The sequence below is a fragment of the Amphiura filiformis genome, chromosome 15, assembly GCF_039555335.1.
Source record: "Amphiura filiformis chromosome 15, Afil_fr2py, whole genome shotgun sequence".
Classification (NCBI taxonomy): domain Eukaryota; kingdom Metazoa; phylum Echinodermata; class Ophiuroidea; order Amphilepidida; family Amphiuridae; genus Amphiura; species Amphiura filiformis.
Window position 1 is genome coordinate 14,728,276 of NC_092642.1, and position 72,089 is coordinate 14,800,364.

At 35.5% G+C, this 72,089-nt stretch overlaps 2 protein-coding genes across 2 annotated transcripts; one reads left to right on the forward strand and one right to left on the reverse strand.

Moving 5' to 3' along the window:
* Window positions 1–26,290: 26,290 nt before the first annotated feature.
* LOC140171287 (uncharacterized) lies at window positions 26,291–32,675 on the forward strand. Its single transcript, XM_072194517.1, has 5 exons — window positions 26,291–26,436; window positions 27,129–27,173; window positions 27,808–27,926; window positions 28,755–28,902; window positions 30,690–32,675. The coding sequence occupies exons 2-5, from the start codon at window positions 27,153–27,155 to the stop codon at window positions 30,705–30,707; spliced, it is 306 nt and encodes a 101-aa protein (XP_072050618.1). The 5' UTR covers window positions 26,291–26,436; window positions 27,129–27,152; the 3' UTR covers window positions 30,708–32,675.
* A 7,089-nt stretch (window positions 32,676–39,764) lies between these two features.
* Window positions 39,765–49,116, reverse strand: LOC140171295 (beta-crystallin A3-like). Its single transcript, XM_072194525.1, has 8 exons — window positions 48,897–49,116; window positions 46,784–46,823; window positions 46,152–46,273; window positions 45,714–45,840; window positions 44,664–44,687; window positions 43,796–43,914; window positions 42,169–42,316; window positions 39,765–40,685 (listed from the first exon to the last, which is right to left on the reverse strand). The coding sequence occupies exons 2-8, from the start codon at window positions 46,799–46,801 to the stop codon at window positions 40,668–40,670; spliced, it is 576 nt and encodes a 191-aa protein (XP_072050626.1). The 5' UTR covers window positions 46,802–46,823; window positions 48,897–49,116; the 3' UTR covers window positions 39,765–40,667.
* Window positions 49,117–72,089: the final 22,973 nt, after the last annotated feature.

Here is a 72,089-nt window from a genome sequence, read left to right on the forward strand (position 1 = left end):
CTCACCATCATAAATTAAAGAAATATTTTGGTACTTACTGAGATTTTGAGGAGTACCAAAAAAGCATCAATTTAGTTTTGCTGATATTCAGAGTGAGGTGGTTCTTTTAAACCAGCTGGCAATTTTACACATGTTAAGATTGAGGCTGTTTTGAAGACATAGAGGATCTGATGAGCTAACAAGCAATGAAGTATCATCAGCATACGTTACTGTTTTACATATAACACTATCAGGCAGATCATTTACAAAAATAATAAATAATAAAGGACCTAATATAGATCCTTGTGGAATTCCAATGTTAATTGGTTTTAAATCTGATAATGAACTACCTACTTTAACAGACTGCATTCTATTTTTGAGATAAGATTTGAACCAGTTGAGTTCAATGTCCCTGATGCCAAATTTCTTGAGCTTATTAACAAGAAGACTGTGATTGACAGTGTCAAAAGCTTTCTTAAGGTCAAGAAATATGGCACCAGTTACCTTTCCCTCATCCATGTTCATAAGAATAAAATCTTCAACATCAATAACTGTTGTTGCAGTTGAATATTGAGAACGAAAACCAGATTGAGATGGGTTAAGAAAATTATTTACAGACAAATAAGAGTACATTTGATCGTGAACTGCACGCTCAATTATTTTAGAAACAATACTTAGTACAGAAATTGGACGATAATTTTCAACATTAGATTTACAACCAGCTTTGTAAATAGGAACAACTTTTGCATTTTTCCAATCAGAAGGAAAAATACCAGTAGCTAAAGAAAGATTACATATATACGCTAGTGATTTACAAATAATAGGAGCTGCAGTTTTAATAATTTGACATCAATATCATCAAGTCCAGGAGACTTGTTATTTGAGAAATTCCATATTTGATCAAAAACATAATCAGCAGAGATACAATAGAAATTAAATTTATAACCATTATAATCATGATCGACACACAAATTATTGGCTTGAATATTATCTTCATCATGAGAATTGAATTTACTAGCTAGGTTAGAACCAATAGTAGTAAAGTAATCATTAAAAACATCTGCAGTATCATTATCATTAGTAGTTACTTTATCATTAACTTTAATGTTAGCTACTGAACTCTTATTTTTACTGGGAATAACCTTCCTAATGGTTTTCCATAAATTCTTAGAATTGTGTAAGTTATTTTCAATTTCTGTGTTGTAGTAATTTTTCTTAAGAGTTTTGCGTAAGTTATTGACTTTATTGCGAAGAGTTTTGGCTTTATCCCAATCAAGTGGATCATTAGTTTTATGAGCTTTATCATAATAGAATTCTTTATCTTTAGTAAGTTTCAGGAAGTCAGTAGTTACCCATTCAGGAGATATCCTCTAATCTTCTTTTCCCTAATTGGGGCATGATTATTACATACCTCGTTGAACATATCAACCCAGACTGTCCAGGCAGCATCAACATCTGAGTAACTAGTAACTATATCCCAGTCTTTATTTTTAAGTGAGTTAATAAAATCGACATCATTGAAATTTTTATATGAGCGAGATTTAATTAATTTAGGAGGGTTTTTAATTTTCTTACTTTTACGTACAACAAAAATCAATGAGTGATCACTCAAGCCAAGATGATGTACTCCATGAGCAGTGATCATGTCAGGGTGTGTTACAAAAGCAAGATCTAAACAAGATCTTGTTTCAGGAGTAATTCTAGTAGCTTCAGTGATCAATTGAGCAAAGTTTGAATTCTTAGCCAAGTATTTAACCTTTTTAGAAAAGTTACTTTTAAATAAATCAAGGTTAAAATCACCAACAACTATAACCTCATTATAATTAGCCACAGCATTCTGTAATACAAGATCAATTTTAGTTAAATACTCAGCATTTGAACTAGGCTGTCTATAAACAGTACCAAGCAGAATTGGTTTAGTACAAGGCAAATTCATGAAATCATGAAAAGAAAAGACTGAAAACGTACCATATTTTGGAATGTTATCTCCTTAAAACATTAATGTGTATTATAGCACCAAATGGTTGTTAAATTGCATGTTCTACATGCTATGCTTATTATATTGCGCAATACACGTGTTTTTATTCTCGCAAGTTTACCGGAAGTTGCATTACGAATTGCATTCCAACTCCATTTGAAGCTGAAAGGTGCTTTAGATAGGGCATTGGGTTGTTCCAGTTTGAACCAAAAATCCGCAAAGAACTAAATTTATTTACGAAATTAAAAGATAAGACTACCATGACAAAAACGGTAATCTTTTGAGGGTTCTATGTAAATTTTACATACAATTTTACCGTCTTTTTTAGTCTTCATTTTCACTAAATTTCAAAAAATGGCGTATACAAAATTTAAATAATTACTCTACCTTCTATACTAAATCAATTGTGAAGTAATTAGGTATTAAAAAGTGTTAAAGTAGATGTATAGTTAATATACATTTATTCCTTTACCTATCTGACAATTACAGTTTTTACACAAAAAATATTTATTTAAAAAACCCAACACTCGGTTCTTTCCGGAGAGGTCACAGGACTACTGTGAACAGTACAATGATTAACATTAAAATCAAGTTGTTGATTTTACGTACTGGTATTTTAGAAACACTTGGCCAATGGTGTCAGCTGTTGATAAGTCCAATTAATATGTAACTACGCGTGGTTTTGTTACGAAACTGACGCATCCCTTCAACATCTGAAACAAAACCAAAGTGGGCCAACTGAACAACACTGATTTCTAAGTATATAAAAAGAAATATAATTGAGAGTTTAAGCTCCCTAATCAGTCCCTCCCTAGTTTCATTCACAAGACTCCATTGATATTTTGGTTTATTCCCTTTGGTTGTGAATGTACTTTGCGTATTGCCCTAGTCGCGGTATCAAATCACGGTTTGTAGGCACGCTTACGTTGCAACCGCATAAGCCACAATTTGTAGGAGTTAAAATCGATGAAAAGTCATGGAAAAGTCATATCGATGGAATATCAAAAACAATTTTGCAAAATATTGGCATGGTAAACAAACTGACGAGTGGCGTATCCACCACATTTTTCACTTTTTATATCATGTTGCGAAAAAGACTATTTTAACACTATGTCTCAGACATGGTGGTTACGAAGATTTTTTTTTAATCTCACTAATTTATATTGTTTGTTTTTTTACGAAAAGAAATATTGCGTTGTAACCTCACGCGCACAGGGCTTACTATTACTAAAGTAGGCTGTCGAGAAACTCACCCAAAATGCTCAAATTTCTTCGATAAATATTGCATAATTCCGCCCTCTATACCTTAAGCAGAAGGTAAAGCCCTACTACGAGGGCGCACACGTTGAGTTGAATAAAAAACATAAAATACTGATAAATAGATATAAATAAATAAGAGAATAATAAAACACAAATAACGATGTATAAAATAAGTATAAAAATAAAGAAAGAAATAGAGAAAGAACAAAGAAAGAAAAGTAAAAGAAAGAAAGAAAGAAAGAAATTGAGAAAGAATAAAGAAAGAAAGAAAGAAAGAAAGAAAGAAAGAAAGAAAGAAAGAAAGAAAGAAAGAAGGAAAGTAAAAAGAAAGAAAGAAAGAAAGAAAGAAAGAAATTGAGAAAGAATAAAGAAAGAAAGAAAGAAAGAAAGAAAGAAAGAAAGAAAGAAAGAAAGAAAGAAGAAGGAAAGTAAAAAAAAGAAAGAAAGAAAGAAAGAAAGAAAGAAAAAGAAAGAAAGAAAGAAAGAAAGAAAGAAAGAAAGAAAGAAAGAAAGAAAGAAAGAAAGAAAGAAAGAAAGAAAGAGAATGAAAAAGAGGATCACATAGCGTCCTCGATATAACGAACAGGCCTTTACTATATCTAAATTATTATATACAAAAATACTAAAGAATCGTGGTAAACTGCGACAAATATTGAACATATAATATTACCAAAAATAAAATGCAGCGAGTATGATTTTAGGGGAATCTTACAAAAATTGCTTTGTAACCTCTCACAAGCCTTATTATTACTAAAAGCAGCCTGTCGAGACTCTCACCCCTAATGTTCTACAAAATAGGGTCCCACGTACAGCGTCCTCGATATAACGAATAGGCCTTTACTATATCTTAATTATTATTATACAAAAATACTCCAGAATCGTGGTAAACGGGGACAAATATTGAACATATAATATCACCAAAAAATAAAATGCAGCGAATTTGATTATAGGGAAATCTTGATAAATATTGCATAATTCCCCCTCTATGCCTTCAGCAGTGGGTAAAGCCCCACTACGAGGGCGCACACGTTGAGTTGAATCAAAAAACAAAAATACTGATAGATATATATAAATGAATAAATAAATAAATAAATAAATAAACAAATAAATAAATAAATAAATAAATAAATAAATAAATAAATAAATAAATAAATAAATAAATAAATAAATAAATAAATAAATAAATAAATAAATAAATAAATAAATAAATAAATAAATAAATAAATAAATAAATAAATAAATAAATAAAAGAACAATAAATACAAATACATAAATATAAACACATAAATAATGATGAATAAAATTGGTATATGAAGAAATAATTTCAAATAAATAAAGAAAGAAAGAATAAAGAAATAGAGGAAGAACAAAGAAAGAAAGAAAGAAAAAAGAAAGAAGAAAGAAAGAAAGAAATAAAGAAAGAAGAAAGAAAGAAAGAAAGAAAGAAAGAAAGAAAGAAAGAAAGAAAGAAAGAAAGAAAGAAAGAAAGAAAGAAGGAAGAAAGAAAGAAAGAAAGAAAGAAAGAAAGAAAGAGAGAGAAAGAAAGAACAAAGAAAGAAAAAAAGAAAGAAGAAAGAAAGTAAGAAAGAAAGAAAGAAAGAAAGAAAGAAAGAAAGAAAGAAAGAAAGGAAGAAAGAAAGAAAGAAAGAAAGAAAGAAAGAAAGAAAGAAAGAAAGAAAGAAAGAAAGAAAGAAAGAAAGAAAGAAAGAAAGATAGAAAGAAAGAAAGGAAGAAAGAAAGAAATAGGATCACATAGCGTCCTCGATATACGAACAGGCCTTTACTATATCTAAATTATTATATACACAAATACTAAAGAATCGTGGTAAACTGCGACAAATATTGAACATATAATATCACCAAAAATAATATCTAGCGATTATGATTTTAGGTGAATCTTAGAAAAATTGCTTTGTAATCTCAAGCTCACAAGCCTTATTATTACTAAAAGCAGCCCGTCGAGAAACTAACCCCTAATGTTCTACAAACTAGGGTCACATAGGGTCCTCGATATAACGAACAGGCCTTTGCTATATCTTAATTATTATCATACAAAAATACTAAAGAATGGTGGTAAACTGGGACAAATATTGAACATATGATATCACCAAAAAATAAAATGCAGCGATTTTGATTTTAGGGAAATCTTGATAAATATTGCATAATTCCGCCCTCTAGGCCTTCAGCAGTGGGTAAAGCCGTACTACGAGGCCGCACACGTTGAGTTGAATAAAAAACATAAATACAGATAAAAATTGATACTTTTCGGACTTTTGGGGTTCGAAAATAAATAAATAAATAAATAAATAAATAAATAAATAAATAAATAAATAAATAAATAAATAAATAAATAAATAAATAAATAAATAAATAAATAAACAAATAAATAAATTAATTAATTAATTAATTAATTAATAAAGAAATAAAGAAATAAAGAAATAAAGAAATAAAGAAATAAAGAAATAAAGAAATAAAGAAATAAAGAAATAAAGAAATAAAGAAATAAAGAAATAAAAGAACAATAAATATAAATACATAAATAATGATGAATAAAATTAGTATATGAAGAAATAAAGAAAGAAAGAAAGAAAGAAAGAAAGAAAGAAAGAAAAGAAAGAAAGAAAGAAAGAAAGAAAGAAAGAAAGAAAGAAAGAAAGAAAGAAAGAAATAAAAGAACAATAAATATAAATACATAAATAATGATGAATAAAATTAGTATATGAAGAAATAAAGAAAGAAAGAAAGAAAGAAAGAAAGAAAGAAAGAAAGAAAGAAAGAAAGAAAGAAAGAAAGAAAGAAAGAAAGAAAGAAAGAAAGAAAGAAAGAAAGAAAGAAAGAAAGAAAGAAAGAAAGAAAGAAAGAAAGAAAGAAAGAAAGAAAGAAAGAAAGAAAGAAAGAAAAAGAAAGAAAGAAAGAAAGAAAGAAAGAAAGAAAAGAAAGAAAGAAAGAAAATGGCACGACATTTGATTGTAATAATTTCGAATATTTGATGGCTGTGTTAGGTTTTAAATTTGAAATAAGTTTTAAATTTACGTTTGCTCGGCTTTTGGCATTTGTTGCATAGAAAAGCGGGCAAGATTAAACACGAAACGTCTCTGGATGCCAACACCCTTATCAGTGTCATATTAATTGATGCATGTAATAGTAATAATTATGATGATTAAATGAGAAAATATATACAGACATGCAGTTGAAACCCAGTAACCATTTTTTGTTGTTGTTGAAGGGGTGGGATTTGGGGGATTTGAAGTATCAGCCTACCTGCTGGTTATCAGTGGAATTCAGTGAGAACTTTGTAAATCGTTATCAGTCTGTAGCACAACGGCACGCCGTTTACAGTAAAATACAACGGCTGGCAGTTGTCAACAACTGCTGCTCGTTGCCAATTCTGCAAATCGGATTTGGGCTCTCTTTTTCCTAATTTGTGCTCACTATTCGGGAATTGTATGCATATTTTAATGCTGGCAACATTGCTTTTTCCGCCCAACGATCACATGACGTCATCGATTTCAACTCCGACCCTGCCACAGTCGAGATAATCATGAAAATGGAGACGATATTGACATGTTTTTGGTCAGAAACGGGCAACTTCATGGGCCAATTACGGTGCTTTACCGGAATAATTTGGTGAGTTGGAATAATTTTTTTACTAAAATGATGTTCGGTGTGCATGAATCCGCAAAAATATTGCTGGGTAAATCGTTCTTTCATGAGGGGTAAATCGTCTGGGAAATGGGCTATTTCCAACAAATTTGCATTCACCAACGAGTACACGTTGACCATGTCAACGCCGTATCGTTGTTGTCAGAATTTACAACGTGATTGCGTTGTCCACCATTAGAGTTCAGATCATGACAATGGCTGTCCGTTGACAATCAACGGTACGGCGTTGGTCTGTGATAAACGTAGATTGCTGATACAATCTGATCATGTTGACCTGTTTGTCGTTTTTTAGAACATTGTTGCACGACTGCAGAATTCGACAACCTTTCACTATGTTTTCATTGTACATGTACATGTACACAAATTAAAGCTTACCGATAACTAATTCATAATGAGAATATGCCTGATTAAACATGTTTTTTAGTAATAGTCATCGTGATCATGCAGGGTCAGTACGCGTACACGACACGTGCATGGTATTTAGGTATGCATGTGTATGCAGTATGTATACACCCGGGCCCGGGGCCGGGGTATACAAATGGTAGGTGACCTAGGCTAGGCAAACCTTAGTTAACACATTTACTAGTCAGCGAATTCGCCGAGACCGGGGCCCCAACACAATGCTTATTTACATAGAAATTTGAATTTTTTTCGAGAATAGGTGGGTGAAGGAAACCTACATAAATATGTTTTCATTTTTTTATACTTCACTTGACCCAAATATATGATTTTTTATTGTGATAATCAAGTCGCACATGGAATTTTAGAGGGATTTTGATAGCAGTTCCATTAAAAAAAGCTGCTATCGCCATGAGACTAAGATCTAGAAACACCCCCGAAATGCCGTTTTAGGGAATTTTGCTAGCTGAATCTTTTTGATGAAAGTCAATCTTTGACAAGATGTAACTTTGCTACGGAAAGTGCTATGAAAAAAAGTTTTCAGTTTTGGCTTAGTTTACTCAAGGGCTTTAATTTGATATATAAAACGATGCAATTTGATGTCAAATTTGAATTCACCTAGTATACCTACAAATGGGAATGTATGTCAAATGTATACGTAGACAGTAGCAGCGCCACGAATGGGGCAAATTTCCCCCAGTCAGAGCTCTTTGGCCTTCCAGTTGTGGTCTGTACCCCTACGCCACTGTGCCCCGGACCTTGCTCGATAAGTGTAACCACAAATTTGCTCACCGTCGACACAGATGGCTTCACATGCATGCAAAGCTAGAGTCAGATTCGCTGAAGCATGACTCCGTGTTTGTAAGTTCAGTTGTTTACACCATTGTTTACCATGGTATTTTGTGGTGAACTTGCATTCCTTGATATTATAATTTTTTAAGCCTGATAGTTGCCCCACCCATCATGATTTTGATAACGGATACAAGTCTCGTAGGGGGAACTTTAGTTAGGAATGTGTACTCTGAAATCTGGAACAGAATTTGAAGAACCACCGATGGCAAATTAAACCAATATACTGGAATTTCAATCCTCCATTTATCAAACATATTTTATATAGGATTAGACGACGAATAAAAGCATTGTTTTACGCCGGGGGGGGGGCAGACTTTTCAAGTAGGGTCGGTTGGTCAGGATTTTTTTTTGAGGCTATAATATCACCACAAAAATCTGGCAAAATTTGATGCTTTTTCTGCAAACATATTTTGAAAATATTCTGATTTTTTTTTGAGAGCACATCAGACATATCGAATTGCTTATTTTTTAAACGAGGAATGTCCTCCTGATGATAATATTGATATCAAATAATAATTTTTTTTTTTTTTGAAAAGATCTTTTGGGAAAAAAATCTATATCTTCAAAATGTCAAAATTTTCAATTGATTGATATTTGATATCAGAAGGACATTTCTCGTTTTCAAAATGTAATTCAATATGTCTGATGTGCTCTCATGTCCCACAAAAAAATACGTAAAACGTCGCTATCTGAGTATCTGAGCTCTTATGAACAAAAATTCTACCAAAACACAAAATCTGGGTCGGTCGGGCCCGTAAAACATTCGCCACTTGCCATAAATATTTTTGTGTATCGTTATTTAACTTTGACCCTATGTCAAGTTTGATTGTCTGATACTTAGTGATAGTGTAACATTAATTTCAAAATAGATCAAGGGTTGTCATACTGCGGAGCTATCTTGCATGTACCGTATTCGTCCGAGTATAGTCCCACCCCCCCCCCCCACCCCACATTTTTTCAAAAAATTCCAGAAATTGTAAAAAAAAAAATTGAAGTTTTTTTTTTCGGTTTTGGAGTGCCCTGGACCTAGACCTAAATGCTAGGATCATTCATGGTTGACCTAAAAAACAAAAACAAATTCAAGATGTTTTGTGTTTTTAATATGAAAATTGATAATTCAAATTCAATGCATTTTGAGATTCATTAATAGATGAGTATGAATTATCAAACACAAAACATCTTGAATTTTTTTTTTATTTTTTTTTTTAACTCAACCATGAATGATCCTAGCATCTAGGTCTATAGCTCCAGGGACACTCCAAAAACCAAACAAACTTTTTTTTTTTTTTTTTTGAAATTCCAGTATAATCCCACCCCCCCCATTGTAAAAAATTTCCACCTAAAAAATGAGTGGGACTATACTCGGACCAATAATTCAATAATTTTAAATCATTGTTTTGATTAATTGATCAGCATGTCAGCCATGTCTAAATTTAAAAAAAAGCTTTGTTAAATAATTATCTTTTTATTTTCATTTTCCATTTGATTTAATCACAGAACTCGTAAAACACAAAAAACTGTACGATGAAGAGGCAAGCAGCGGAGATGAAGACTGAACTTCAGCAGTTAATGAGGAACTACAAATTAAATTTAAAAGAACTCTGAATTGCAATTGGGATCAACATCATGATCATTGGACTGTCACTGCGAACGTAGGCGAAAGTAATTATAGGGAAGTACAATGTACACCTCGGACGCTATTTGACAAATTAAAAGACACAAAAAACTGTACGATGAAGAGGCAAATGACGGAGATGAAGACTGAACTTCAGCGGTTAATGAGGAACTACAAATTATTAAAAAGAACTATGAATTGCAATTGGGATTATCATCATGATCATTGGACTGTCACTGGTAACTGTAGGCAAAAGTAATTCTAGGGAAGTACAATGTAAATCTCGGACGATCATATTTGACAAAAGATGCATCGTCTTGTTGGATTGTGGATCATATCATTCCTTGAACCGAAGCCTGCAGAGTGAATGGAACGAAATTTGCATATTTACACGATCTTGATTTGATAAGGAATACAATGAATTGTAATTATTTCACTGTAGCTTGATTTAAAATGCCAGGTACCAAGATTGAAATCACAAAGCATTTTCTTAATCTACTTCATTACTTTCTGAGGAAAAGGCAAAAAACAAAACAAAAATTTTGACTGAAAATGTTTGAAAATTTTTCTAACATACTATTGCAAACAATCATCAAAATACTGCCAAGAAAAGAAAGATCCAATTTCGACCAAAAGATTGTACTTGAAAAGTCTGATTTTAAATACGTTCTAAATGTAGCAGCGCTATACAAATATTTAAAATGTATGTATTGTATATATGTATTTTTTAACTTAGTTCTCTGGGTTGTTTGGATGAACAAATTTTAATCATTACCCAGAGCAGCCAGTGCACCTAAACATTGAAAAAACAAACCAACAGTGCATCTGGCCAGATTCGAACCAGCGACCTTCATATTACTAGCATGACCCTCTTGACTCTAGCTAATTGAGCCACAGAGGCACACTGGAGAAGAGCGGAAGATTTAAATCTAAGGTATTAGGTTGAATGATGTTTGTCGCGTAATACTTATATAGATTTAAATCGTCCACCCTTCTCCAGTGTGCCTCTGTGGCTCAATTGGCTAGAGCGCCATGCTAGTAATACGAAGGTCATTGGTTCTAATCACGCCAAATGCATTTTTTTCCCACATTTTTTTACATTGATATGCGCTGGCTGCTCTGGGTAAAGATTAAAATTTGTTAAATTTTTTTGTGTGTAATTATTAAATTGTATAAATTTAAAACAATTGCTTGCATAATGATTGAGCATTTTTTACTTCTGCTTCACTTTTTGAGTCAATTTACGTTTGGAGCTAGACAAAATTGGAAATCAATTTTGTTACAGTAATGATCTCTAAAAGACATCCCCAACAATATAAATCCAAAAATGGGAATAGGGGGAAAATGCCAATTTGCATTTATAAAACAAAAATGGCTGCTTTATGCAGGGCTCAAATTTCAAAATTAGTTGATTCTGGTTAGCATGGTTAGAACCTGGTATTCCTCTCATTAATATTAGGATTCAGAAAAAGTATAGTTTAACATATATCTCCAATGTACACGTTTTAAGGTTTACTACAGGCATAAAGTTTTAAATGTCAACCATTGTCCACAGGGGTAAAAATATCAAAAAATTTTGATTTTGATCACAGTGGTGTCAAATTATCCCCTTGGAACATTTTAAACAAAGAATAGTTTGCCAAATCTCAGGTGTTTTGCTTCCTATACCTGTAACTTGTAACATTACAAAATAGGTCAATGGGTTTTGACTTATATGCCCTGTTACCGATAACAAAACACCTAATGAGATATATATGGCAAACTATTCTTTAATTAAAATATTTTTCCCAGCGGAATAATTTGAGACCACCTGATCACAATAGGAGCATTTTGGACAATGATGGGGACCAAAATTTGACATTTCACCAATGTGCCTACAACTCAAGAACTGTATTGGAGATGGATCAAACTGCATGTATTACGATTCATACTTTTTCTGATTTCTGAATCCTAATAATGAGAAGAATACAATTAGATGGGTTTTTTTTATCCATATTTGCCCAATTTTGAAATTTGAGCCCTGCATTTGTGGCCATTTTTGTTTTATGCAAATTAGCATCCCCCCTCTTCTCTTTTTGACCTTTTTGGATATATATTTGTTGTTCAGGAAGGTGGTTTAGAATCACGAGCAAGCAAAAACATTGGTGTCCAATTTTGTCTAGGTGCACCGATTATTAAATTACATAAATTGGTCCCAGTGATCATGGTGATATGAAAAATTATAAATGACATTTTGTCATAATTGTTACCATTTTAGTGGTGGATCCCGGATCAGCTATTTAAAAGCATTATTTTATCCAAGCTCTCAGCCCAGTAATCTTCTGATAAATTGGCATTTTTTTCTTGAATTCCTGGATCTGCCAGTGCATGCATTGTAGTTTTTGTAAATGGTTTCAAGCCCGAGGTTTCAAGAAAGTACTGTATAAATTGTCTCAGCAAAATAGTATTTGATTCTTCTAATGTATTGCTAGAACATACATGTAAAAGAAATAATACTTTCAGAACTGTTTTTGCAACAATAAAAAATTAATTGTGATGTTTTTTAATAAAAGATGATTTCTAAACGAAAAATGTTTCCGTAGCCTTTACGACTATTTATTAAGTAATATTAAGTAACCGTGTATGGCTATTCAGCTCGGGAGTTTTATGAGGCCAGACCAAGTTGAGAATTTAAGGATAACGATAATATCACGCTTAATTCCGTAACTCTACTTCAATGGTCTTGGTTATGAATCGATCGGCACTTGTGATACCGACGTCACAGGTTCGATTACCCGTCAAATGCATTAACAGTTCTCTAGTCCGAAACTCGAAAGCACTTAGCTAGTCCCAATCTGAAAAATGGCGGTAGTCCAACTCCAAATAGATTCATATTCGGACTATGTCAACGTTTCGGACTAGTGAAGTGTTTTTCATATTACGACCAGTGACAAGTTTTTCATTATATTCGGACTAGGGCAGAGTTTTTCATTATGTAGGCCTACTACATATGTTGAAGGTATCAAAACAATGAAGTTCACTGCATTACATATTTGGACTAGGACGTGTCGGACCAAAGATGTTTATTTCATGTTCGGAATACTGACGAGTTGGACTAGCATCATATGTCGAACCAGCGACGTGTCAGTCCAAAGCCATGCCCCTGCAAAAGTAGTACTCAATCTGAATACAGGACATCTATCTTTTTTATTTGTTTCTGTGCAATTATGATTTAAACTAGGGGCTACAGTTTAGTTCAAATAATTACTTCCATAAAGCATGAGCCATTAATATTGACGAAAGTAATGTTGGGAATTCTGAAGATAGATTGAGGAAATAAATGATTATTTCGGATGTCTTTTAGCAAATATTGTGATAGTTTGGTCGACAGTTCGATAGTACAGCTGGCAACCTAGTCCGAATAATCAGACCCAGAACAAAATATTAATTTCTGACATGATCGTGTTCTGGAACCAATGTCACAATGATGAGCGCATTCACATGGTAAGCTTAAATTGATCTTATTGAGCCAGTCGGCCACGCTAGCAAGTAGCCGTGCACCATAACTGCTAGCTTTACGGCCCAGAAAGTTCCCAATCCATTGCAAAATCCATTCATACCAGTAGGCTACGAATTTTTATTTCGCTCAGAATTCGTATGTAGGGAAATAAGTTGTTTACTTTTTACTTCCTTGTTTATTTACCCTGACGTAATTGTGAATATTCATGAGCTAGGTACATCAACAGACCAATCGCAATCGGTTATTGACATGACGTATTGGCAAAAGTTGACCTCTGATGACCTGATAAACATGTTTCCTCATGTATTCTCAAACGTGGGCCCGAGACATGGACGTATATTTTTCCCGATATTTTTACTTTGACAGTTGAGATGTTTTACTTGTTATTATCCGGGCGGAAATATTTCTTGCAAATTGAATATTTGTTTGAAGTAGAAAACATGGACCACGACCAATATTATGTGGAAAATAACGTCATTTCTTGACATTTGCGGCGAATCATTTTAAGTTGTTTTTTTCGAGATTAGTTCGATCTTCCAAAATATGTGTTAGGCCACAATCAATCATTATATATAAGTAATATTTCGCATCAAAACAAATTATTTTTTGATATTTGAGAGGGGAAATTTACGCTCCATTTTTGTTGTCTCGACCACGCAATAGCGACTCGCTGTGCACACAGCACAGGCCGGTCGTTTTCAGCGGGCAACGGGCAAACGTTGTCAGTGGGCAACGGACGAGCGTTGACAAAAATAAGCCCTCTATACTTGAAAAGCTAGCAACGGTCTGTCGTTGCTAGAAATGATGCCATCTGTTGACTGCAACGGTCCGGCGTTGCTAGAAATATTGCCCTCAGTTGATCAACGGCGTGCCGTTGTGCTACAGACTGGTTATACAAACGTACAATAAATTATTTACAGTGGGAATGGATGGATGCTCCGGTGTGCTCGTTTTCATCTGAGTAATCCGAGTATAAGGAAGCGCCTAGCATAGCCTGGGAAAAGCGGGGGAAGATATGTTCCATGCTTTGTCTTACTTAAAACAACTGAACTAAGTAATAAGTAGTATTAGCGGATTATAGTCGTCATGCTTATCAACATAGTATGAAATGAAATGAAATAATTTCAAAACATTTTTTCCACTCTAGTGCTATAATATTCGTGCATTGATTGTGTGTGCAAACCGTGACAACGATAAGATATCTTTAATTGAACTTGACTTATTAAAGAACATCTTGCCGCGTACTTTACGAAAGTCAGTCTTGTGTCACCATTATTTCAACCAATCTCAGACTATCTGCGAGGTCAACACTGCTAATTCTAAAACACGGTTTTATTCATGAATATTTTATCCACAACGGACAGTATCATGGTATCAAAACTCAATTTACATGGTATCGATGAAACCAGTTGAAATAAGAACGAAATCCATAATTTTAATGTCATTGTTTAGGAAAAAATAATGCTTGAAATAATTATATGTATAAAATGTAATCTCTTATACCCCACCATGCCCACGGAGCTAATCTTCACCAAATTTTGTGAAACAAAAACCGGTGGACCATCCAATAACCGGAACGGTATAACAATTGACCTTTTTGTTAAATTCGATGGGGTATATGTCCTAAATTGAGAATGGACCGTCGATTTATGAAAAGGTCGCAAGCCTTTTTTTCTTTTGGTGGACCCAAGTAACTGCCTAAAATGAGGCAAACTTGAAAAGAAATGGGGTTTCAAATTGAACTTTGGAATTTGAAAAATATAAATCACGTTGGGTATAATGCTGTACTAACACTTTTCTTTGATAACTATGACCACATTTTTTTATTTTTTCAAATATTCAAAAACAAAACCAATAATCTAAGCTAATTGAACACACACCTATACCATATCCAATAGGCGGAACGGTAACAAGAGCTCTAAGTGTCAGAGGGTCATGTCTCTTTTTTGTTTGTTTTGTTTTTTTGGGTTTTTTTACAACTTTTATTGTATTATCTTGCGAACTACGGAGTTGAAAATGGACCGTCTCACTCGATTTGTAAAAAAGGTTGAGACTGTAACTGCCTAAAATGAGGCAAAATTGAAAAGAAATTGGGTCTCATATTGAACTTTGGAATTTGAAAAGTATAAATCGCGTTGGGCCTAAGGCTGTGCTAACACTTTTCTTTGATGACTTTGATCAAAATTGTTTTATTTTTTGAAATATCTTAAAAAAAACCCAATAATCTAAGCTAATTGAACAGACAGTTGTGTCAGTTGTGTCACAATCACCACAAAATTGTTCATCCTCCAGCAAAAAAAAAGCACACAAAAAAAAGCGCGGAACTCAAAAATAGGTGTCATCATGTTAAATAATAACTAAAGTTAACTTGCCTGAAAATGTCATGAAAGTTGGTTGGTTGGTCTATATTCCTAGTGGTGTATTAAACATGCTGAATGAAGTAAATAATTGTGCATAATCAATTATTCATCATCATGCTCATAATATTGCTCGGTACTCATGCTAGTCGGAAGTTTTGCGAAATATCGGGTGTTTTCTGCTCTACACGCCATTCGCGAAACACACAAAAAGGGGCCATTTCTCAAAACACATTCGCTATTATTGTAAAAAAAGGGGTTTTTCTTCTATGAATCAAGTAAAATAGTGCGCATAATCAATTTTTCATCATGATCTTAATATATTGCTCAAAATTCTTATTTTGGGAAACAAACACAGAAAAATGTGCTTAAACCAGAAAAGGGCATTGTTGAAGGGCAAACCATTCGTGAGATCGCAAAATAAGATCAAAATGTTTTTTTTTTCTCCAAAATTGGCCGACGAGGATGAGTACCCGTGGATGCAAAATAAAATGCGTTAATTAAGCCCCGTGACAAGGCTTGTTATCAAAATCCATTATATAATTAGTTGTTTTCCTATTGAAATGTCATCGATGCAGAAATTGTCTTTTTCAAAATAAATGGCTCAATGGAAGCTCTTCCATCCTTGGTATTTTAACACAACTCAACTGACAGGAATTTGAATATATCAAGAGATTAGCTCGGAGACAAAACTTAAGACATTTCATACGCTTATTTAAGCATCAAACGGCAAGTTCGCGTCAAAGCTGGCAACCAAATACATGTCAAATTATTCGTCTTGGTCTAAGGATCACAAAAATGTAACACATTTCTTGCACGTAGGACATATAGTTAGGGACGCACCATTAGATATCAAGGGGGGCTGGGTAGTTGAGGTCATGATAATTTTTTACCTCCTCGGAGAAGCAATTTTTTTTTCTGAAACATTTTTTTTTTAATACCTTGACGAGACAATTTGTTGTTGTTTTTCTCCTACAATCTTGGAAATAAGTCTTGGAACGCTTGGGTGTAAATAACGGAAAACTGTCACCCCCTGTCCAATGTCGCGGATTCCCAATGTGTCCAACATTGATTGATGGGGAGGGGGAAGGGTAAATCATTGTTGTAGAAGTCATGTTTGTTCCCAAGAACAATATACGTCATTTCCATGATCATACAAAATTCTGGACGAAATTTACGGCAGAGTGTGCTAAGCATTCCAAGTACTTTTTTCCAAGATTGTAGGTGAGACAATTTTTTTTAAATCGTAAAGTTCTATATTTAAACAATTTGTTTTTCGACTTGTGAAATGTTGTCCATACTTTTACCATTTTAACGTTTTCTAGCACCTAAATTCCGTGTGCCACATCATTATTTCTATAAATGATTAAACATCAGGGCGTAGCCACACCACACTCCCCCCTTCCGTTAGCTACGCTACTGGTTCACCTGGTGAGTTTAATAGCACGTAGCGGGGAACATTACCATTTCAAAGGAGATCCATGTCTCGAAAAAAATTGCCATTTATAAGCTGTACTGATGAGGATAATTTTTCTTCACTAACTGTGACAATTTTTTTTCACCCTTGGCATCAAATCTTTTTTTTTTTTTTTTTGGGGGATGTTGCTTTGTGTGTGTTTTTTTTTTTTTGGTCCGAGGTCAATCTGCGTTTTATACGGGGTGATTAATTAAAGTTGCTCCAATTTTCGTAAAAATGGATGCAAACTGTTCTTCAAGTGCAACTGATTCAGGAAAAGAATAGTCTTTGCTATGTCAAGTTCAGAAGATATAAATCCATTGAAACCTATGGAATATTTATTTTGCTGTGTAACATGCTAACTAGACATACATGTAGCAGATAGTACAAACGTTTACGTATTAAAATTTGAGCAACTTTGACTTTCGATTTGACCCATACACAACAAGTATATCGACCTGTGACCTTTTGTGCCTCATAACTTCTTAATGATAGGTCGTACACGTACAAACATTTCATTTCTGGGATTCGTGTGGCCAGACGCATAACTTGACATGTTTGAAAGTGTTATTGGAATAAAATAAATTTTGCCCCTAAGATCCCCCGGGGGTCACTCCCATTGTGGCCTGTACACCATCCGCGATAATCAACTTTTGAAAAGCACCCTAAACAAGGATTTAACCCTTGGCTAAAACGACACCCTAAACAGGGATTTCATTCCTAACATCAAATTTCATACCCTAAATTTCATTTCCGCGTATTTAGCAATTGCAATTTTGCTACCCTTTTTTCCAATTGTTCATGTTTTTGACACCCTAAACGCGATACGCGCGTATCTTGCCTACCCACGAAAAACGACCCTTTTTACGCGTTTTCATTATCGCGGATGGTGTACAGGCCATAATGGGAGTGACATATTGAAGATATTGATTTTTTTTCCCAAAAATACCTTATTTTTTTTGGTGTTTTGGGAAAAAATCCATATCTTCAATACGAAAGGTCCAAATTTTCAATTGATCATCGGCTTTTCATCCCACCTACATACACTTGAAGTACATATCATCAGATTTATAAAGTTAACTCCGAGTACTGTTAAATATCAAAAATATCAATTTTTAATCATTTGCCATAACATGTGTTTTACATTGCGAATTTCAAAAAATCAAAATTATTTGATATCAGAAGGATATTCTTCGTATTCAGAATGCAATTCGATATGTCTGATGTGCTCTAATGTCCCGCAATAAGTACTGTCCAAACGTTCATACCCCATCCCTTAAAGTGAAAAAATTAAAGGACATTAGATACTTAAATATACACGGAAAATTTAAAAGAACTTGCTATAAATAAAACATAACTAATTTGATGAGATTAAGCGTAAGATGCTAACAGTGTATTGGGATTTGGTATTTCTAAAATTAACATCAGGCGAGTTCCATAAAAGGGCACTCTTTTGTTGTGAGGACGGTACAATTGAGACACGCGGGTAGACAATAATTGTGCTTGATCGGGTCTTAAACTGTATAGTGAATGATGTGAAACTATAGAATTACTGAATATACAAACTTAAAATATTTAAATATCATTGTACAATAATATTACAATTGTTACGTATTGGGCTTTTGTTGCGTATTGGGCTCATATAATAGGCGTTCACATAAATGCTGTATCAAAGTTGCTACCAAATGTTTACTCTTTAAATAATGGGGCAGCTGATTTGCTATCTTCAGTAGATTGCAATTTTTGTCAATGTATTTATTTATGTATTTATTTATTTATTTATTTATTTATTTATTTATTTATTTATTTATTTATTTATTTATTTATTTTGGAACCCCAAAAGTCCGAAAAGTATCAATTTTGTCCGGTGCAGGCGAGGCCTGTCCGTATTGGTCCGCAAAAGTCCAGATTTCTGACACCTAAGAAGATAATTCAATTAACTCTGGTTCAGAGTTTAAAATGCCACATTTAACACTGTTTAAAACGCTCTCTTTATTACATAACGAACCATTGTGACTGAACGCAATGCCGCGGGATGCTATAATTTGGTCCATGTGTGTAAAACAAATAAGTCTACACATATCTGTTTGCACGTTTGCATTTCGTCAAATATTTTCGATTAAATTAAAAAAGTATTTAGGGGGGAACTTATAAAAATAAAAAAATAAAAAACGTAGACTAAAGAAAGAACCGGATGAACATCACCCACGAGAGCAGGCGGGTTTTAGAGAAGGTGTCTCAACCATGGACCACCTACTTGTAATTAAGCAACTCATTGAAAAATCAAACGAATATCAACTTGACCCATGTAATGGATTCATTGATTACGAGAAAGCATTTGATTCCATAGAACATCAGGATCTCTTCCAAGTACTGAGAGAAATAGATATATAATGAAGGGTATGTTTGTATTATGGAGGATATATACACAGATGCAACATCTCGAATCCATCTGGATAGTGACGTTTCTGAAATTGTTTTAAAATCGTTTTAACAATTGTTTTAACAATTTCAGAAACGTCACTTAAAATATATCCAGTGGAGTTAGACAAGGAGATACATTGTCAACAAAGATATTCACCTTGTTCACAACAGCTATGGAGGCTATCTTGGAAGACATAAAGAAGTCTTATGCAACAAAAATATACCTATGTCACTCAGAAGGAACGTATATAATCAATGTGTCCTTCCAACAATGACATGAATGATGTATGGCTCTGAAACATGGTCATTAACTAAATATTTAGAAACTAAACTACAATCTGCCCAAAGAGCAATGGATCGGCAAATGTTAAACATCTCACTGTGAGACAAAGTAATTAAGGTGCTGAACCATCAGACAGCTGACCGGACAATCAAAATGGAGATGGGCTGGGCATGTTGCCAGAAGAAATGATAACAGATGGACAAAGAGATTATTAGAATGGCAACCAAGAATGGGAAAAAGAAGATGTAAACAGAAGAGGAGGTGGGGAGATGATATAACATCATATATTGGCACAACATGGGCGGCGAGAGGAAGGTCTGGAGTGATCATGAGGAGGGCTACATTCAACACTGGATTGACATAGCCTAGATAGATAGAAGTCAGATGAATGTTAATTAAGTTACTTTTTTTTATTCGGCATCAAAAATGCACACATATATGAAAATATATCACTTAATATTGAGTATAAATTAGTGAAATATTTAATTAGGTCATTGTTTAGGACAATTTACTGGAAAATACTCTTTATTCGGTACCTCTTACTTCTTAAGGGTAGACGAGGTATTGTTGGTCGAAGCAACCTAAAAATCGATTTTCATTATGTAGATCAATATATTATTGAAAATTATCACCTTGATGTTTTGCAAAAGTTCATTCTACAAATCGTATACTTTGCAAACTTCCTTAATTTATTGTTGTTAATGAGTTATGTACGTTTTACAAAAGTGTTGTTGTTTCAGCCCTCTATAAATCGTAACTTCTACACGTTCGCTATGAATTGAGCAATGCAGTTTTTGCTATAGCTCACTACCATTCGTAATATGCTGTGAAATACCAAATCACAACAGTTAATAATTAATAACCTTAACAGTAACTTTTTCCATGATTAAAGCAAGAATGTTGCATGGTAATTAAAACATCATTTTCAAATCCACGCCTACATATTGCCAAGAATTAGCCAGCCCTGTTGGTTCATCCAATAATTGTTAAAACAATTGTTCAGTTATACTCTATAATTGCCTACAGATCCTTATAATTCTTGTCTTGGGCCAGAAATCAGAATGGTAACATTTCTGGTGTGTTATGAGGTCATTTAAATCAAGATCAAAAGAGCGAAAAGGTAAAAAAAGAAGAAAATGAAACATTGGCATTTTTTTGAAAAATAAACTAAAATAAGGCGACAGAGAAATAAAAAAACACCCTGATCTACGGGCAGTACGGTTGGTCTGTCTGGCGGTTTTTTTTCCATGAGACTAAAATGTCCCTATAAAACTGAATAATCTAACAAAAAATATGAAAATATTTTGAAAACAATTTTCTAAAATGTTCAGTCTAAAATGGCTGGACCTTTACATGATTTTAGCCAAATTTAAAAAAAAATTCTCCAAATTGCAAAATTCTGGGTCGAGTTTTTTTTTTTTTTTCGTCTTACAAAAGTAATTCCTGAGTATGGTCAACTCAAAAACGCTACTCACTTTAGACCATGATCAAAACATGTGACATAATAATTATTACTAGCCTTACTATGAATTATGGTATAATAAGAAATAAAATGTGTGAAAACATCCCTGAATTTGTTCAAATTCTGTAATATATGAGTTGTTATATATCATGATCACCAACCATGACCATTTCCAATCAATACTGTACGGCTCACAGACAACATGCCAACCATGCCAACAGGGTCAGAATTCGTATGACCCTTAGTTTAACAATGGCCTGGAGCTAAGAGAGAATTCTGGTTTGACCAGCACAGACTTCATGTCCACAGCCAGGGATCTACAGCTCTATCACAAGCTCTAGGATTTCGCGGTCTTTTGCGGACTCTTGTGGATTTTTGTGGACAAAGTGACCAACTCTTAACCAGAGTTAATTGAATTATCTTCGTAGGTGTTGGCTAGGACTTTTGCGGACTAATACATACAGACCTCGCCTGTTCTGGACAAAATTAGTACTTTCCGGACTTTTTGGATTCCTAGCATGCCTAGTGTATACCGATGCCATCTCAGATAGGGACAAGGTATTGTACAACCATAAGTGTGGCTTTGTTTCACTGGGAACTTGAAATTAATATTGAAAGTGATTAATTTCAAAGACAAGCTAGGAGAGTGTTGTGTGTGACCCAACTAACCACTACTGTCAACCTTCTGGAACTGCTTTGCGTGAGACAGAGCCGTACCGGGATTTATCGACTACAATATTCACCCATGGCACTCGAGAATCTGAAAAGCGTTGGGGGGGGGGGGGGGTTGTAGGGACAACAAATTATTTTGACGATGCGTGAGATTTTACTCATTTTCCAGCATTTTGCGTGAGATTTACTACCTAGGACTGCGATTATACTACCTTGGCGTGAGACCGTGAGAAAGTGACCAAATGCGTGAGACTCACGGCCAATGCGTGAGAGTTGACACGACAATCATTGCAAAAATTGTTCTGAAGCTGTATTGAAATCCGGAATTGAAATGTTGTATCGGTGTTTGAAACTTGAGGGTTGATACCAATAGTAAAGTATACAATGTAAATTTTGTAGGCTGTAGTTAGTATACAAGGTATAAACAAAATCATATCTACATTTGCCAATGAACTTGAAGCTTTTGGTACAGTATTTCTATACCCTCAAGCTATCAGAAGACAGTCAAAACTCTAACTGATGGTGCAAACATGACAACATTGAAATGGATATACAACCAACATTCACAGCTTAGCTCAACCATACATGTGATCGTTTGTCAATCAATTATTTTAAATCCACAAGTATAAGAACAAAGTTCATATAAAGTGTATTTTTAAAAATTAAAAGTTATATATAACATAATGTAGTGGGCAGGAAAACTAAATAAAAAGTTTTAAAGCATTATTACTTTCATGGATAGGTCTGAATTGAATAACTATTTATGTTGGGACTTGCTGGAATCACTTAAATCCTAGCAATTTGTCCTCAAATCCCAAATTCCTTTCAAATATCACTATTTCTATACATTGCGCTAAGACCACCACTTCCGGCGGTATGTTTTAAAGGATATAGATAATAACGTATTTCCTATTCCTGAAACAATGCAATTTTCATAAACCAATGATCATCCTAAATAACTCCAAATCTTCCTATTTTGTGGAATCACCACCATAAAGGGTATGTTCCTGTTAAATGGATAATTTGTCCGTCAGACCATCGACTGGAATGTCTTTTTACAGTCTATGGACAGACCATGACGCGTCATAATGAATACCTGCCACTGACCATGAAGGTAGCTCAGTCCGCCCAGTCATCTGTGTCCTGATGCCGCCACTGTCGTGTTTGGATACCTGCACACGGTGTTTGCGGACAATGACACTCCGATTGCACTATTTTATGGCACGGAGAGTCGAAGAAGTTAATGCACACTTGCACACACATCTTGCATCTTGTGATCAGGAGAAGAATATGAAGTATATGACACTATCTTTTAAGCCATTGTACAAAATATATCATTTGTTGTGAAATTTTACTTAAATAAACATGAAATTTGTAGTTTTAAAGTGTATCCATGCAAAAATTACAGAATTTGACCATTTTTAAATGTTAAAAGGCCTGTAATTTTGCTTAACACTGATAATGTCACTTTTGTACATGTTTGTTTTGTTGTTATTTGAGTGTTTTTATTTTTTACACATACATTGTGTTTTTCATAATACCATACTGTAAACGAACCAGCTCTTCGCTTTTGCCCAACTACAGGGTTCAAAAGAAATAACCCCCCCCCCTAAAATTACAAAACATTTCTTTGCATAACTTGACATATATTTTGTTGATTTGAAAAATTCAAAAAGCTGTGAATAGAGGAATCGTTTTTCAACCCTCCCAAAGTTGTTTCATTTGCAATATTTTTGGTCAAAAATAATCACATTTTCCAAAAATGATGCTTTCAGAAAAAGTTGCACTTTCCCACACTATGTACAAAACATTCTCGATATTAATGTTAAGGTTGATTTAATTCATGTTTTTTCATTCACCTTTCTGTCTCCGATCCGTCAGGCACCCATGCAACCATTATTCAGTGCAAAACAAAGATTTATTGAACTTACTTTCGGCGTAAAATGAGATTTTCTTTGAAGTTTTTAATCAGCAGTTGTTTCAAAATGATAAAATCACTAGGAAGGAGAAATGAGCTCTCCACGCATAGATTTGACCAAAAGGGTGAACATTTACCTGTATTGGGTCAGTTGAAGCATCTTGCATTTTTATTTAAAATGATGGCTTTCTTGGATAAAGGTGTAACACTCATGATGTGGCCAAAAGAGATTGACTGCATGCAGTTAATTGGCTGAATATTGACTTCCAACCTCCAATCTTTGTTGGCCATTTCTTCTTTGTCATGTACGCCTTTATTCAAGAGAGCCGTTGCTATAGATCTTTGCAACTGTTTCATTCTACAATTTGCAAGTAAATGTTTCATCTCTTCTAGCCAGCGAAAGAAATAAGCATCACACTTATTTTTACTCCTATAGTGATTTTACCATTTTTGAAACACCGACTGAAAACCCCATTTATGTCAAAATTCATGTCAATTAATGAATCATTGTTTTATACTAAAAGATGATTGCATGGGTGACTGAGTAATCGGATCCATAAAATTTAAGACAAATTAACTAACAATTTACATTGATCACGTTGATATCGAGAACGTTTTTGTACATTACATGTATAGGATGTTGAAAAGTGCAACTTTTTCTGAAAGCATCATTTTGGAAAATGTGATAATTTTGACCAACAAAAATGATTTTCAAAAAGAAGAAAATTGTGAGGGTAGCAAAAAGATTCACAGGTTTTTAAATTTTTCAAATCAACCAAATGTATGTCAAGTTATGCAAAGAAATAATTTGTAATTTTAAGGGGGGAGTTATTTCTTTTGAACCCTGTATATTGACAGTTACACCTATTGTCTTAATTATTAGAGGAGACCGGGGCAAAATGGACCAACATTTTTATCCAGCCCAAACAGGATTACAAAGCAATGCAAGGCAAGACTTTATAATCTTACTTTAGGACTGCAACTTACAAATGACATTAATAAAGTTTATCAAAAACGCAGTTTTATTAAATGGTGTGACCTTGAAAAAGTCGTTCCACTTTGCCCCAGGATTTTGGGCCAGGACTACAACTACTGCACTGGAAATTTTATTTCAGCACAGACAACAGTTGTGGAGTTACAGTCAAAAACTAGTGCAGTAGTTCAGTGCAGTAGTTGTAGTCCTTGCCCCTATAATATACATATCTTACTTGTCACCAATGCGCTATAATTTTTGAGAAAAATGCAAAAATAGGCACAAAATTGGCCAGGGGTGTAGTACCCCTTAATATAGCGCTTTTCAGAACATGATCAAAGCACTTTTCAAAATACAAAATATATACAAAAACATAATACCTGGTTTGCTGGGTAAGACAATACAATAAGTCCCCTTTTTGACCAAAAAAGTCCCATTTGCGAGCATAGCGGGTGAACATTATTTTTTTAACGTTTTTTGGTCAAAAAGGTCCAAATTGTGAAAAAATATCCACTTTGTTAAAATCCGCCCCTCCAGTCCAAAAAGGTCCAAATTTGGAAAAAAATCCACTTTTTCAAGATCAGTCCCCCCCCCCCGAATAAAATCCGCTTACCATGGTTACGGGCCTGATCACAATGATCATTGCATTGTTAACAAAGGAGAACTAGCTCTATTCATCAACTCAATTGTCATGACTGAAAACCAATCAGTCAAACTCAAAATGGTTGATTAAGCACTTCTATTCTGAAGCAGATTAATACGCACAAGAAAACAAACGAAATTCATTTCAATACGTTGTGTATGTTTAAATGCAATAAATGGTCGGGATATTTATCGCACGCGTTTGTGTTGGCAGTAAATCCTGGAGCTGGTCAGCGAAACAACCAATGGCGGCGCTAGGAATTTTTTACGGGGGGGGCATGGGGGTCAAAGTAAATGTCAGGGGGGGGGGCAATCAACAAATTTTGCGCAAAATTGCTACAAAAAGTGGGTTTTTTATTGGGGAACAACAGGGGGCAAGAGTTCTGACGGGGGTTGCATTTGTCTCCCCATGCCCCCCACCCCCACCGTGGCGCATCCACTGGACACAACTTTTCAATTTAGCCCCTCCACACCTTCCAGGGGCACTATTATTTACCCCCTGTTTGTTCACGAAATGTGAATCCATGATGGACCACTTCACCTCTCATCGAATGAGGGGGGAGGGGAGGGGATTCGTTACAAATATAAAGATATGGCCTTAAAAACAGCGCGTAACCTTAAACATATAGGTACTAGGTGACTGGTAAGAGGTTTACACTGTTAAACATCGTATATCATACATTGGAAAATTTAAAACATGGAAACATTGAAACATGTATTCCAAGTATAGCCACACTAAGCAGTAGCCAATTAGAAATCGCGACGATTTCAGATACACTAGCCAATGGGAAATCGCGGCGATGTGAAATCTACCATCGATTCTTGATGGAAAACGTTTAAAAGGAAGGCTTTCTCAGGACCAGTCTCACAATCTTCACAGATTCTCACAATCGCGTAATCGTCTCAGTCTCATAACAGTCTTGTCATCTGTCCCGTCGTCTCAGCCTTACAACAAACTGCTGTTGCAATCAACTGTTCTTCGGTGAAAGAATAAGCATATTGAGGTAAGTCTGTTTTGCACTTTTTAAATTTTTAATTTTACGGATTGAACTCAGTATTTCATGTTGTCATTTTTTTATATTATCACACATTCAATGCCCCCTGTGTGCTTTTTAGGTTTTAGACGTTGACAGGAATTATTGTTCTACTGAGATTAATCATCTTTAACTTTTCAATCTTTAACATTTGCAAGTTTCTGAAATACCCGTGGGCCTATTCGGTTCGTGCGTTATGGCCTAAAAAGCACTCAATATAATAATATTATGACATAATCATGATATTTGCAAGGATCGCAGGACCTCGTGCGCTGAAAAACCTGGGCTCCCTTTGTGTTACATTTAAATAAAAGGTTGTCTTAAAAGTATGTTTATAGAGTGGTTCAGAAAGCATCCTAACAAAGTGAATCACTCCTTAGAATAACAATTGTTATATTGGATTTATATAAGTTTATTAGAACGTATGATTATAATTGAATAGTATATACGAAAGACTTTTCAACATGTTCAAAGTATATGTTTCTATGTGTTACTTTTCAATCACAATCATACAGGGCAGTAGTAAAAACATATTATGATGCCGATATGCCAGAACACAACATGGGGTTTTGATCGGGCAGAGACGCATACCCTTGAGACCACCTTCAAGTATTAAACACGCCTTATTTTAATTATTATTTTCTTATTTCTTCCTATTTTAGGCAAACATATCAAAAGGAGGCAACATGTGCGACGAAACCATTAAGGTAAATATAACACAAGTGTTTTTTAAACCATAGAACCTGCAGCCAGCCTAACAGTGTCAGGGTCTATGACAGTTTAAACGAAATAAATGTCCGTGTTTTGATCCACTCAAGGAAAACATGTATAAAGGCGACAAAAACAACCCTTTTTTTTCAAAAAGACCTAAAAATGTTATGTCTTTTGGTTAAAATCTATATCTTCAATTTACATTAGATTTACTTCAACGACTGTTAAATGTCAAAATATTGTATCAATTTGCCATAAAATTTGTATTTATTCTAAAACGGGAGCTTCATGCTTGTAACTTTACTTCTTCACATTGGAGTCAATGGAGTGTTATGTGCAAGTTTTAGTTTTAAAATGTGATTTAGTTTTAAAATTGGGATTTTTTTTTCCAAGTGTAAGGCTACCTTTTGGCGCAGTATATTTTACTTGCCTCCGATGCATAGAAGTAAACAGTAATACAATCAAAACCAAGTTAATTGTGTTATTTATTCTAATCACGTACTTTTAAACAAAACATATGCAAAGTAAATCTAGCAAAGCCGAATATTGAACAAATTTGCAACTTCAAGAGGGCGCCCCAAAAAGTGCAAATTTGGCACATAACTTTATGATCTTATGGTTTGATTACAGGTCACTCTTTTTGAAGGGGAAAACTTCTCAGGCAGAAAACATGTGTTTACGAGTAAAGATGACAATACGTCCGACATTCAAGGCCGCATCAAGTCTGCGATAGTAAATGGAAGAAAAAAGTGAGTAGTCGAGTATATAAATTGGTGAAGATTATGCAGAATAAAGTCCGATGTGTGACTCGGAGTTCGTGTTGAGAAATGTTAAGAACAAGAACAGAGCCTCAAACAAATTTGTTTGAGCGAAAATCGCAGCCGAGAACCGAACACTCAACGGAAAACGTCGGACTATTATTATTTATAGGCATACACTAGGCCCAATTTGCTCGGGAGGTTACAGGTCCGTAAAGGGTCATTAGTCCAATGTTCAAAAGCCCAATAACATAGACGCTAACCCCTTATCCCAACCCTAAACGTCACCCTAACCTATAACCTAAACCCTAATCTTAACCCTAAACATAACCATAACCCTTACCTAGGTACCTATCCATAACTCAGTCTAATCCTATAACATTTGCAACCATAACCCGGGGCCAATTATGTATCATGTACGGCTGTTTAATAATCCTTCACATCGCTGTCACACAAAGACCCCTTTTTTCGAACACATGCTCTGTCACCCAAAGATCCCTATCCATTTGATCTGTCACCGAAAAGACCCTGATTATTCAATTTGAACAGCAACTTTCATTTATCACTGATTTTCAAATTTCACTTATTTTTAAATAACAAACCCATAATAATTGCTGAACTTAAAATTTAAATTTGTAAATCTGTTAACTAATGTATTTTTACGACACGTGAATAACATGTAGGAAGCAAAATGACCGCTATTGGCGCCTATTAGATACATACAATTGAATCGTGACGTAATTCCAGTCGCCCTTCGCATAATTCAAATTTCCCTGTTTTTAATATCATGTTTTATTATCGTCTTTTACTATTCAATAGTTGGAAGCTCTACAGTGTGGCGTATCCTAAACGACCGGGCGCAACAGCTGTTGCTGAACTCAACTACAGTAATCCAAGGTACCCAAATCCAACATCTATGCCGGGTGCGGACAACGCAGAAGGAGTCCAGGTTTTATCACTGTACCCGGTATGTAAAACTATTAATTGACTTTAAGTTTGTTACAGTGTCACATTGCAAGTGCAAGTGCTAGGGTTTGTTTAGGGTATTCGTTTTGAGCACTCGAAGTATGAAAGTGACGTATCAACACCCCAGCAAACACAAAATGTTTTCGGCATCATTCGCAAAAGGTTAGAAAAAGTTGCCAGAAAACGTTTAAATGTCGGGTTATATAAAGGGTAAAAAACGTTTTCATAACATTCAAAAACATTTTTGATTCTAACATATCGTTATTTAAGTGCTGACAAAATATTTGGTAAAAAATGTTTGCAGAAAATATTTTTCAATAACATTTTGAAAACATTTCAAAATATTTCTGTAGTTTGCATTCATACAGAACGTTCTAAAACGTTTTCATGACCTTTATATAACCGACATTTAATGTTATTAAAATGTTTTTACCAAAACCAAACCGCCCAAAATATAACCTGTTTAAAACCTTTTAATAACGTTTTGTTTGCTGGGATGTCTCGTACTTCCATGTTATTTACGTATAAGAGTACGATTTCAGAGGTCTATAGGCGTAGAATTGTTTTTGTAAACAAGGTGGTCGTTCGGCGTGGACTGCTAATATAAGGGTCATTGGCAGACAATGAAATAGGATTAAGCCCCAGGGCAAAGCCCCGTAGGCTAGCTAAAGACAGCCAAACCGAATAAAAATTCCCTTAACGGAATGGTGGACTACAAGGTGCAGAGTTGCCAATAACGGGCCAATAACTGTTCTGCGAAACGACAATCGCTTATTTAGACAATAATAACTAAGCAGTGTGCATCGTCTATTTTGAGATCATCAAGTGAAATTGGAAGGTTTTGATGTTGATTTTTTCCGCGATGTAATCTTGATTTTGGCTTCTGTGTCACTGGACATGCTGGGAGTACTACACCAAACACAGTGATCAAAATCTCAAAATAGATGGTGCAAAATTGACATTGTTGCGCGTATATTAATATTATGACATTTTCAACAAATCGAAATGACATTTCATGTTATTTTACTTATCAAATGTTTTATTATATAACTTACCCCACACATCTAACAGGTATATTATGAATTAATGGTCCATTTATTTCATGTCCTGTTTTCTATCTTAAATTGAGGTTTTCTATCTTAAAATAATGTTTTATTATATAACTTACCCCACACATCTAACAGGTATATTATGAATTAGTGGTCCATTTATTTCATGTCCTGTTTTCTATCTTAAATTGAGGCCTTAAGCAATATGTGTCCAAATTTTGAGCTGTATTGCTCCATCCAGCGCTTTTGAAAAGTACATACAATTTCAGGGTACATACAATTTCAGCGTGAAGTAAAAAGATTAAAACTTTCAACTGCACTCACCAGGCTATTTTCCCAAATATTTCAGAACCAACTGGTTCCTTCCTCAGTGGGTGATGGTGTGTGAGATGCTGCTGAGATCAGTTTTTCTAGAAGATCTTCTACTAGAGTTGCCAGCGTGGTTACTACAATTCACCACGTCTTTTGTTCAAACCATATTAACGAAACTTATCTTGGCGTTAATTTTTACTAAGGTAATGAGAAAAATATAATATCTCTTATGATCCCAAAATCCCAGCTTTGATGAAGAGAAATTGGGTATGAGGCTGTCGATCGGGTCATGGATATTATACTTCTGTCATTCTCCCGTCCACATCCAATTTTGTTGTGTCCTGAGTCCTGTTTTTGAATCCTGTTGATTATTTTATTTTCACGTGTTTGTATTTACTTGCTTATTTTCTCTCTTTTCATTTCTCAGATTAACCCAGACGAATAGAAATCCTAATATGTTTGGTGCGACTGCGAGGTACGGGGTACGTGATGAACAACAATGGCGAATTATACCTGCCGCATCGTCACGGTTTTTGAAGCCTTAGTTTAAGCATTTTGATAAAAGAACATAGTATATGGTTTAGGGTTATTGGTTTAAGTGTTAAGGACGAGACCTAAGCGCAAGAAGACCGTAAGTCCACTTGACCCCCAACATGTATACACTTAAGTAACGTGTCTTAGGGTTTTATGTTTAATACATGTTCCAGGGTGAAAACATCATAAAATGTTGTGAAAGATTTGTTTTGGGCCCCTAAACATGTATAAAACATTACCAAACTATACGAAACTATACGCAAGTTTCATGACTTTAGTGTATACATGTTGAGGGGCCAAGTGGACTTGCGGTCTTCTTGCGCTCAGGTCTTGTCTTCAGGTTAAGATTATGGCGGGGATTATGGTTATAAGTTATACGCAGGAAATTGCACTACTACTTAGCAATAATAAATTATAATGATCAGATGATGCCACTAACTTACTGCAGTTTCATCTCCTCTCATGGTTGGTTGCGACATTCGTTAAGATCATTTGATGTGAAAGTTCGCATTGTTTTGCAATGTTACCTACAATGTTGGCATTCATCTGTTCAAAGTCACTATTTTGTTATTGCTGCTGACTTCCTTCTCATGGTTCCGTAATCTTAAGAGAACCAATCATTTAGAATGAATCTTACTGTCCAAAATAACTACACACTCGTTCTGGTTTTAAAGATATTGTTAAAGATATGAAAAAATGATTATGTTAAATGGTTAAAGTTACAAGACTCAACAAGTCCTAATACAGCAGTTTCGCACATAAGAAGTGGTGATATTAAATAATAAACAAAAATTATAAATTCCGATAAAGACAAAAATAAAACAGATAAATTAAGAATAAAATGTAAGCTCTTTTGATATTTTATTTTAGCATTATGTTTGTTTATCTTTTAAAATGTTCCTTTTGGTTTATTTCAAGTGTGTATTTTTAAATCTTCCTAGGCTCAACCTAGTCATGCTAGTGAGCTTGTATTTATAGTGACCATGTAAAACCTTGGTCAGTGAAGTATTAATTTTAATACATGTATTATATAATGCCTGGTTTGGTTTAGTCAAGTGTTTTTGGAACTGGATTGATATCCTATTTAGATGTTTGGTAGTACACTTGAAGTTGGCTAAATATGAATATTCATAAGTAAGTGTTATTATAGTTTCTTAAGGTATGTAGTTTTAAGAAGTATAAATAGTAAATGTATGATTTAAGATACTATATAAAGACATCAATCTGCTGTGCGGATTTATATGCCAACATACTTTGCCAAATAATAATATGGTTAATGAGGTATACATATTCAAATCAACGAAATATCAATTTAATATGTTAAATCTAAGACAAAATATTTGTTAAATTTGCTTCATTAAAGATAACACCAAATGATGATCATTTCTCATTGGGCCAAGTCAAAACATTTATTGGCAAAACTTTAATTTTAACTATCTACTTTTAGCATTATTTCCACCATAATCATGAAAATTTATCATTTCCAACATACTAGTTATTGATATTTCATAACTGTTAGATAAAGATAAAAATTATGGTTTGCTCTAGATTTTGTTTTAATAGATCATTCACCTTTAATTTAAATGAGCGATATGTCTCATGGATGCATTTTCTAGAAATTAGAAAATGCTTTGAGCATGTTTTAAACAGATTAATTGAGTAGGGTAAAGTACACTGATCAATATTCCTTTTGTTTGGAGCAAATCGGACATACGGTTTCCAAAATACATCAATTTATATTTTCTTTGTATCCTATTGTTTTTGTCAATAATCAATATAGTTAATGAGCTAAAAGGACTGCAAAGGCTCATTAATATGTAATTTTTGCCAATATTTTGCTAAAGATCAATGCATAAATGTTCAGGGTACTTTTATTTTGCATACTTTTGCCCTGAAACTTGTCAAAGTGTTTCTAATATGTTCTAATGTATTATACAGTGAAGCCGCCTCTAATTTGCATATTTGCATAATTAATGAGCTAATTTGCATAAATGCTAATTAATTATGCAAATATGCAAATTAGGGGGCGGCTTCACTATATAATACATTAGAACATATTAGAAACACTTTGATCAAGTTTCAGGGCACAATTATGCAAAATAAAAGTACCCTGAACATTTATGCATGGATTTTAGCAAAATATTGGCAAAATTATATGTAAATGAGCTTCCAGTCATTTTAGCTCATTAACTTGATTGATTATTGATAAAAACAATAAGATACAAAGAAAATATAAATTGATATATTTTGAAAACCGTATGTCCAATTGACTCCAAACAAAAGGTATATTGATCAGTGTACTTTGCTCTACTCAATTAATCTGTTTAAAACATGTTTAGAGCACTTTTATAATGCCTCCATAACCATAATTGTTTTCACAATATTTCAACATAGCGAGAAGGATGATTTATTTATACGCATTTTGATACCCCATTCGTCAAATGTCGTTCAATATTAACAACACAATAGTGCTTTTACAGAAAAATACCCGAATTTAAAAGTTGCAGTTTACAGCGATCAATGGTCATGATGGTTATAATGCCAGCACTGTAAACACGTAAAGCCCGCCATTATCTTCGCGCTTACTTCAAATCAATACAAATAACTGCAACTTGGGGTATTTTTCTTTCAAAACACTGCTGTATTGTCAGTATTGAACAAAATTGGACGAAATGGGGTATCAAAATGCACGTAAATAAATCATCCTTCTTTTTATGTTGAAATATTGTGAAAACAATTATTAGTTCTGAATCTATAGGCGTATTTATAACAGCTGAGTTACTTTTTGTGCAGACTTTATATAAACTAAAGATCAGGGATATGAGGTCTCTTGATTTTGTTTTTCATTGTTACATGTTCCTTGATTTCTACGATGTACTTAGTCAATTTCAAGTGTGTGTGTTGTTAAATACGCGGATTTAGGGTTTCTCTACCGGAAGTCAATTTGTGCCGAAATTCCTTCCCACAATGCAATATGCTTATTGCATAACAAAGAATATTGATTAACCTCCGAACTGTATCTATTGTTATGCAAAACGCTTATTGCATTGTGGGAAGGAATTTCGGCACAAATTGACTTGCGATAGAGAAACCCTAAATCCGCGTATTAAGCAATCACTATTATTCAGCATTTAAGGGTCGATTCATACTTTTTATTCAACGTTGAATATTCGATGCAACAAGACGCATGTGTTATTCAATCAGTCATTTTGATCTTCTAACGAATGTTTGCTGATGAAAAAAGTATTCGACATCTAACAAATTAGTCTGTGTCAGACTAACACTGTAACAAACTTAAATTCAAGTAATCGTTTTACATACCGGGTAGACAACACTGATGAACAGAGTCGCTTCCTCCAACTAGTGTAAGATTATTGATCATGCAAATCCTTGGTCAGTAAAGGTTTAATTTTCATGTTAGCTGGTTTGGCTAAGTCAAGTGTTTTGGAACTGGTTTGAGTCAAGCAACTTGGTACTACACTTGAATAAATATTCATGAGTAGGTTTAATTATAATTTCATTTAAACTTTAAGTAGTTTCAAGTAATGTAAGCGTATGATTAAGAATAGTTTCAATTTGCTGTGTAAATTTATAATGGAATATATTTTGCTTCAACATAGTTTATATTAAAGGTCAGCATCTTGAACAATATATGTGTGTCATATGTGTTTATATTTTTGTTTGGCTGGGACTGATTTTTAATAAAGTTTTCACAGCACTTCATAATAAAACTTATGGACACTGCAGGGGTACCCAATATCAAAGGTATGTCAAGATTGCCCATTTTTACAGTAGCTGATCGTGTTTTGTGTACATGTATGGCTGCGTTACCCGTAACAGGGGGGAGGGGGGGTGAATCGAGAAATGTTTGCCAAAATGTATGTCAAAATCGTACATTGAAGTGTATCTGAACAAGTATTTCTGTAGCGCTGCATAACCAAACCTAGGGGTACCAGAGGGCTAGGCCCTATGGACGTGCCAAAATGTATGTGAAACTGATCACGTTTTTCTGTAACACTGCATGATCAGTGCTAGGGTGCGGAGGGGGTCCCCAGGGAGTCGAGAAAAAAGTGTCAAATCATTTTTGTTCTGTAGCCCTGCATGTATGACATGTCCTGGGACTGCCAGAGGGGAAGCCCCCTCGCAGTCACAAAAAAGTGGCCAAATTGTTTATAAAAATTGCCCATTTTAACAGAGAAACCGGATAGAAAAGCCGAAACTAAGGAAATGCCTCTATGTCCATTCGTACTAGTCTCATTTTGACATTGGGAGGCAAAATGAATGTCTGGAGTATTGTGTCTATTTTTACCTCAAAAGTGGAAACTTTACCTATTTAGAAAGGGGAAACTGTAGAAAAATCTCAGAACTTGGGGCAAATGGGCAAATTGTTTTGATATGTTTTGTGTAAAGCGTTAATATATCCTTTTATACCCTTTATATAACCCGACATTGAAACGTTTTCTGTCAAATGGTTTGTGTTTGCTGGGAATATGAATACAATCAAGCACCGGGTCAATTAGCTCTTGATCAGAGCCCTCGGTGTGCCCTTTAAGAAGATCCAGTGATCCCCGAGTAATGAAATGACACCAGATCACACCAAATGACTATATTTTCTGTATTGTGCCACGCCAAATATTAATTTGTATATAGAATTTTGTATATATACTTTTAGCATTATTACCACCATAATCATAAAATAAAAAAATCTATCATTCCATTATATAATGATATTTTATGTTAGAAACATATTTTCATTTGCTTTATTTAGTATTATGGGCTCTTTTGATTTTCAATTTTAAAAACATATGTTTGTTTATCATTTAGTAAATTTCAAGTGTATATTACTAAATTAGTCAATTATTCCGCAAGGCGGATGAATATCATGAACAGTGTACTTCGGGTATATCTATAAATGCGCATGTGACCCATGGGCACGACATACCAAGACCAACAAGCGTGACTAATCCTCATGCATACAGAAAGGGATAGGAACTCTGTAGATAAATATCATCAAATTTAAGTATTAATCAATTGCAAAATTATTACACATTCTGCAATTCCAATTTATATGTTATCAAAAACAACATTTTGAAAGTATTTGACGACGGAAACATATATTCAACGACGGAAACGTTTACAATATAATCACAAAGTTGAACAAAATAGAAAATTTTGCTGCACAGCAGTTTCATGTTGTTCCGCCTTTGCATTCAAATGTATAGAAAGACCACTCGCTATGTCGAAGGTCACTTCGAGACTTACTGTCTATAAGCTGTTATGGCAGCGCGGAAGTGGTCACGTGCGCATTTATAAAAGCGCATATACACCAGGCACAAAAAGAAACTCGTCAGTTATATTCATCCTTACTGTTCAATAACTTGATAATTTTGGATTATTCTGAAATATACATTTTGTTAATTGGAATTTGCTTTCTCATCTGACACCCTGTTCGTGAACATTGAGTAAGTATTGACCAAGATATGCGCCTCCAAACCCTGAAACCCCAAAATCGAAAGTTGCATTTTCAACGATTTTCAATGGGAACGCATCGTTGTATTGCACACAAGCACCACGGGCCAATCAATAAAGCACACAGTGTAACAGGCACAATTGAATCGTTAAAATTGCAACTTTTCATTTTGGGGTTTGAGAGTTTGGAGGCGCATATCTTGGTCAATACTTGCTCAATGTTCACGAACAGGGTGTCAAATGAGAAAGAAAAGTCCAATTAACAAAATGTATATTTCAGAATAATCCAAAATTATCAAGTTATTGAACAGCAAGGATGAATATAACTGACGAGTTTCTTTTTGTGCCTGGTGTATATAACCGAAGTACACTGATGAATATAGTCTTCATGGGCTCAAACTAATGGACGTGTGCTTATATTGATCAGTGAAGTGTAAACTTTGATGTTTAGTGATACCTGGTTTGGCTAGGTCAAGTGTTTTTGGAACTGGCTTGGTATGGGTTTTTTTTCTTTCTTTCTTTTGTGTCTGTTTGGTTTTATTTGTCTGCTTCGTGCACAGTAATTTTCATCACTTAGTTCAGTCAGGGATATCCCTGGTCCAGTGTACTTTTGTGCTGTTTTCCTGACACTTCTGTGGGCTCTGGAATTTTGTCTGTTTTTGTGCCTACATTGTTCATTTATTTTGTCCACAGTGACAAAATAAACATCTAAAAAAAGTAACTAACCCCATTTCAATAATGGCTATTATTCAAAAAGGGGCTATTGTATTTCAAATCTGTAAAATGCGTTGGAAGCAGAATTTATTTCTGCGCATTTTGACACCTCATTTGATACGATAGCCCAGAAAACAATAAAACAATTTAATGTAGTGAAGTCCAGATTTTAAAGGTGCACTTACATACAAATTTTTACAATACAAAAACACTCAGATATCATTACACAGATTTCCATCCATTACACTGAATACAAAATCAGCACAATTTACTGCAACTTTCAAATCTTGGGTTACATTGATTAAATGTACGCTGTGACGTCAATATTTAGTCAATTGCTGCAAATTGTCAAAATGTCAAAATGTGCAGAAATAAATTCTGCTTCCAACGCATTTTACAGATTTGTATATAATACATCACCCGTTTTTTGAATAATGGTCATTATTTAAGGGGACGATAAGAAGAGAGCATCGGGTATTTATCTCTCAGTCTTGGACTTTTCCACAAATACGTGCAACAGTAAGGAGGCATCGGGACATTTGCCTCTTAGCCTTGGGATTTGACCCCAGTTTAAACTCCCCCTGGCAAACAGGGGCAGCACGAAGGGAATATTGAGATATTTCACCCTCATTTTTGGGCTTTGGTGCCAGTTGCCCCTCTGTCAAATAGGGGTGGTATGAAGAAGTAATTGGGCATTTCCCCCAGTTCTGGGATTATTCCTCAGTTTCTCCTTGCCAAAATAGGTAAAGTTCCCAATTTTGAGGTAAAAATAGACACAATACTCCAGACACTTACTTTGCCTCCCAATGTCAAAATGTGGCTTACCCGAATGGACATAGAGGTAATTCCCTAGTTTCGGCTTTTCAATCCGGTTCCTCTGTTAAAATGGGCAATTTTTATATACGATTTGGCAACTTTTCGTGACTCCGAGGGGGCTTCCCCTCTGGCAGTCCTAGGACATGCCATCTATGCAGGGCTACAGAAATAATGACCGAATTGTTAAAATGGGCGATTTTGACTTTATACGTTTGGAAAAACTTTTCTAGACTCCCGGGGAACCCCCTCCGCACCCCAGTACTGCTCATGCAGTATTACAGAAAAATCTGATCAGCTTCACATACATTTTGGCAAACGTTTCTCAAATTCCATAGGGGCCTGGCCCTCGGGTACCCCCTAGGATGGGTTATGCAGCGCTACAGAAATACTTGTTCAGATACACTCACAATGTACGATTTTGACATTCATATTGGCAAACATTTCTCGATTCCAACCCCCGCCCCCTTACGGGTAATGCAGCCATACAGTACACAAAACTTTATCAGCTATTGTAAAAATGGGCAGAAATTGGGTACCCCCTATCCACAGGTTATACAGCGCTATGAAAACGTTATATTAAAAAATCAGTCCCCGCCAAACAAAACATTAAACACATATGACAAACAGATATTGTTCAAGATGCTGACCTTTAATATATGTTGAAGCAATATATTTTCCATTATAAATCTACACAGCAAATTGAAACTATTATACTATCCTTAATCATACGCTTACATTTCTTGAAACTACCTAAAGCGCTCATTTTAGTGAGAGAATTGTTACACGGGTGAAGACCGGCCATCAAAGATAACCATAGAGGGATGGGGGTTGTTGAGGCCCCTGTGATTTTCATTTTGCTCTTGTGAAGAGCTACTGCCTTTTTCTTTCCAGACATTTTAACCCCAATTTGAATTTAAAACGCATTTTTTAAAGAATTTCTAGACGATTTAAAATCAATTTTGCTTATACTCTTGTACGTAGCTAGAATTTCCCAAATTTGCATGGGCGCCCTCACATTATGACGTCATATCGACATTATGTGGAGAATGTTTGTACTTATTTTGGTATCACTGGATAGAGGATACCAATAGCTATTACACTAGTACCAAATATAACGGTGTATGATGTTTATAATTGAAAATTAGGCATGTTAGGTGGGGTTGCAACAATCCCCCTTCGTAGTCCGAGTTACAAAATATGGCTCAGTAGTTCTAGGGTTAAACAGGAATATGAGGGATATGTCTCATACCCCTGATCTATTAAAACAAAATGTAGAGCAAACCATTATGATCTAATAGTTATAAAATATCAATTACTAGTATATTGGCATAAAAAATAAATCCGCACAGCAGATTGATGTCTTTTTATATAATAATAGTATCTTAAATCATACACTTACTATTTATACCTCTTAAAACTATGTAACTTAAGAAACTATAAAAAAAAACTTACTTACTTATTCATATTTAGCCAATTTCAAGTGTACTACCAAACATCTAAATAGGATATCAAGCCAGTTCCCAAAACACTTGACTTATAACCAAACCAGGTATTGCTAACATTAAAATTTATACTTCGTTGACCAAGGTTTTACATGAACACTATAAATACAAGCTCACTAGCATGACTAGTTTGAGCCCAGGAAGACTATATTAATCAGTCTTGCTGAATAGTTGGTAAATTTATAGGGGTACTACACCTGTAGTAATTTAGACTATTTTGCATTTTTCTCAAAAATAATAACACACTGGTAACAAAAGTTATGTATATTATTGGGGCAAGGAATCCAATTACTACACTGAAATTTAATTGACTCAAGACAAGCGGTTCAGTATATATGATCGGATACGAGGTACATCCTAGCGGTACCTCATTTCTTATCCTAAATAACGAACTGCTTGTCTTGTGTCACTGAAATTCCAGTGTAGGAACTGATTCATTGCCCTATATTATACATAACTTTTTTTACCAGTGTGTTATAAGTTTTTGAGAAAAAGCAAAAATAGTCACAAATTTACCACAGGGGTGTAGTACCCCCTTAAAAATACACACTTGAAATTAACTAAACAGAACATTTAAAAAGATAAACAAACATAATGCTAAAATAGAATATCAAAGGACCCTACATTTTATTCTTAATTTATCTGTTTTATTTTTGTCTATATCGGAAGTTTATAATCTTTGTTTATTATTTAATATCACCACTTCTTATGTGCGAAACTGCTGTATTACGACTTTTTGAGTCTTGTAACTTTAACATAATCATTTTTTCATATCTTTAACAAAATCTTTAAAACCAAACGAGTGTGTTATTTTGTACAGTAAGATTCATTCTAATGATTGCCTCTCTTACGGAACCATGTGAAGGAAGTCAGCAGCAGCATATTTGTGACTATGAACAGATGAATGACAACATTACAGGTAACATTGCCGCTCACAATGCAAAACATTCACATCAAAATATGCAAACGTAAACGCTAGACATGCTAGATGTCAATGGATAAACTTTAAAGCAATATGATAGTTCGAAATATCACTTGCTTTCTAGTGTTTTCCCATAGAACAATGGTAATCAAAATTTGCTGTCCAAAACTTTCAATGTTACAGGAGTTTTTTTTATTACACGTAATAGTGCAATTTCCTGCGCAAAAGAAACACCTCAAAATAACATTCAAACTATAATCTGTTAACTTATAATCACAATCTTAATGTTTACGCTAACCAATAACCCTAAACCATATACTATGTTCTTTTATCACAATGCTTAAACTATTAGCTTCACTGACAACCGTGGCGATGCGGCAGGGTAATTCGCCATTGTTGTTCATCCAGTACCCCGTACCTCGCAGTCGCACCAAGTATTTTAGGATTTCTATTCGTCTGGGTTAATCTTAAAATGAAAATAGAGAAAATAAGCAAGTAAATACAAACATGTGAAAATAATTTCAACAACAGGACTCAAAAGTAAAAGGGGAAAAGAAAACACAACAAAATGGATGTGGACGGGAGAATGACAGAAGTATAATATCCATGACCCGATCGACAGCCTCATACCCAATTTCTCTTCATCAAAGCTGAGATTTTGGGATCATAAGAAATGTCATAAATGTTCTCATTACCCTAGTTAAAGTTGTGGTAACTACGCTGAAATTGTATATCAAATGCGCCGGAGCAATACAGCTAATTATTATGTTTTGATAAATCCAAGTGTGTGAGAATATTGAATCAAAAACATAATAATGATAAAATTGGATGCTTTACGCCCAATATTTATTGGTCTCGCTATGAGTTTTAAAATATTGTATGTCTCGTGCAATATTTTAAAACTCATAGCTCGACCAATAAATATGGACTCAACCGATCCAATTTTATATCAAAATTTGGACACATACTGCATAAGGCCTCAATTTAAGATATATCTGTTAGATTTGTGGGGTAAGTTATAATAAAACATTTAATAAGTAAAATAACATGAAATGTAATTTCGATTTGTAGTGAATATGTCGATTTACGCCGGTGAGATCATTTTGTGAAATTGTCGGGTAACGGGTATTGTTTTGGGCCTCATCATTTTTTCAGTAGTCTTAACTAGAGATCACTGACAGCACAAGAACTGATAACAATAATCTTTTGATTGAATCGCACTTCCTGCATAATATTCATCATTCATGAGCTAAGTAAATAAACACTAAATCAATGCCTTTGGTGTTGTACTACCAGCATGCCTAGTGAAACGAAAGCCCAAGAGGTCCACTACTGCAATCAAGATTACATGCATCGCGGAAAAAACTCGACTTCTGAACAAAACCCTCCGATTTCACTTGATGATCTAAAAAAATGGTGTGCACTGCTGGTTATTATTGTCTAAATAAGCGATTGTGATAGTTGTTTCACATAGCAACTCTGCACCTTGTAGTCCACCATTCCGTTTTAAAGGGAATTTTTATTCGGCTTGGCTGTCTTTAGCTAGCCTACGGGGCTTTGCCCTGGGGCTTAATCCTATTTCATTGTCTGCCAATGACCCTTATTTTTAGCAGTCCACGGCGAACGACCACCTTGTTTGAAAAAAAAATTTCTACACCGATAGACCTCTTAATTCGGTGTTGGCCAATGTCAAAAATGGGGTTATTTTGTATGGGAGCGCCCAAATTTTCACAATTTTACAGTACAAAATAGACAAAACTCATTTATTTCGCTCAAATTTCGTCTAAATTTCAATTTTGTGGACTAATTGTTCAAAAAAGGGGGTCATTCAGTGTATGTTACTGAAAAAACGGGGTCATTGGGTGTAGGATTTGCCAAAAAACAGGGGTCTTTTCATGGGCACATGACATATGTCATTATGGAGTGCCTTCCGGGATCGTTTTACATACCGGGTACAGTGATAAAACCTCGACTCCTTCTACGTTGTCCGCACCCGGCATAGATGTTGGATTTGGGTACCTTGGATTACTGTAGTTGAGTTCAGTAACAGCTGTTGCGCCCGGTCGTTTAGGATACGCCACACTGTAGAGCTTCCAACTATTGAATAGTAATAATTAAAAACACGGTATAGAGCATTATAACAGGAAAAGTTGAATTATGCGAAGGGTGACTGGAATTACGTCACGATTTAATTGTATGTATCTTAGGTCCAGACAATGGGCGCCATTAGCGGCCATTTTGCTTTCTACGTGTTATTCACGTGTCGTAATTAATATTTTGGTACAAAAATACATTTAATAGTTAACAGATTTACTATTAAATTTTAAGTTCAGCATCTTTAAATATTATAAGTTCAGCATACACTCATATGGGTTTCCCAGCAAACACAAAAACTTTTTTAAAACGTTTTAAATAAGTTATATTTTGGGTTTTGGTTTAGGTAAAACGTTTTAATAACATTAAAATGTCGGGTTATATAAAGGTCATGAAATCGTTTTAAAACGTTTTGTATGAAAACACACTACAACAATATTTTTAAAATGTTTTCGAAATGTTATTGTAAACTATTTTTGCAAACATTTTTGGCCAAATATTTTGTCAACATTTAAATAACATTATATTAAAATATTTGCACCCAGCAAACACAGAAATGTTCTTAAAATGTGTTTTACAAAACGTTTTAATAACATTTAAATGTCGGGTTATATAAAGGCCGTGAAAACATTTTAAAAACGTTATTGTAATATTTTTTCAACCCCAAAACAACATTCTGTTTAGAATGATTTGTACCAAGTTTTCAAAAATGTTTTTGGAATGTTATTAAAACATTTTTATACCCTTTATATAACCCGACATTTAAATGTTTTCTGTAAAACATTTGTGTTTACTGTGCAGTAAATTACCAACAAAATGTTATTTAATGTTATGAAAACGTTTTATACCATTAATGTACCCTTTACATAACCCGACATTTAAAGGTTTTCTGACAACCTTTTATAACCTTTTGCGAATGATGTCGAGAACGTTTTGTGTTTGCTGGGTTGTTATTTCAAAATAAGTAAAATTTGAAAATCAGTGATAAATGAAAGTTGCTGTTCAAATTAAATATGCAGGGCCTTTTCGGTGACAGATCGAATGGAATAATAAGGGATCTTTGGATGACAGAGCATGTGTTCGAGAAAGGTGTCTTTGGGTGACAGCGATTTGAAGGGTTAAAACAGCCGTACATGTATATACAACATAGGCCCCGGGTTATGGTTGCAAATGTTATAGGATTAGAGTTAAGGGTAGGTAGCAAGGGTAGGGTTATGGTTATGTGTAGGGTTAAGATAAAGGCTTAGGTTATGAAGTTTAGGGTTAGGATAAGGGGTTAGGGTTCTATGTTATTGGGCTTTATCGACCCGTAACCACCCGAGTAGATTGGGCCTAGTGTATGCCTATAAATAATAATAGTCCGACGTTTTCCGTTTAGTGTTCAAGGCTCTGTTTTGGTTCTCAATATTTCTCAACGCGCACTCGCACAGTCGACGTCGGACTATATTCTACATAACCTTCACGGATTACTCGACTACTCACTTTTTTCTTCCATTTACCACTGCAGACTTGATGCGGCCTTGAATGTCGGACGTATTGTCATCTTTACACGTAAACACATGTTTTCTGCCAGAGTACTTTTCACCTTCATAAAGAGTGACCTGTAAACAAACCATAAGATCATAAAGTTATGTGTCAAATTTGCTCTTTTAGGGCGCCCTCTTGAAGTTGCAAATTTGTTCAATTTTCGGCTTTGCTAGATTTACTTTGCATATGTTTTGTTTAAAAGTACGTGCTAGAATAAACAACACAACTAACTTGGTTTTGATTTTATTATTGTTTACTACTATGCATTGGAGGCAAGTAAAGTATACTGCGCCAAAACGAATCCTTACACTTGGAAAAAAATCCTAATTTTAAAACTAAAACCTGCACATTATAACACCCCCATTGAATCCGGTGTGTGTGATCTCAAGAAGTAAAATTACAAGCATTTAATTAAGGTCCTGTTTTAGAATAAATACAAATTTTATGGCAAATTCATAAAATTGATATTTTTTTGACATTTAACAGTCCTTGAAGTATAAAACTTAAGTGTATGTAGCTGGGATGGGAGGACAAGCCGTCCGTGATTTGAAAATTTTGACCTTTCGTATTGAAAATATAGATTTCTTCACAAAAGGAATTCTCGACCGACCGACCTTACTGGGCAAGTCCATCTGCCAGTACAACATGTTATTAAAAAGAATTAAAAAAGAATAAGAAACAAGGTCATATGAAGCAGTCCCCTGCGCAATATACATCGTGTGGGAATTTCCTTGCGTGAATGAAAACACGGAAATGTATTTCGTTTAATCATAGACCCTGACAGGGTCTACGGTTTAAAAAAAAAAACTTATATTATATTTACCTTAATTTCGTCGTCTGGATGTGACTATGAAGAGGAAGAAGAAAATAAAGCGTGTTACTTGAAGGTTGTCTCAAGGGTTTCATAATAATGTTGTCTCTGATAGAACTATACTGTATCGGGAAATTTAATGTTTGAATATTTTAATGTCTGAACAAAACAGAACTAAATCACGTAAATTGACAACTGCCCGAAAAGTTGTTGAATAATAACAATTTTGACAATCACACCTCTAACTCCATTCCACCACAAGGGCATTTCCCTGATTCTACAAGCATTATTCTTTTTTTACATACATGTTCAGGTAAAAAAAATCTTTCAGTTGGGCGTAACCCAACCGCCCCTAGACGTTTCTTAACCTAACCGCCTAAGGGCTTTTTGGCGACGGGAAGGGAAAGAAGGAAGGAATAAAGAGAGAAAACAAAGAAAGAAGTTGTTTGCTCTGGGTGGGATTCGAACCCGAGACCCCTGGGCCTCGCTGGCCAGCGAAACCGTGCATTATATCACTTACACGAACAGCGCATATATCAAGTAGTATCAACAGTAGCGTAGCCAGCGGGGCGGGAGGCAGCTAAAATGGGGACGGAGAAGCGGGAAAATGGGGAAGACGAGAAGAAGGAGAGAAAAGAGACAAAGAAGGGGAAGGAAAGAGAGAAGAGAGAAAGGGGAGAGGGAGAAAGAGAAGGGAAAGGGGAGAAAGGGGGAAAAGAGAAAATGGAAAAATAGAATTTAAAAAAAAATTGAAATTTTGTTTGAAATTTTTCTTCTCGATTCAAAATGGCGGAATTTTTGGTTGCATTTCAAAAGTTTCCGGTTGACCTTTAACCACTTTAGGTTGACATTTGACCACTTCCGGTTGACCTCATGACCCATGAACCAGAAGTGACCTCGTGATCTTGGACCTGGGTTGACCTTTGACCTCATGAACATTAAGTAGGCCCTAAAGGCGAACTTACTACTTATGGAATTCAATACCAACCCGTATGCTCTTTTAATGCTGAATGTTATCATGGTTATTCAGTTAACTAGTAGTAGTAAATCGTCGTAACTTACGTCTAGTCTCTTTAAGGAAGACAGTTGGTGGGCCCAATCGGAATGCCAGCTCTGCCAATTGGGGTAGTCACCCTCTTCCAATACCCATTGATGCCCCGTATATTGTGTCTCCTGATAACCGACCCATCTATAAGAAGGAATCGCACAAAGATGGAATGACAAATAGAAAGAGGAACTCATACACGAAAGTGTCGGGATGGACTTCGGTGACAATCGGAGGAAAGGGGGATCAAAAGGAGTCATTCAATGAAAATTGTGCAAATAAAAATCACTGATAACACCTAATAAACACTTCAAAGTGTTTATTTCTGTAGTTTAAAGGTATAGGAGGTGTTGCTAACACTAACACCAATGAGTATCCAACATCGGTTTCCCCCTTTAGTTTCCGTGTTTTGTGCTGCCATACAAACAAACGTAAACAAAATCATATTTACTTACAGGCTGCCGATAACTTTGAGAGAACCGATGATATTGTCAAACTCAAACAACCCCAGATCCGGGACGTTCTCAGTAAATGTACGTGTATCTCCCGTAAAGTTTTCACCTGCGTAGGCGATCATCTATGTAGATAGATCACAATCAGACATTAAACAATAAAAGAATACAAACATTAAACAATAAAGAAATATAAACTCAGGCGGACAATTATTATGGTATAAAAATATAAAACACGGGAGGAAGAAACATATTAAATGACATTGAAAAATATCATTTTGCTGACATCGAACTTTTGCCATGTTCAAAGACTTTTGTCTGACACGGCGTTTATTTTATAGGCCTATTGGTCTAACGGCTCGCATCCAAACACTTTACTTGGAAAACTACTTGTAACAATGTCGAAGATGGTCGTAATCAAAAATACGACGCGAACTAACTCTCTCGCCTGATTTGGTTTTCTGTCCTGTCTTAATTTTAGCATTAATATCTGAGATAGGCCCCACTGGGTATATTAATCTCAGTTAATATTATACATTTTTAAAATAATTGAGAAAGTTATCATTCGAGGTTAGTTAATTTAGGCCCTATATTATCATGAAGAATTAAACACTAAAGGTGAAACTATTACTTACTTTTCCATCAGTCGTCATGGTGTTTTGTTCTTCTGTCTTCCTTTACTGGATAAAATTGTAAAAAATCTAATCAACTTATGTTACCAGATCAATGAGGGTAATATCGTCAAAGTCGTTTTAGAGTTATTAGCTAATCTATCATTCCACGTTGTTTTCAAACAATCATGCTTTCTTACATGTCACATTTTGATGGCATTTACATCAAATTAAAAGTTCTTTATCATGATGTCAAACTCTAAAAATTGAATTTGTACGACGTGCTCATTTTGCCTGATCGCGTCACATTGTACGATTTGGAATCGCGTTTTAAGTTTAAAGTGGGTCGGAGGGGAGCAAAACCTTCTGGAGTTTGCACTCAAACATTGCGACAAATAAAGCTGGCACATAATAGGAATGGTATGGCTCTATAAGCAGGGGCGTAGCCAGCTTTCTTGGTCAGGGGGGGCAAAATAAAATTTTGGGGGCACAGAAGAAAAAAATTGCAGTTGCATCATGCAATACATAGAGACTGTATGTCTTCGAGCTTCCCGAAAAGGGCCTTATTGGGATAATGTGCGCACGTAGCGCGAAAAAAATGGTATTTTACACTATTTTCGCCCATTATCCGGCTAAAAAAGGGCTTTATTGTTACAATTTGCGCGCGTAGCGCGGAAAATTTTTGTATTTTACACTATTTTGGCCCTGAATTTTGCTAGAAAAGGGCTCCTTGCCCTTTTCTTTTCCTTTGCCCTCCTGATTTTCTCTCTCATTTTTTTTTGTCAGAGGGGCACTTTTTCTTTCATTTTTTGTCAGGGGGCACTCTGCCCCACCTGCCCCCCCCGCTGGCTACTAATACCAAGGCTTGATATATGGGGTATATTTTTCTTTTAATATAAATGGTAATTTTTTTTTAAATAAAGATTATGGTTGTTCGAACATTTTGAGTCAAAATTTTTTACTCTCAAATTCTGAATTCTGATGACTTAGTTGGATTTCTTACGTCATTTAGAATACACATATTGTATTTTTTGTTTTTGACGTTGTTAATTAAATTTGAAATAAATTCCAAACATTTGGTACCAAATGTGATCCCTCCTGCATCCTTAAGAATTTTGGAAGCAAATTCATTAGCGAATTTGCCCAATAGTTTATGTTACACCCTGCTTTCTATTCTTCTCACATCATGATATTTACATCAAAATTAACTATATAGAGAGATGTGATGTTCCATACGCAGCCCGTGTATTTAAACGTACGTATATACGCACGTTTAAACATTTATTGGCTGTATATCGTCAACCAACAATTTTGGATATTCATTCATTCATTCATCTTTATTTCATTCAAATATAAAATATAGCAGCACAACAATTAAACACATACATTGAATGAGGAGGTTCTCGGAAGGCCGGATGGCCTGTATTAAGAACCCCCTGTCCTAACAAAAAAGGTTTCAAATTAACAACAACAACAACATATACCGCAAAATGTCAATACACAACCCCCCCCCCCTCATTTACCCTATTAACAAAAACCAAAAAAACCTGTTTTGTGATCAAGAATATGCAAGAATTTACCGAGATAAATTCAATACTACATTAACTATATAACAGATAATACGATACACAATTAAAATATTTCAAGCCGTACAAGGAAATTAGATAAAATACTAAATGTAATTAAGAATAATATTATCTTTCACTTTGGTTTTAAAATGCTTGGTCGTCTTTATAGTCTTCATATGTTTCTCAAGTGAATTCCACTTAATTGGGCCCGCTGTTTTTAAAGTTTTATGAGCGAAATTCGTTTTAATTTTAGGAACCTGGTAATCTTCATTATTTCTCGTGTGGTACTTGTGCAGAGTACTCTGTCTAACAAAATACTTTTGAAATGCTTCTGGAAGTTGATTGGTAAAATGTTTGTACATAAAAGTACTTAATTCAAGATCATAGGTATCGTAGACATTAAGTACTTTATAGTTCTCAAAGAGAGGAGCTGAATGACTTAGGTAATGACTATATTTGATACAATTCGAAGTGCCCGCTTTTGCAGCTTGAAAAGTTTATCTAAGTATGTTTTACAAGTGCTGCCCCATGATATAATACCGTAATTAAAAAGTACAAATCATACTTACCACAATATTAAGAACAGTTGATTGCAACAACAGTTTGTTGTAAGGCTGAGACGACGGGACAAGACTGTAATGATACTAAGACGATTGTTGTGAAACTGATCGACTGTGAGACTGAGACAGTTGTGAGGCTGTGAAGATTGTGAGACTGAGCCTGAGAAAGCCTTCCTGTTAAGCGTTTTCCGTGAAGAATCGATGGTAGATTTTACATCGCCGCGATTTCTTATTGGCTACTGTATCTGAAATCGTCGCGATTTCTCATTGGCTACTGAGTACTGTGGTGGGCCATACTTGTAATAAATGTATGAATGTTTAACATGTTCCAATGTAGGCTATACGATGTGCAAGCCTCTCACCTGTCACCATGGTCACCTGTATGTTTAATTTAACCAATCATACATCCACAGCTAGTCACTGCAGTGAAGTCGAATAGGTCTGAACCAATCATAAATACATTGCTATATATAGTTTATTTCCAATGCTCTATTAATCACATGCTGATGGCAGTCTGCTTGAATGTAAAAGAACTCACACAACATATGGGAATAATGCCTTCTGCAATTCTGTGCCAGCTCTCTGGAACAAATTACCTTTAAAACTTCGTACTTCACATAGTCTGGCCACTTTTAAATCTAACCTGAAAACCTATTTGTTTCCAAACTAAGTTTTTTATTTTTAATTAAGTTGTACATTTTACTGTAGCCTAAGATGTAGTGTAAGTTGTACTTTTTAAGATCATTGTAAAGCGCTTTGTTCATACTTATGCTAAGGCGCTATATAAATTTCGTTTATTGTTTGTTTTGTTTGTTATTAATCCAAAAATACATTGCTATATATAGATTATTTCCAATGCTCCATTAATCATGAAGCAAATAAATGGTCGATTCTTCCGAAAAGTTGGTCACACAAATGTACTTAATGCTCAAATCAATTTCACATATCATAAAAAAGAATTTGAGTTATTTCAGAAATGTTGGAATAGTGGCTTAAGGGAACTGGAATGAGCGTTTTGAGCGTTTCGACAGCATTTTTGTGGGACATGAGAGCACATCAGACCTATCGAATTGCATTCTGAATACGAAGAATGTCTTTCTGATATCAAATAATTTTCATTTTATAAAATTCACGATATAATAAAAATTTTTGACAAATTATTAAAATTTGATATTTTTCACATTTTGGAGATATAACAGTCCTCGAAGTAAATTTTATAAATTTAATGATATAGTCTTAAAGTGTATGTAGCTGGGAGGAAAAGCCGACGATCAATTGAACATTTTGACCTTTCATATTGAAGATATGGATTTTTTTCCCAAAAAGACCTAATTTTTTGGTGTGTTTTGGGAAAAAAATCCATATCTTCAATACAAAAGGTCAAAATTTTCAAGTGATCGTCGGCTTTTCATCCCACCTACATACACTTTAGGTAGAAATCATCAGATTTATAAAGTTTACTTCGAGTACTGTTAAATATCAAAAATATCAATTTTTAATGATTTGCCTTAAAATGTGTATTACATTGCGAATTTCAAAAAATCAAAATTATTTGATATCAGAAGGCCATTCTTCGTATTCAGAATGTAATTCGATATGTCTGATGTGCTCTAATGTCCCACAATAAATACTGTCCAAACGTTCATACCCCTTCCCTTAACAATGTTAACCGTATTTGAGTTACCAAATAAACCTAAATATGAACATGCTCCCAAAATCTAAAAACATATTCGAATCAAATCCAGAATAATGTTTTAAATTTTTACCTACTCTATGTCATGGTGTCCATGAATAAAAATTGCATGGAAATTTGAGGGCAGTGGGTATATCAGAAAAAACTGAAAAAAACAATTTCACGCGTGCACACTCTTATTCCAGAAGTTAAGATTGCGCTGTTTACGACAAATAGTTTACGATTTTAAGCAATATCTGTTTAAATCCACACATTTTCTTTTAAACAATGGTTAACAGGTTAAAACAAGGGTTAAACAGAAAAGATTAAGATCCGTTAACTTTTCGCAAGTTAAAGCATCGCGTGTCGCGTAATTTAACCAATTATTGTTTAAAATGACATGCAATGGCGAACACACATCCTGAAACTTCATTCAAAAAGGTAGGTTTTGAGTCATTCAAGCTTGAACCAAAGTCTAGATTCGTTTGATATATAGGTTATGCATGGGCTTCTCTGGAACATTAATATGGATATTTATGGGTTCATTAGCTACAGGGTAAGTCACAAAAAGTGCAATAGAGAAAAGAATAAATTTTTACTTAAAAACCGAGTTGAACCTTTTAGGGAATTAGGAATTAGTATTTACCGTTTTGTTTTTATGACACAGTTTATAGTGATACCCAATTTTAATGTTTGACCAAGAGACATCTAAAATTTGAATGTCAGCACACTCTGTGTAAAGTAGATTTGGAACAACTACCATTTTCTTAACCTCATTAGCATTAAAATAAATGGAGCACCCAAAGTGTTATTGTCCTTGGTCTTGTTTAAGGAGAAGAAACATTATTTGTTGTTATTTTCATTTTCCCTTTAGTTTAAGGATGCACACAGGATCACTGAAGTGTTACATGGCCAAAATTGAGTTTTCATCACTAATGTCATCTTCAAACCGTATTTTATCTTGTCATTAATAGATTTTAAAGAAATCTTAAAATTTGAACCATAAGAAAAGCTATTTTAAAGACCCTTTTTCATTAAAAAGTCGTCAAAATGCAAAAGCAAATAAATCATTGTTTTCCCGCAATAGATCGCGTTCTCGTAACGCGTACTGCGGCGTACAGCTAGCAAAGACACGCACACATGGTAAACTGGATGGGCGAGGTGATTGCTGATTGAGGCGCTGGAGTCGCCAATCGCGATCACTACCGTTTATCGTACGGTATTGATCTCTTCCAAGGTAGGTAAAGCTTGCACCATTGCATTGCGAAACTGCGGGCCGACAGACCACCACCGTCCCCGTCCCAGAATCAGTAGGCCTACTCGATAAATTTCGCCAAAAAAAGTGCTGATATATGGTATAAAGGTTTTATATGAACATAATAGTGAATTTTTTGTTTGTTTTTCTTTTGTTTTTCAAGTTTCATTCTGAAGTCTGAACTTGAAAAGATGAAATTTATCTGTATGAAGTAGTTACCTGTAAGAAGCCCTGTAATGATGACGCAATCTGGTAGATAGAAAACGTAGGCCCTAAATATTTTGCTAGTAGGCTAGACTTAGCCTGTATAGTACATCATTAGGCTTATTATTTTATGTTTAAAAATTTGTTTTATTTCATTCATTCATTCATTCATTCATTCATTCATTCATTCATTCATTTCATTGTTATTAGGCCTATTTGATTTACCAAGTTGGTGTAGTTGGACAAGACTAGCCTATTGTTATTAGCTTATATTTTATGCAGTCCCAGCCTTGGTTCGGGGGCCTCTGCGGTCGTTCAGTCTCGTCTTAATTTTGAAGACCATAAAAATAGGCAAGCAGTTACTACCGGTAGGCCTATATTAGATACCTAAGGCCCTGAATAATGTTTCAAAGTGTTATTAAAACACGGATTTAAGATTCGTTTTCAAACATTCTCTACTCCTGATTGACCATTAACGCAATGTCAAAAACGTTGACATTTCAATACATCATATCGACCATCTAGGCATAGGCCTACAACTCGTATGTCAAAAATGTCGATATTTGAAATCGGCATAGCGAGCACGCGGTTATGAAAGCATGTTCATGAATATTTTAATGCTAAATGATAATTTCAAACGAGAAATATAATCGAAAACGCAACCCATTTTAACTACATTTCCATTAGTAGGCCTATTAGGTCTACCATATGCCATGATTGCGATAAAGGCTTTTGGTTTTACAACACTTTTTGCGAATGTATTGGCCGAATGCCTTTTTATTTGCAATGTTTGTCTGGCTTTCAACTTTCACGTTTATAATGTTTTCTGTATACTTTAAAAGGTAAACTGCTTTAAAGCATTTTTAGTGAAAGTTTTCATGCAGTGTTTTAAAACGCTCTTTATAGCATGATGCCTATATACGGTAGGCATACTGCATAAACCACAATCTAATTTATTTTCTGTTTTCTGTATACTTTAAAAGGTAAACTGCTTTAAAGCATTTTTAGTGAAAGTTTTCATGCAGTGTTTTAAAACGCTCTTTATAGCATGATGCCTATATACGGTAGGCCTACTGCATAAACCACAATCTAATTTAAAGCCATAAGTGTTCCGTTTTCTACTTTTGAAATTCGGTTTTGTTAGGCTATGTCAATTTCCGTGTTTTTCAGTTTTCTTGTGACCTCTCCGTGTTTTGCCTGTTTAATATATATAGGCCTACTTTTTTGTCCGTTCTACAAGAAGTTTATACAAGACATATTACAACTTCTACCCCACTTTTTACACGTTTATTTGATTGAAAACAACAACAGACACACTTTTTTTATATTTGTGTTGTTGTATTTCATTCACTTTTTATGCGGCACAAAATATTTTACAACTTTATTGTGACTTTTATAGGCCTATGACTTTTGTACGTGTTTGATATTCCGTAAAAAGTAAAAAATAAAATATGATAACGACTGAAACAATAACAAAAACGGAATATTGAGTAATGCGACACATCAGAATCTTTTAAACTTTTACTTGGGATTCCTGTGATGTAGGTAGTCCTAGCTATAACGGGCGTTAAAATGCCTAGGCCCCTATCTTTGGCGCGGACGGGCCGCGGTGGTGCCTCTCAAGAAAAAGCAACGAGTAGTAACAACATCATGTTTGTGGTTCAGAAAAGGACAATGAACATAAAAATGCAATATTTGTCAACACCAAAAAAAAAAAAAAAAAAAAAGAAAGAAAATCCCCAAAAACGATAAATTAAAAACATTTCATTTTTAAAGCAAAATAATGAAAATTAGGACAAAACAGAAATCGTAATTATCATGATTATGTCTCAATTTATTCTTCATTTCATAAAACTTCCTGATTATCTGCTAAAATAATAGCTTTTCAGTTATTCTATGCTACTTTTAATGTTCTGATGTCCGCAAATTTTAATACAGAGCATGATCTTTTTTTATACGGAACAGGACAAAATTGTGCTTAAATAATCATGGTTTCGTTCGCGGCAACACGACCATGCACTGTGCAACTTATTCGCGTAACCTGTCTGTCTGTCCGCGCGCCCAGTCGCTCCTCAAACGCCGACGCGACGCCGTGGCCTTGCCGGACGCTCTGCTGCACCATGGAAACAAGACTGAAGTAAATAAAATGGCTACTCCATGTGGATAAACATCTGCCGAATGTGCACGGATAATTTTGTCATATTGCATATTTTACCTTCTCGATCACCAAAAAAATGCCAATCTGCTGCAGTTGGACGCCCCTTCTCATTTTCTAACTTGACCAAACGTCACAAGTCACCGGATTATATATTTATGGAGTAATCTTCAAAAATGGACCTAAAATTCGCTGTATTTGTCTAAATCGCGATTTTCGGCAAGTTCACTTTTGACCACTTTTAACCATTTTTGGTCCGCCATAGCGTCTAAATGAAGCATCACTGAGGTAAGTTTTTAAGTCAAACGTTTAGATATGGCCAAAATCTAGATAGTGTTTTTTCATTTTTTTAAATTAGGGCCTAGAACTTTTTTTATCGCCCATGATTCAAAAATTTGAACACGGGTCACATGTTTTTACTGATTTTTTGCCTATATTTTAAAAACTAAGCAAAATTTTGAAAAAAAAAAAAACACTTTCTAGATTTATTTGTCTAAATTAATAAAATTCATGTTTTACAGTTTTGATTTTCAAATAATTTTTTATGACGGACCAAAAATTTTTGGTCAAAAAAGCCGTTTTTGGGATTTTCTCGAAAATTGTACTTTTTGACCCTAAACTGACATTTTAAATGGATTTATGAGCTCATTTCCTTTAAAAAAATGTATACTTTTATATACTTTACATAAATAGTTTTCGAGTTTTGAGGTGAATAATCTTACTATAAATAGGGGAATGTTATCTATGTATGCCTATAAAGGCTCCGTCAGTTTCGATCCAAATGTCGCCAAATTCATACGGGAGATCGAGGAATATACGGGGACGTGTTTAAACTTTATTTCGTTGAAAACGGTCAAGAATTGGCTGCAAAAACAGTGAAAATATGGGTAAAAACGGGGTTTTTGTTATGAAAATCGTTTACCAGCCTACGCGTCACTGCAGCTGGCCGGCAGCGCGTCGGCGTCGCGTGCGTAATGCGCATTACGCCAATGCGCGCGTAAACGGCGCAGAGCCACACGATTTGCGAGCCAGAGACCAGTGGACATGATAATAGAGGAAAGAAGGAAAAATAATAATGGACAAAAAGGTACATGGACGGCTCACGGGATTATGATAACGGGTAAACACGTCCGCAGACACGCTATGAGAGGACGTAATACGGGAAAAAGATGTTTGTTGTATAAACAACATGAAGCGGTACTATAAAAAATTAAAAAATTAAAATGAGGACAAAAAAGTACGAGTAATAGACCAACGGGTTAAAGTAACTAAATGAAACGGGAACGAAACAAAGAAGGAAAGAAACTAATCAGGAAATGTAAGAAAAAACATGGAAACGGCAAATCACAAGCAGCAAATAAACAAAGAAGCTAAAGGGAAATGTAAAAAAGAACAGATTTAGAAAATAATGGGAACGAGGTTAAATAAATAAATAACATGGAAACGGAAAATCACAAGCTAAGCAAAAGAAACTATAAAAAAAAAGTGTAAGAAGATACAGGTTTAGAAAAATAAAATGTACCTTTTCAATGATTCTACCTGTTCAGTAATTATTCCTGTTATGGTGAACGCTCCCATCTAGCGGGGACCCGCGCGAAGCGCGGGTATCCCGCTAGTCTTACTATAAATAGGGGAATGTTGTATGTATGTGTGTATGTGGTTTATGTAAAAGGCTCCGTCAGTTTCGATCCAAATGTCGCCAAATTCATACGGGAGATCGAGGAATATACGGAAATTGCCTCGACTTTATTTGGTTGAAATCGGTCAAGAATTGGCTGCAAAAACAGTGAAAATATGGGTAAAAACGGGGTTTTTGTTATGAAAATCAGTTGTCAGCCTGCGCGTCACTGCAGCTGGCAGGCAGCGCGTCGGCGCGCGAGCGTAATTCGCACTACGCCAATGCGCGCGTAAACGGCGCAGAGCCACGCGACTTGCGAGCCAGAGACCAGTGGACATGATAATACAGAAAGAAGGAAAAATAAATAAAAAATGAAAGGGTAAAAAGGTACATGGACGGGTCACGGGATTATGATAACGATGAACACGTCCGCATACACGCTATGAGAGGACGTATACGGGAAAAATATGTGTGTTGTATAAACAAAATGAAGCGGTAGACCTACTAAAGTACTATAAAGAAAAATGAAATTAAAATGACAAAAGAGGTACGAGTAATAGGCCAACGGGTTAAAGTAACTAGATGAAACGGGAACGAAACAAAGAAGGAAAGAAACTAATCGGGAAATGTAAGAAAAAAAAGAAGCTATAACAGAATTAAAAAAAAAAAAACATGGAAACGGGAAATCGCAAGCAGCAAATAAAAAATGAAGCTAAAAGGGAAATGTAACAAATAACAGATTCAGAAAAAAATGGGAACGGGTTTAGGCCTAAATAAATAAATAACATGAAAACGGAAAATCACAAGCTACGCAGCAAATATTTTTTGGGAAAAAAATAACCCCATGTAAAAGAAACTGAAAATGTAAGAAGAGACAGATTTATATAAAGAAAATGTATCTTTTAGATGATTCTTCCTGTTCAGTAATTCTTCCTGTTATAGTGAACGCTCCTATTTACTCATCTAGCGGGGACCGGCGCGAAGCGCGGGTATCCCGCTAGTAATGGATAATTAGTGATCCTGTGTGCCTCCTTAAAGAGATGTTTATTCTCTATCAAAAACATTTGTAGGCGGGTTTTTCAAATGTCGAAATGAAATGCGCGCAAATTGAAGTGGAGTGAATTACAAATTATCCAGTAAGTTGGGCATATTGGGATTTAAAAAACTGGAGCTGGAGTAGAGTGAGGTATGAAGGACTTAAAGTAATGTTAGAAAGTTTGTTTGAACAGAAAAAAATTAAAATAACACAAAAATCAACCTTATATAAGTTAAAGTCAGTTTCAGAGCTGGTGCCTTTATCGTGCATTGTGTGCTCTCATTCAAAATACATGGTAACTCGTGGACAAATAATGAAATTAGGTATCGCAGCAAAAGGACTCATAAAAATTAAACGGTAGTAGCGAGTCACTTCATTTTTTCACAGAAGGTGACTATTTAGTGTGGCATTTATACAAACTTTCAATAATGGGACAGTTCAACTTGGTTCTTACATAAATATCGATTCTTTTCTATATTGCACCTTTTTTTTGTGCCTCACCCTGTAGTTTTAGGCAACATCGGAATTGACATTTTAGCGGCCGTATATGCGTACCGTACGCACTGACAGTACTACTATACGTGTATCAGTCAGTACTTGTCGAGATAGCGATGTTCAGTATACAATGGTATAGGTCTTTGTACAATGTAGACGTGATGCATTGAAATAAAAAAAAACCTTTAAAAAGGGATGTACCGGGACAGGAATGATTTCATGTGAAGATTATATAACAAAAAGTAGATTACAACCATTTTCTTTTTTAAAATATAAATATACAGTAAAAATAATTTTTAAGTGTAAAGATTGTGGTTGTTTGAACATTTTGAGCCAAGTTCCATTTGTTGCTATTGTAATAAAGTTGCATTTTGGCCTTTTGCAGGCATTTTAAAAATTAATGCAATGTTTTTCCGATGCAGTTCATACAGCTAGATTATTTTATTTATTTTTAAATCAAGCAATTAAATTTAACTTATTCAGGAGATCGTTGTCTGCACCCCCCCCCTGAATAGTTGTTTACTACTTTAGGCATCATCAGGCTATCATGTGATGATCATGAGATGACACGATCTGCGTGCATGCTGTCGTGCGCGTGGAGACAAGCCCATCCAATCAGAAGCGCGAGTTGGTGGCAGCGCAAGTTGTTTTTGCACAAATTGTGAGAGTCGTTTTAAGCTTTCACAGAGCAAAGCCGCGTCGGATCTTTGCTCTCGCAAATTAATTATTTTGTGCTTTCAGACTTGAATTTTGGGTTTAAAATGTAAAGCAAACAGGTATGTAGTCTTTGTACAGGGCGTAATAGCCCAGCCGTTTTCACGGCTATTCGTGTACAAATGTTTTGGTTGTTTTACATGAATGAATTTATCGGCAAGCTTTAGAACTGCATTGGAAGTCGACTGTGATTAAATCTGCTAATTCAGGCAGATGGGTCAAGAGTCAGAGATGGACGGTGACATGGGCTGTTTGTTTTTTTATCCTTAGGAATTTCTCCTGGTCCTTTTTATTCTAGTGATGGTTGAACACCGGACCTTAGTGTTGCAGAGGACAGCGTTTATAATGCGCTGAAATCTGCACAAACTGGAATGGTGACATGGACTAACTAGCGTCGAGATTTAAACTGTCTATTTTCGAGTATGCAGAAGACGGCGTTTAACTGCGCTGAACTCAGCAGAAAGATAGGCCAGTAAAAGTTTTGACTTCTAGGCAGGTATTTTTTTGTTAGGCTACCGTTTTGGATTCCGTTTTTATGAAAGTTATCAAAAGTCAAAGTTCAAGTTTCTAAATTCTGTTTCGGAAAAGTCTAGTGATTTGTATCACTTTCCAAATTTTAAGATGTCCTTACCTTTTTCCCGGGGGCTTTAAATTCACAAATGGACCAATGTCTTGCAAGCTAGATGGCTGGAGACATTAGCCGTTTTCCCGTCACCATTGCCGTCTCTGTATCTTGTACCATATCATGGAAACTTCCCCATGATTTAGGCTTTTAATTAATGATTATTGTTGTCTGCATTTGTAAACTGGATATTGTTCTCAGACTCTTACATGAGTGATTTCGGCCATGTCCCCATTTTGATAGGAAGATCAAGTAGATGTATTTTTGGGTTCATGTTTGTTTGGGATTTTCTATGCGTGTTTCGACCCGGCTGGTGGCGAGTGCAAGGCCATGGTCTGACGGGCGAGTGACGCGCTGATGTACGGTAATTGTACGCGCGGGATTTCTGCACAAGGTGTGAGCTGTGCAGGTATGGGATGCATGGGAAAGTTATGAAATATTTCTTGAACCCATAAAGATCTACTTGGTCAGCCTTAGGTTTATGGAGTTACAAAATGGAATGAGAAACACGATAATAAAAAGTCGTGGCCCGCATACATTGTAAAATGTTCAGTGTAAAAGCTAAACTGAATTGGTTGAAATTTATTTGTTACGAAAATGTGAACAATTGTCAACATGGAAATCTACGTTACGTGAATAATAATTTATGCAAACTTGAGACTCATAAAAACTTTGATTCTGCTGTGTTTTCTTGCTTGAAGCTTACTTTATTTATTGGAAATTCAGTTATCAAATACAAGAGATTAGTTTCTATTTAAAGGATTGGATGCGGCTCTATTTTTTATTAGGTTTGGAACCATTGGTTTTGTCTTGTGAAAAATTGCTCGGTACGAAAATAAAGACATGCTGAAGTGCGTACGGTGACGGTCGCGGTGCATGTACAAAAAGTTGTTGATTGCCTGAATGAGATTCAGGGACCGTGTTGAAAATGTTGGTTCCAAAATAATGCTGGTTCTCACCTGGTGAAAATTAGAGAGGCATTCCTGAAATAGGATTTTGGACATTTTGGTTATGCAAATAAGTAATAGGCTTTCCCTCGTGTCGTTTTTATATCTTGTAGATACCCCCCTCTCAGTTCCGTTACAATGGCGTAGTCGGCAGGATTAATTTTCTTTCTATCAGGAAATTGACCTGGGTTGAAAAAAAAGAAAAATGGAAGCTGAAGGGACGGTACTGACTGAAGAACTACTGGGAAGCACAGGACAAGAAACTGAGATTTACAGAGAAGAACCTGAAGCATCAAGTAAAAATTTTAATGTTAACACTGAAAGTCAAATGCATTCGAATACAAGTGAAACTGAGCCAAATCTCAGTGGTGGCCAAATCCCTCAGGAAAATGTTGAGGGTCCAGAAAATGTTCGAAATGAAAATGCGAGCGAGGCACCAGAATGTGGTGATCATTGTTTTGGCAAAATACCATCTCGGCCTTTCAAATTTGGCATTAAATTAAAACCATTTGCCTACGATGGCACTTCGTCATGGCCCGATTACTTGATCCAATTCAATATGATCAGTGAGCTAAATAAATGGGATGAACATGAGAAGTTGCTGTACTTGGGTGCTAGTCTAGATGGGGTAGCTAGGGAGGTGTTGGATGTTTACCCAAATTTACATGGAAAATTTGTGGATCTGGTACAATGCTTGAGTAAAAGATTCGGACCAGAGAGTCAGGAAGAGATTTTTAGAGCCATGTTGAAGAACCGTTCTCAGGAACCGGATGAATCTTTCCCGGATTTAGCTCATTCTATCCGTAGATTGGTTAAAAATGCATACCCTGGAGCCCCATACAAAATGCTGGAAAGCCTGGGTACCGATCATTTCATCAATGCGATTGATAATATGGAAGTTCAGAACCTGGTTTATTATAAAGAGCCTAACAGTCTTGATGAAGCTGTATGATTAGCCATAAAGATCTCTTCCCGTATTGAAGGTCAGAAAAAGATAGGCAGAAAACCGATCCGTGCTATTCAAATAGGGTATAAAAATATGCTGGCACCTCCCAAAAATAAAGGCTACAGTAAAAATGAGACAGAGATGATGCAGATTTTGCAAAATTGGCAAGATCAAATACAAGCTCAAATCAAAGCTTTGTTTATAAATCATAAACAGAAAAAGGTCTGTTACCGCTGTGGATCTGAGGACCATTTGGTGAACACATGTTCGAAGCCTCGTCCTACTTGTTTTAGGTGTGGTTCTCCAGATCACCTGCTGAACCGTTGTCCTCGTGGTAGTAGATCTAATCAAGCAATTTAGATCATACAGGGCTCAGTGTATAAAAATGTCCAAATACAAATTTAGAAATTATAACATGACATTGTTAGTTCAAATTAAAGTGTTGCTTTTTAAGTGAAAATGTTTGCTGTGCAAATGAAATTTCATGTCTGTAAAACAAAAAACATATTGGATGTAACAGAGCGTAAAATTATAGTAGAAGTAAGGATTTTGAAAATTGGAGGAGTTTAGGAATTGGAGAAGTATTTGCGCAACATGTGTTTGTGTCTGGTGCAACCTGGCTGGCTAAATAGCAGGTGCACGTTTTCCCACACTCTAATCCGGAAATGGAGTGTTTTGGGATGGTCCGGTATAAACAGTGGGGTGTTATCCGGATGGAAATTGCCCGGGTGAATGAGGGATCCCTGGTCTGGTGTCTGGTACCCAATGGTACTTCCCAAGAAATTATGTAAGGTTGCAAGTTACAAAATTCCATGATGCAAAATCATCTAGGGTAGGAAGTTGATTTTTGCTCGTGTTCAGGAACGCTATTGGGGTGGGTTACTAGCGGGAGATACATGTACATGAAGCATGTCATTTTAAATGTAAATTAATGCAGTGCTAAACCTGCTGTAAGAATTTTTCCCGATGGTGCTCAGAAATGAAATGCTGGGGTTTGGTTGATATGGTCCCACTACCAGTATCTGCCTGGGGCTAAAAAGAGCCTGTGTAGCAGTGCTACAGTAGCACACTTTTATATAGTGTGGTGATAGCGTTTCATAGTCTGTTATGTGGTGCAAAGCGGTTCATACTTTGGTGTGGCAGAGAGTGCTTTGGTTTTTGTTGGTGAATACTTCTCGATTTGATAAAGTAAAATCCATTCCAATTGAAAATGTAATAGGACACCAGTTCAATCTTGGTGATGCTCTGATAGACATCTGTTAATGTTTTTGTTATATTTGCAAGCAATTGGCAAGTTGACACAGATCAAGTTTCGAAAGTTGAGTCTCAATATTTAAAGATTTGGGTGACATTGGCTAGAAAAGTTAAAATGAAAGAGAATTAATCCAGTGTATATGCATGTACATGTAGACGGCAATGTTAAAATTGTTTGTGTGTTTTTTAAGCAAATTAATGTTCGTTGGTAAAAATAATGTCAAAATTCAAAGTCTGAATGCATTTACATGTAGAGCTAGATGGCCCACATGTACGGTAAATTACGCAAGAGTCTACCGCATAATACTTGGCACCAAAAAGTAGTGCTGTTTCAGTTCCGGTATCGGTAAAGCATTTACACTCTGGCCACGGATGTAAAATTCATAAAGTGAGATACCGGAAACTCGCAAAGAACTTTCTCGCAGTGAAATGGAAGTCTGCTAGCTACTGGATGATATAAACAACAAGAACTTTCTAAAATGTTGTGGAGTCAAGATGCTGTAATCAGTGAAGATAACTTTTAGCAGTAAAACTGCTTGTCTACAGGTAAATACATGTAAATTACTTTATATCGCATATCTCAATTGTTCCAGATTTGCTTCTGGAAATACAGACAGATCATTCACATGAACAGTAAATCCGCAATAAAAATCCACGGTTATGATCCATGTCAGACGAAACGAATAGACGAGTCACCCTTTCAAGATTCAATTATAGTCTGATCAAAAATATTTAGCGTTGGTGATGGCTGAACGTCTTGATGGAGCTGAAGCGGAAATTGCAGTGACAAGTCTTCAGAGAAACATGACAAATCCACACATCTTTGGTCGACGGTTGACATCATTTTCTGGAGGACAGAAAAACAAGAAAAGGAGCTAGTTGGCTTCCTGAAAAATTCACTGTGCAAGTTATTCTGAAATGTTAAATATAGTACTTGACTACTTGTAAAAGTAGGGTGATGAATTGTAAAACCAAGTTCTACACCACCCTTTAGGCCAAGGAAAGTCGATTTTGAGTTTCCCGTCACCCACCCTCACTTCATTTTCTGACCCTCACTTGAATTCATTATTGTGATTTTCCAAAAAATACCGATAAAAACTGGTTATATTTGCAAAAAAAATTATGAATATCACTTTATTTTTTGTGGAAAAATCAAAACCAAAACATACATTTTGCTGTCAACCTTGCAGACTCTTTTTAATATACTTTTGAATCTCATTTGGGCTAAACATCCATCTTCAAGTGAGTGAGTGGCAAATAACAACACATTTTAAGTATGCGTGTTGGTCATAATTTATAATGAAAGGCAGAAAAATAATGAATAATGAATAATGAAAAAGTTACCTCACTTGTTTTCAGAAATTATGTGACAGGAAACTCAAAATTGATTGTTAGGGGCCTTATGTTATAAATTTTACACTGACTGTCAATGATGCATATGGCAGGCTCAGATATCAAATTAATTATCTCGAGCATGGAGAAATATCTGTTTATGGAAGTTGAGCAGGTTTGCAAATTCAAGTTTTGATAAAACTTACCAGATCAGATTCGGTTTTGTGCACCAGCTGTGATGTTTACATTTGTCGAGGCGATCCCTGCGATGTTCACGTTTGACAGCCAAAGTTTCTGCAGCGTAGATGCACAGTGCAGAGAGGAAAGTTATCTGTACCGTTTTTCTCGAGCCAAAATGTCAGTTTCACTGGAAAAATAAAATTATCTGGGATCGTTTCCATGTCGTTTAATGTCAGAAAATTGTGCACATGCCAGTCTCAGTTCATTTAATCCCACCTTTACAGCTAAATTTGAGGCTTAAAAATGTTTTTCTCCGTGCACTTTCCGAAAGTTTACATGTTGAATCTATAAAATTGTCTCGAGTGTTTCTAGCTTGTAAATGCCTGTCAAGTGGTGTAATTTTAAAAATTTACATCTTTTCGCAATAAAAGATGATCATTTTTGATTAAAAAAATTTTGAACTAAAAGAAGTTCAATTTTGCTGTGAGTTTATGATGGCTAGATAGGTCGTTTTCTTTACATTGGGAGCATTTTGGCAATATTTTGGAATGGAAACTTTGTCTAAAACAGAACGGGGATTCCCCGATGACCTTTGAACTTTTCTGCCGTAAACAAAACTTTTCGGGCATGTCAAAATCAGTGTAACGAGTGAAATGTTCGAAGACGTTTTCAAACTTTGCCAATCAAATTGAAGGTAAATTGTGTAAAAATAAGATGTTATGTGTAGTTAAGATGTGTAGGTAGCATGTATTGTTCGGGATGGAAGTCTGGGGCAATGTGCCAGTGGTAATTTGGTAGTTAAATTCGAGTTTGTGAGGTGACCAAGTTGGTGTTGTTTAGTAAGCTTAAAATTGCATTGAAGCATACGTGTTATGGCATGGCAAAAAGCTAGATTTCTATAGGGACAGTACATGCTATCTTTCAAATCAAGCGCAGAGTAACTTCAGGAAAATGGATTTGCATATTCGATATGAAGAGAATGTGTGGTTGTTTTTTAAATACCCCTGGTTCTCATTTCGAGGACGAAATATTTTTGTCCGTTGGGGGTAGTGTAATAAAGTTGCATTTTGGCCTTTTGCAGGCATTTTAAAAATTAATGCAATGTTTTTCCGATGCAGTTCATACAGCTAGATTATTTTATTTATTTTTAAATCAAGCAATTAAATTTAACTTATTCAGGAGATCGTTGTCTGCACCCCCCTGAATAGTTGTTTACTACTTTAGGCATCATCAGGCTATCATGTGATGATCATGAGATGACACGATCTGCGTGCATGCTGTCGTGCGCGTGGAGACAAGCCCATCCAATCAGAAGCGCGAGTTGGTGGCAGCGCAAGTTGTTTTTGCACAAATTGTGAGAGTCGTTTTTAAGCTTTCACAGAGCAAAGCCGCGTCGGATCTTTGCTCTCGCAAATTAATTATTTTGTGCTTTCAGACTTGAATTTTGGGTTTAAAATGTAAAGCAAACAGGTATGTAGTCTTTGTACAGGGGCGTAATAGCCCAGCCGTTTTCACGGCTATTCGTGTACAAATGTTTTGGTTGTTTTACATGAATGAATTTATCGGCAAGCTTTAGAACTGCATTGGAAGTCGACTGTGATTAAATCTGCTAATTCAGGCAGATGGGTCAAGAGTCAGAGATGGACGGTGACATGGGCTGTTTGTTTTTTTATCCTTAGGAATTTCTCCTGGTCCTTTTTATTCTAGTGATGGTTGAACACCGGACCTTAGTGTTGCAGAGGACAGCGTTTATAATGCGCTGAAATCTGCACAAACTGGAATGGTGACATGGCCTAACTAGCGTCGAGATTTAAACTGTCTATTTTCGAGTATGCAGAAGACGGCGTTTAACTGCGCTGAACTCAGCAGAAAGATAGGCCAGTAAAAGTTTTGACTTCTAGGCAGGTATTTTTTTGTTAGGCTACCGTTTTGGATTCCGTTTTTATGAAAGTTATCAAAAGTCAAAGTTCATGTTTCTAAATTCTGTTTCGGAAAAGTCTAGTGATTTGTATCACTTTCCAAATTTTAAGATGTCCTTACCTTTTTCCCGCGGGCTTTAAATTCACAAATGGACCAATGTCTTGCAAGCTAGATGGCTGGAGACATTAGCCGTTTTCCCGTCACCATTGCCGTCTCTGTATCTTGTACCATATCATGGAAACTTCCCCATGATTTAGGCTTTTAATTAATGATTATTGTTGTCTGCATTTGTAAACTGGATATTGTTCTCAGACTCTTACATGAGTGATTTCCCCATTTTGATAGGAAGATCAAGTAGATGTATTTTGGGTTCATGTTTGTTTGGGATTTTCTATGCGTGTTTCGACCCGGCTGGTGGCGAGTACAAGGCCATGGTCTGACGGGCGAGTGACGCGCTGATGTACGGTAATTGTACGCGCGGGGATTTCTGCACAAGGTGTGAGCTGTGCAGGTATGGGATGCATGGGAAAGTTATGAAATATTTCTTGAACCCATAAAGATCTACTTGGTCAGCCTTAGGTTTATGGAGTTACAAAATGGAATGAGAAACACGATAATAAAAAGTCGTGGCCCGCATACATTGTAAAATGTTCAGTGTAAAAGCTAAACTGAATTGGTTGAAATTTATTTGTTACGAAAATGTGAACAATTGTCAACATGGAAATCTACGTTACGTGAATAATAATTTATGCAAACTTGAGACTCATAAAAACTTTGATTCTGCTGTGTTTTCTTGCTTGAAGCTTACTTTATTTATTGGAAATTCAGTTATCAAATACAAGAGATTAGTTTCTATTTAAAGGATTGGATGCGGCTCTATTTTTTATTAGGTTTGGAACCATTGGTTTTGTCTTGTGAAAAATTGCTCGGTGCGAAAATAAAGACATGCTGAAGTGCGTACGGTGACGGTCGCGGTGCATGTACAAAAAGTTGTTGATTGCCTGAATGAGATTCAGGGACCGTGTTGAAAATGTTGGTTCCAAAATAATGCTGGTTCTCACCTGGTGAAAATTAGAGAGGCATTCCTGAAATAGGATTTTGGACATTTTGGTTATGCAAATAAGTAATAGGCTTTCCCTCGTGTCGTTTTTATATCTTGTAGATACCCCCCTCTCAGTTCCGTTACACTATTCTTTCAACATCAGTCTTTACGTTGTTACATAAATTTGAAAAAAGATGGAATAGATTCCAAACATTTGGTACCAAATGTGATCCCTTCTACATCCTCAAGAATTTCGGAAGCTAATTAATTGGCGATTTTGCCCAATAGTTTATGTTACACTCTGTTTTGTATTCTCTCTCACACTATACTTACGTCAAAACTGTCTATATAGTATAATTGTGATTGCACAAATGAAATTTGTAAAAGCAAACAACATTCGCATCTTTTAGTATAGATTAATTCATAACAATCTGGTTTGAAAATTTAAACACACAGAATGTTAAACACTATATCAAGAATAATTATTTTTGGAATATATAAACAACAAATATATTATAGGCCTACACATACTGAAACCCAATGCTATTGTATTAATTTTGTTTATACATGGTTAAAGACTAGTGATATACGTAGGAACATAATTCGTTACATCTGCACCAAAGCTACATTTTACTGATTTCTGATTTTTACATCTGCACCAAAGCTACATTTTACTGATTTATGATTTTTCTGTATATCATCATAATATTATAGACAAAAATATATGAAGTTTATCAACTTATCCAAAAGAAGGTAATTGTTTATCATGTGTGCAAATAGCTTTTGATACCAGACTTTTGATTAAGGGCATAACATACACCCTCTTCTATCCTAACATATTATTATTATCATGTGAAACTCCTAAATGTAGAACCAATTGTCCTGCCAATTATTCTCTATCTCCCACCAACTGCCAACTAATTTTCATGTGTAAGTTTTCTGGAATAGATGTGTAATGACATCAAAACATTTTCATTAAAGGAAGTGTCCGGCAATCACAACATTATGTCTTATATGTTAGAAAAATAATTATCAAGCACAAATCACATGGTTTTATTTAAAACAAAGTCATATTAACCATAAAACGAATAAAACAGCCATCTCTCAACACGCGATATTCAAAATTCCCGCGCCGAAATTGTCAAGAGCAATGACGTCCTAATAATTCAATGAAGCCTGACGACATTTGAGCACAAATAACCATGACGTCACTGCTCTAGAAAATTTCGGCGCGGGAATTTTGAATATCGCGTGTTGAAAGATTGCTGTTTTTATTCGTTTTTATGGGTAATGTGAGTTTGTTTTAAATAAAACCATGTGATTCGTGCTTGATAATTATTTTTCTAACATATAAGATATAATGTTGTGATTGCCGGACACTTCCTTTAACCTATAGCAAGATCGCTGCTAGATAACCTTGACCCTGCTTGAAAAGCACTATGACATGATGACCACACACTGACACATTTACTGAGTATTTTATTGTCCCCTGCACTTTATACTCTAATAAGGTCAATGTGCATGGTAAGAGGACCAGCGAATTTGCCCAATTTTCAATTTAGAAAGAAAGTTCCTAAAATATATACTGATTTTACCTTAGTAATGCAAAATCAACACAAAACTTCTGCTTTCTTCACACACCAATTTTGGTATTTCTATTTGCTATGACAACTTGATCATTTTTTGACAATATTTTCTGTTTTATTCATAAACTATCAAACAGAAAGTTAGAAACAACAACAAACTTGATCCAATTAATAAGTACCGTGGCCAGCTTTGTGGGTGGGTGTAGAAACAACAACAAACTTGTACCGTGGCCAGCTTTGCTGGCCCCGGTACAAAAACTAACTTGGGCTGTACCGAGTTTTGGAATTTAGGCTTATAACCCCCGTTGAAGCCATAAACCGACGAAGCACTGTACTTTCGCCTGGCTAATAATTACTTGGTACACCAGAGAGAGATACTAAAATCAATACCCGGGATCGATACACGTGAATGTGCTATGCACGATTTTGATATTCAGACGAAAATCTTTGGATACCGGGGTAGAAAATGATTAATATCTCCCGTAAATGATTTCGTCTAAAGAAACCAGATGTGGTTCCTTGCACTTGAATATATGTGTTGAACAGATATGATAGTCGTTAGCTTGCGTCTTGAGAGAGAAGCTTGCGTCTTGAACTCAAAAATTGACAATAATTCTGATTGTATATGTGCCGAATTATATAGGGCAGTGTAAAGGCCAATGGGTAGTCTAAAAGCATATGACCTATGGCGTACCATGCTCGACTCACACACAGCGAGGTCATTCACCGGGAACTTGTCAGTAGCCTTAGTCAGATGTCCTTCGGCCCATTATGCGTCCCAAAACTATTAAACAGGTCGGAACAAAATGGCCATGCGTGGCGGTGGATTCAACCTACCATGGCGATTTCTGCCATGAAGATATCGGGGCGATGACACTGTGTGGCAATGTATCGTAATGCATGCGATAGAGAAAGGCATACATTGAAATTTTACTCGGATACATATCGGGTTGAACTGATAAAAAAGAAAACAAAAGAAAATTCTTTATGCTTATCCATGACTTTATATTAGTTGCAGGAATCTCACAGTTGAACAAGCTCTGATGATTTGAAATCTATCATGAATTCTGTTTCAGCATAAAACAAAATAAAAAGAACTATAGTGGCAAATGGTGGTTATAGACCACAAACCTAGCCAGGGCGTGTTGGTGTTTTAGAGCTATTCTCCATCATGCAGTTATGTTATTGTTAACTACATTTATGCACACAACACAGGGGCACTCACAATAGGCAATGGACCCCTACTGGTAGCGTTGTGTTGTAGATATAGGAGATGAACTAGTTAGCGTCATATATGAAAAAGTATAAAAGCTATGATTTTAGTACTTGCTCTATTACTTATTCTTTTCAAAATATCTGAATTTTCAACCCGGTACAAGCTTTAATAACGGGGGACCATACATTTGTATGAGAAAGAAATATACCATCTATATCCAAACTCCCGAGTTATTCCAATTCACATTTTGCTTCACCGGGCCGCCCTGGCGTGGTCGCATTTGCAAGAGGGGTGTCACGAAATCGTAATAGGTACAAATTTAGTACTTTCTGTCAATCAAGTATGGTTTATTCTCTACATGTCAATTTTTAAATCATTAGCATAGTCCTTATAATAACGGGGACCGCCTTGATGAGTAAATGACAGCAAACCAGTGAAAAATACCCCAAAACTCAGTCAGTGGAGCTCCGCCCGTACATGTAAATAGCGTCATTGTAGATTGGATTAGTCGACCGTAGCGGACAATTCGATCGCTCATTGGATTAATATTATCACGTGGCAATAAATTTGCATTGGACAATCGATTACTATAATAGAGGTTATCCATGTTCTATAAGCTGCATATTCTATCAGCGACTGATATACCTTGTTTAGGACTTTCAAAAGAAATACCTGCATGTGCAACCATGACTGTTTCAAAATAGCCCGCCAAAGTCATGCAGGTAGCTCCGAGGTCGTGTATAGACCTTTTTTCCCTCTATCCCACAATGCACTATTCCAGGGGGGTATGACGTAGTTCATCAACCTCATAGATCGTGTGCATCCGATGGTCTTTGCCAGGCCTTTGCAATTATTTTGTCTTAATATGGGCATACTGATTCCATATATGCGGATTATCGTAAAGGCCATCGATGTTACTAATTATGCAATTATTGAATACACGAGTGATGCAGTTACGGAGCGATACAGAACATCTGTGTAAGAGATTTTGTGTTCGTTTTATTTTCAACTCCGAAAAAAAGTGAAACGGACGCCGGTAAAATATCACTGCGTGTCCCGTCATCAGTTTTTCACCATTAGGTCTATAAAATGTATGCAAAGTTAGGTTTCAATAACAGGAAACTTTTTTGGGTGAATACACCATGTCCAGAAGGCATAGAAATGTTGTTTCTTGCCCCCGAAAGGTATTAGTGACCGTGGCGCCATTATCATCATTATCGGGGATTCCTTTTTTGTGATGAAGGCACCAGTCGAAATGTCCGTATTCCAGAATGTGATGAACATAACTCTGTACTCCCCGGGGAGATGATGTATTTTGCGACACTCATACCCCCCTGGAATAGTGCATGATGGGAAAGAGGGAAAAAGGTCTATTGAATTGGTTTGAATGAGGAGTACTACGGGAACCAATGCCTTTTGTCACGCATGAGTAAAGCGGATAACCTCTATGGTTTAGTACTGCATATCTCGGTTTAATCTTCACTAAGAGGGTTTATGGCTGGAAAGGTCACGGTGAATTTGTCGTGGAAATAACTGCACTATGCCCCAAATTTCAGGAATCATTTTCCGCGAGTTACAGCCCGGTGGGAGCAACTTCAACTTAACCTGACCTTTTGACCTCGGATGACCGTTATGGTCTCATACTCCCCAAGTGTCGGGATCGGAACAGTTTTAAATTTGTCCTGACCTTTGATCTCGGATGACCTTTACAGTTTCATACTCTCCAAGAGATCATTTCTGCAAGTTGCAGCTATCGGAGCAACTCTAAATACGACCAAACCTTCCACTTCGGATGACCGTTGCGGTTTCATACTCCCCAAGTGTCAGTTATTATTTTCTCCTAGTTACAGCTCAATCGGAGCAACTTTAAATATGACCTGACCTTTGACAACCTTTGCTGTTTCATACCCACCCCCCAAGTATCAGGGATCATTTTCCCCCAAGTTACAGCCCAATCGAAGCAACTCTGAATTTGACCTTGAATGACTTTTGCAGTTGCATACTCCCTAAATGTCAAGGGTCATTTTCCGTAAGTTACAGTTCGGTCGGAGCAACTTCAAATTTGACCTGACCATTGACTTCGGATGACCTTAACTGTTTCATACTCCCGAATGTGTCGGGGATCATTGTCCGCCAGTTATAGCCCAATCGGAGCAACATTAAATTAGACCTGACCATTGACCTCGGATGACCTTTGTGATTCCACAATCCTCAAATGTCAGTGATCATCCCCCCCGAGTCACAATCCAATCGGAGCAAATGACCTTTGCGGTTTCTTACTCCCCAAGGGATTGTTTTCCCCGAGTTGCAGTCTGATTGGGACAACTTTAAATTTGACCTGGCCTTTGACCTTGGATGACCTTTGCGGTTTCATACTCCCCAATTGTCAGGGATCATTTCCCTGAGTTACAGCCCAATCGGAGCAACTTTTAAGTTGACTTGACCTTTGACCTCAGATGACCTTTGCGGTTTCATACTCCCCAAGTGCCGGGGATCGTTTTCCCCGAGTTAAGGACAACTAGACACTCGCATGTTAGCCTTTGTTGTTATCAACGTACTATGTTGCATCAGAGAAGAGAAGAATCCTGTCGCATCTATTCATAGTCCTTTATTCTCAAGTAGTTACACATCTACTTGAAAGTAGCTTTGATGTGATGTGTGTTGCCGACCACGGTTGATTAATTTTCACTCCAGAATTGGAAATATTTCCAATTAAATGTTTCTATATAGAATTCCTTGAAAGTATATGACACGTGTGTGTTAGGCTGCGATCACATAGAAGTATACGGTATACGCTCATTCGATCAGGCTGAGTTCATATAGGAATATACTATGTGAACTCAGCCTGATCGAATGAGCGTATTTCGTATAGCGAATAGCGAGTATAGGTCAGTTTACCAATTTTCTTCGTCTAATCAAATGCTTGTAACTTTACTTCTTGAGGTCACATTGCAGTCAATGAGGTGTCATAATGTGCAGAATTAGATAGTGCATGTATTAAAACAAAT

What these genes read in the sequence shown, in the direction of transcription:
- LOC140171287 (XM_072194517.1), top strand. Translation starts at nt 27,153, where the DNA reads ATGTGCGACGAAACCATTAAG. An exon ending in TGTGCGACGAAACCATTAAG is followed by an intron (nt 27,174 to 27,807) that starts GTAAATATAACA and finishes GTTTGATTACAG; the next exon opens with GTCACTCTTTTTGAAGGGGA. An exon ending in ATAGTAAATGGAAGAAAAAA is followed by an intron (nt 27,927 to 28,754) that starts GTGAGTAGTCGA and finishes ACTATTCAATAG; the next exon opens with TTGGAAGCTCTACAGTGTGG.
- LOC140171295 (XM_072194525.1), bottom strand. An exon ending in CTCAAAGTTATCGGCAGCCT is followed by an intron (nt 45,841 to 46,151) that starts GTAAGTAAATAT and finishes TCCTTCTTATAG; the next exon opens with ATGGGTCGGTTATCAGGAGA. An exon ending in CTTCCTTAAAGAGACTAGAC is followed by an intron (nt 44,688 to 45,713) that starts GTAAGTTACGAC and finishes TCCTCTTCATAG; the next exon opens with TCACATCCAGACGACGAAAT.